Source organism: Papaver somniferum, chromosome 2 (genome assembly GCF_003573695.1).
Source record: "Papaver somniferum cultivar HN1 chromosome 2, ASM357369v1, whole genome shotgun sequence".
Lineage (NCBI taxonomy): Eukaryota > Viridiplantae > Streptophyta > Magnoliopsida > Ranunculales > Papaveraceae > Papaver > Papaver somniferum.
Window position 1 is genome coordinate 91,296,340 of NC_039359.1, and position 72,089 is coordinate 91,368,428.

The 72,089-nt window shown below is 39.7% G+C and overlaps 1 protein-coding gene across 1 annotated transcript; it reads left to right on the forward strand.

Moving 5' to 3' along the window:
- The first annotated feature begins 11,981 nt into the window (after window positions 1–11,981).
- On the forward strand, window positions 11,982–16,148 carry LOC113351609 (F-box protein At3g07870-like). Its single transcript, XM_026595563.1, has 4 exons — window positions 11,982–12,060; window positions 13,560–14,548; window positions 15,811–15,894; window positions 16,044–16,148. Exons 1-4 carry the CDS (start codon window positions 11,982–11,984, stop codon window positions 16,146–16,148), a joined length of 1,257 nt encoding a protein of 418 aa, XP_026451348.1.
- Window positions 16,149–72,089: the final 55,941 nt, after the last annotated feature.

Sequence of the window (72,089 nt, forward strand, 5' to 3'; positions counted from 1 at the left end):
TGGTAACCTTTGGCCCAAAACCCTAGTTTTGGTCACGCCAAACCGCGCCAAGGCATTCCATGCCACATGTGCCAATGGCATGCCATCCACCTTGCCGCGCCATACCATGCCGGCCTTCCCTACGCAGCTACCAAAACGAAGGCGTACGACGATCAATGGCCACCCTTCCATCCTAGATGCAAAACCTAGCCGTCCAAGGTCTCCAAACCATGCATGGTAACCTTTGGCCCAAAACTCTAGTTTTGGCCACGCCAAACCGCGCCAAGGCATGCCATGCCACATGTGCCAATGGCATGCCAGCCACCTTGCCGTGCCATACCATGCCGGCCTTCCCTACGCGGCTACCAAAACGAAGGCGTGCGACGATCAACTGCCACCCTTCCATCCTAGATGCAAATCCTAGGCGTCTAAGGCCGCCAAACCAGGCATGGTTACCTTTGGCCCAAAACTCTAGTTTTGGCCACGCCAAACCGCGCCTAGGCATGCCATGCCACATGTGCCAATGGCATGCAAACCACCTTGCCGCGCCATACCATGCCGGCCTTCCCTATACGGCTACCAAAACAAAGGCGTGCGATGATGAACGACCACCCTTCCATCCTAGATGCAAATCCTAGCCGTCCAAGGTCGCCAAACAACGCATGGTAAACTTTGTCCCAAAAACCTAGTTTTGGTCATGCCAAACCGCGCCAAGGCATGCCATGCCACATGTGCAAATGGCATGCCAACCACCTTGCCGCGCCATACCATGCCGGCCTTCCCTACGCGGATACCAGAACGAAGGCATACGACGATCAACGACCACCCTTCCATCCTAGATGTAAATCCTAGCCGTCCAAGGTCGCCAAACCATGCATGGTAACCATTGGCCCAAAAATCTAGTTTTATCCACGGCAAGGAATGACATGCCACATGTGCCAATGGCATGCCAACCACCTTGCCGCACCATACCATGCCGACCTTCCCTATGCGGCTACCAAAACAAAGGCGTGCGACGATTAACGACCACCCTTCCATCCTAGATGTGAATCCTATCCGTCGAAGGTTTCCAAACAACACATGGTAACCTTTGGCCCAAAACCCTAGTTTTGGCCACACCATACCGGCCTTCCCTATGCGGCTACCAAAACGAAGGCCAGCAAAAATCAACGGTCACTTTTTCATCTAAGGTGCAGATTTTAGCCGTCCAAGGTTACCAGCTAACGCATGGAAACCTTTGGCCCTAGTTTGGTCGTGCCTAAACAAAGCCAAAACCCTAACTTTTGGCCGCGCCTAAACTAGGCCATATTAAAGCCATACTGATCATGATTTCATGCCACTGGCTACCAAACTAAGGGTTGTAATAATCAACGGCTACCTTTCCTCTTAAGATGCAAAATCTCGACCGTCGAAGGTCACCATCGAGACGGAAAGTCTCCCAAGCTCAACTTGCCAGACAACAACAAAGTGCTACATGTTTTCCACGAAAACACTTGAGACATCAACGCATGTCACAAACTGCGGGATGCTCATTGGGTATTGGTTTGGCGGTTTACAGCGTGTGGAGTATACTACGCCCGTTATAAGAAAGTGTCATAAGGATGAGGCGGTTAGTAAATACAGGGAGTAATGGTGAAACTCTTTCTTTCATGGAACATCAATTCCAGGCGTTACCGGTTACCACCTCCTCCAATTTACTCACCCGTTTTCCATTTATTAAAGAGACCAGAGTACGTTTCACTTCGACTTGTATAAATAGGCATTACCTATTTCCACCGAAAACAAGTTTTGGTCAGGAGCATACAACACTCAGAAATCACCTGTTAGGTTTCCCATATGTTGGCTTACGCTTTCTGATACAAGTCAAAACAACTACTCTTCCAGAATCAACTATTCTGGTCTCAACACTCTCTTCGCTTCCCTCCCCATTCTCCTCCACTTTGTGACCGAAGCAAGTCTGGAATGGCCATTTCTTGGTTTAGGTCGGACTTGTACAGATTGATCTCTCGAACCTAAAGTACTTCCTTGCAGTACATTGTTTAGGGTTTAGACTTGTTTCTCACCCACATCACACGAAATTACCGAAACCAGCAGAAACTGTTTTCACCCTCAAACAACAGTGTCATAGTATTATTATAGATCATCAAAGTTCAATTGCATCACAACTTTTAAATAACACTATGGAGATATGTATCACTCCCCCTTAGTCAATAATTCATCTTCCAATGAAAACCACTCCCCCTTACGTAATGATCCGTAAACCTTATGTATATAATGTGAACTACCAAATAATTTTCCCCCTTTTTGTCAAGATAAATTGGGAAAGGTACGAAAACTACAGTATCATAATGAATTTTTTTCCAGGTCAAGAGCATAGCTCAGTGGTATCCCATCAACTCCAGTATGGAGGAAGTCAGGGGTTCAATCCCTACTGTAAAGGTTTGTAATAGATTAGTTGTATAGTGGGTGTGGCAGTGGGGCCAGTCCAACCGGAAGGGTTTGGATAGGGGCTTGGGTCCGGATTTCGCGTATCAAAAAATAAATTCAAAAAAAATAAATTCAAAAAGATACTTCATGACTAAAAGAGAACCATCAAATGTGTTTTGATGGTTTCACATAGTCGAAACTTAGTGTTCATCAAGGAGTTTATAAAGATACAAGATAACTCCTTCAATATTCCACAGTCGCACTCCCCACAAAGATATGGAAATTAAGCACAAGTTCAATTAAGAACTCTCCCCCATTTGATGTCATTCCCAGGAGAACAACATGAGCGACCTTACTTTTACAAGAAAATAAGGATTTCTTCGAATACTTTGATACCTAACAGAAACAAAACAACTACTAGAAATAGATAAATCTAGGGGCAAAAAAAATTAGAAATATAATGAACCAAAACAACACCAATAGACTGTCGTGAGTGTTGAAACGTTGCAGTATCCAGAGGTTTGGAGAGAAAATCATCCAACTGTTGTTCGGACGGCACAGATTCCATGTTAATAATACCATTTTCAAAGAGATCTCTAATAAAATTATACCTTATATCGATGTGCTTAGTTCTTGAGTGCTCAACATGATTCTCAGTGATGCGAATCGCGCTTGAGCTATCACAAAATTTCTTCATTATGCCAGTGTCAATTCCGTAACCAGCAAGAATTTGTTTCATCCATAGAAGTTGAGTACAACACGAACCTTGTTAGAGAATTGCTCGGTCGAACTCGCACGCGTTGCTATCTCAAGCATGTTTATCAAATTTAGTTGTCAAAACTATATGTCTTGATTTCTAGTCTACATATAACTAAGTCTCGGTTTAGGACATATTAGTGTAGTTGAGCTCCAGACTCCATGGCGATCATCTTACGAAGACGAAGAACTACTCAAGGAACCAGTGGAACTTCATCCGACTAAAAGGTATGTGGAGACTTGAACTTATCTATCACTCAAAAGTCTATCTCTCTATCTCCTACTCTTGAGACAAAGTCGTATAAGCATGATAGTTTTCATACATACACATTTGCTATTTCGAGCCGAGTTTACTCGCCTATATTTTATCGAAATACGTGTTGGGGAGCTTTCGCTTCAACCACTTTTCATCTTTATCCGTGACGAAAGTCATGATGACGTTTCAATCTTCAAAATAGCTTTGATGACGATAGTTGTGATTAACGATTGTTATAACATTATGAAAGAATGTTTCAATGATTGAAATGTAGAGTTGAGATTATGTAACCAACTATGGATATAAGCATATATAGTGTGTTCGCGTATAAATCCATGTGTCGGAAATCAATTGTGTGCACTTGTGCATGCAACATTGGTAAAGGAGACATGTTGGGTACGCGTACCCGTACGCGTATTGGCGTAAGTTTTCTGACCGAAAATTTCTGCTGGAGTTTGTAGTTTACAAACCGGAAAACCAGTCACCTTAGGTACGCGTACTCACGGAAGTTTTCCAACCGAAAATTTTTGCTGAGTTTCCAAACTCAAATCCGGTAGCTAAGGTACACGTACCCGTACGCGTACCCAAGCTGGTTATTTCTCAAATCGGAAGTTCGTGAACTTAAAATAATAAATCAATAAGGAATGCAATCTTTGCAAATCGTGGCTATATTGTTCATGAATTGATTCAAGTGAATCAAACCGATTTTGTTTCAATTGTGTCGATGTATAAATACCTAAGCAATTGAAAAACTCTTCAACTAGTTCTTTTGAAGTCATTTGAACTAGTTGTGAAGAAGATGAATATGGTTGATATGAAAGTAATCATATGGCTAACCTCGGTTAACTATTTGTGAACCAACCAAGTGTACACGTTTTAATAAGGTTACTCAAACCTAAATGAAACACATTTCATTTGTGTATGACAAGCTAAGTTTCGATCTAACGGTTGAAAGATATTAGATTGGTTGAATCAAGTTTTTCATCTAACAGTGAATATTGAATGCTTTGTTACCAAAGGTAAATTAGATTGCAAACCGTGGTTTGAAAACTATATAAAGGAGACATATAGCAACTGGAAAAACTAATCCCCACACCTTCTGTGTGATACTAGTTGGTTTTGCTAGAGTCGCTTCTCCTTTAACCTTAGGTTTCTTCTCAAGACCCTATAGATTAACGACTGAAAGACTGAAAGAATGCATAGGAAGGTTGTCTACCTCTTCATAACTCATATGGAGTTTTGTCAGATTTCTTAAATGGTACTCGGTTCAAGATATAGCAAGAAGATAAAATTGCTTTCCCCCACAGGTTCGAAGGTATCCCTGAACTAGCTAACATAGTGTTCACCATATCTATGAGTGTTCGGTTTTTCCTTTCAGCTACTCCATTCGACTCAGGTGAAGAAGGTGCAGTAGTTTCATGAATGATGTTATTAAGTTTGCAAAATTCTCCTATAGGTATCACATACTCACCGCCTCGGTCTGACCTAAGAGTTTTAATTGTAACACCTCTTTGGTTTTCTACTTCAAGTTTATATAATTTGAAAGCGTCTAAGGCTTCATCTTTACTTTCAAGAAGATAAACCTGACAATATCGAGGGTAATCATCGATAAAAGTGATGTACCATTTTTTTTACCACCTCTAGTTGGTGTTGATTCCAAATCTCCTAAATCCGAGTGGATTAGTTCTAGGGGAGTTGTACTACATTCAACATTTTTGTTAAAGGGTTTTCTTGCATATTTAGATTCAATGCAAATTTCACATTTATGACCTCTGTCAATGTTTATTTTAGGAATGCAACCTAAAGTAGCAAGTCTTTCAATGGATTTGAAATTAACATGTCCTAGTCTATCATGCCATGTGAGGAGTCACAAACATAAGCAGAAGAAGATGCATTAAAATTCAAGTTCAAAGAAAGTACACTAAGCTTAATCATGTTTTCAGTGACATAACCTTTTCCTACGAAGTCACTACCCTTAGAGATTACAACCTTGTTAGACTCAGCTACAAACTTAAAACCTTTCCCAAGTAAGATGGCTTTTGAGATAAGATTCTTGCATATTTCCGGGACGTGATACACGTCATTCAATGCGATATTTTTCAGTGACATAACCTTTTCCTACGAAGTCACCACCCTTAGAGATTACAACTTTGTTAGACTCAGCTACAAACTTAAAACCTTTTCCAAGTAAGATGGCTTTTGAGATAAGATTCTTGCATATTTCTGGGACATGATACACGTCATTCAATTCAACCTTGCCTTTTCCCACCACTTTCGAGGTGGAAGAGTTCCCCATAAACAATTTCTCATCGTCTCCAACTGTGTCATAGGAGGAGAAAGCATTTATGAACTTACAGACATGCCTGGTGGCTCCAGAATCTAACCACCAGTCTCTCACATTGGTCACATTAGAGACAAGGTTGACTTCAGACACCATGCCAGTAAAATATCCAGACTCATCTACTATGTTTGCCTTATGTTTCTGTTTTGGATCATTTTTGGTCTTTTTAGGCGCCCTACAGTCTTTGGCCATATGACAGGTCTTACCACAGTTATAGCAGTCACCTTTGATGGTGTTTTTAGAGACACCACCCTTTGGTTTAAGATGGTTACCTTTGGAGTTACGACGTTTGTTACGTTTGTTACCATTTTTGCTGGATTCAGATTTTCCTTCATGCCCTTTATTTGATGCAGCATTATCATCTAGGATATGAGCTTTGTTGGACATGTCTTTTCTCAACATCAGGCTCTTGTCCTTGCAGCACAGTAGTTCCTCAACTTGGATCTTTCTCCCCAGCTCTATCATGGTGATTTCATGAGTCTTGCGTCGCATCCTCCTCTTGTAGTCGTTCCATCAGGGTGGAAGCTTTTCAATCACTGCAGAAACTTGTAGAGCTTCATCAATAAACATGCCTTCAGCAAGAATTTCGTTGATGATTAGCTGGAGTTCCATGAATTGCTCAACTACAGGATTTTCATCAGTCATCTTATATTCAAGGAACCTAGCCACCAATAAATTCTTGCTTCCAGCAGCCTCAACAAGATATTTTTCTTCCATGGCTTCCCATAAATCAAAAGCAGTAAATTTTTCTTTTGCATTATAAAAGCCATACAAGGAGTCATCCAGACAATTAAGTATATGGTTTTTGCACATGTAATTCTTCCTAGTCCACCTATCCAGTCTATCTTCATAACCACGGTCATGAAACCTTCTTGAGGGTTTTTCTAAAACAACTTCATGTAACCTTTGGTCTTTTAAGAAGAATAACATTTTTGATTGTCATTGTTTAAAGTCTTTTCCACTAAACTTTGGGGGTTTGTCTACAGTACTTTTTCCCATGTTGTTACAACAAAAATGTAGTAATGAAGGATATTGCCTTTAGATTGTTGGATACATGTAACAACAATCGTAATAATTTAGAAGAAAATACTTAGCTCAAACCGACGTTTGACTGATGTTCCTGGAGATGCACAGATAATTTTTGCAGGAACTAGTAGAGGCACGTATGAGATACGCTGAACTAAAGGAAATATCGCCTGATACTCCTCTGAGATGCTATAGCAGTTAGCGAGTCACCTCCAGGATACAACTACTGATAGTACCCCTCAATGTAGCATGCAAAGAAGGTACTATAAGAGATTGGAAGAGATTTATGAAGAAAATGAAATAGTTACAGAGAAACTGAAACAATAGCAGAGAAGAATAAGAGAGGAAGAAGCTACTTCTTCTCTGTTGTGTATCTAATGAGCTGAAAACTACTTTCTTATATAGTGTTTTATGACGTTACAAACAAGAGGAAAAAGCCATGCAAAGAACCCATGCGTATGACATAAATACTGGTAATGTTTGTTTAAAAACAATGCAAGACCAAATCGGAGAGTTTCTTTTGTCAGTCATAGAGAAGAGTGTTGCTTTTGCAGAAAACAACTTTAGCTTTTGTCAGGTTCAGAAAAATAACTTTTGCTTTTGTGTCTAAAGCATGCGGGACACACAAGTCAGACAGACATAGAAGTCAAGCCAAAATACGTTCAGACAAGGAGTAAGATTCTTCTACATGTGTGGAAAACGCGTGCGAAAACTTTCAGCAAAAAGATAGGATATAGTGTTTTATGACGTTACAAACAAGAGGAAAAAGCCATGCAAAGAACCCATGCGTATGACAGAAATACTGATAATGTTTGTTTAAAAACAGTGCAAGACCAAATTGGAGAGTTGCTTTTGTCAATCATAGAGAAGAGTGTTGCTTTTGCAAAAAACAACTTTAGCTTTTGTCAGGTTCAGAAAAATAGCTTTTGCTTTTGTCAGTGTCTAAATCATGCGGGACACACAAGTCAGACAGACATAGAAGTCAAGCCAAAACACGTTCAGACAAGGAGTAGGATTCTTCTACATGTGTGGAAAACGTGTGCGAAAACTTTCAGCAAAAAAAAATAGGATCTAGTGAACCCATATCCACACCCGAACGTGACCCGACCCGACCAGAGGGAAGGCGGCGTGTGCGTGCTTCGGTGCAAAGCACCGCGCGTACGGGAAAGGCAATTCTATGGTATTTAAGTCTAAAACTCTTTAGATTTTAGTCTATGTGGGAGTATTGTTTTATCTATTCAAATGAAAAAACAACTAGTAGATAATAGATAATAGGTTTAGGGATCAAATCATAGTCCATGCATATTTGGTTTTAAAACAAAAACCCGTTTTTTTTCTAACAGTTATTGAATTGCAATTCTGTACTGTCATCTAGCCAATAGAGTGAATTGTTTGCATAAACAGCCACTCCCTTAAAAATGTGAGGAATTTCTCCTTTGTGTCTCCCCACATTGCCACCACCAAGGGTGTAAACCTGAACCTTTCCCGATGGCAAGGATCCTACGTCGTTCCCGTAGTAAACTTGAACAACCTTGTATTCATTAGTGGATATGCAATATCCAAATCCACTGTACATATTATCTCTTGATATTCCACCTAAATCCATCTCTGGAAGGTAAATGTATCTCTTGATATCCACTGTACATATTATCTCTTGATATTCCACCTAAATCCATCTCTGGAAGGTAAATGTATTCTCATGGGGTTGAATATATATACTTGTTTCTCTTTTCCATAGTCTGGAAAGCAAACTAAGCCGTTGCAAGAACCATATATGGAACCTATAAATTTATCCTGACCTAAGCCATGGTCAATCTTTCTAAGGGACTGAAAAGAAATATTTACCTCTTCTTCTTCTTCTTCGCTGAATTGATTTCCATAACAGATCTGAAGATCCGCCGGAACAGTGAAATAAAGGAAACCCGTCTTTGGTTTTTTCAAGTGATTTCTCCAAAGTTTGCATACTGCTCGGCTTCGTGAGACGAACTCGACAGGTATACGAGAAAGTATGTTTTCTGTAGAATCTGAATTCACGAGTACTCCATTGCTTTTGATAAAACTCTCGGCTATCACTCTTCTTTTGGATTTATCATGATTTTCCTTAATATGGTAATGATATGCCTGTGAGTAAAAATAATTCTTCAGCGTTGTATGGTTGAAGAGAGCATCCCATACGTTACAAAACTGAATTAGGGTTACATACCCAAAGTCGTGTTTTAAAAACGAACGTTAACGCATCAAACAGTTGGATACAGCGTTTATTAAGGGCAATTCCACATTTGCCTGTTTTGTGGCCATTATGTGGTCAATTTCCACCATGGTCCCCACTGCTTACCGGTCCCAATGGTTACATTCTTTCAGTAGTTTAACTTGGTACATTAAGGCCACCGTGATGGCTCTGCATCTCTTCTCAGTAGTATTTACTTCAACCAATACTTCTACTAAAACTAGTATGTTCAGACGCAACAAAAACACATCAATTTACTCCCGGAAGGAAGACCATCAACTTGAGGTAATTAATTAATTTAGAATATATTATGACCCTCTCAGGTTCAATTTTTCTGTTCTTTAAACTGCCAAAATTTGCCGAAAGACTTAGAGCATCTCCAATGGCAATTTGGTGTGAGTTCTACGTGGAAGTCATTTTTCAAGGATGTGAGATCAAAATCTCCTTATAAGGAGGTGAATAAAAAACATCTCCAACTATAATTATCTTAATTTTGGTTAGGAACTTTATAAACCATTGATTGAAAATTCGTTACTTTTTAACTGTAATTATAGCCATAAATAATGATGACTAGGTTTTCTACATCCTCTAAGGAAACCTCTAAAACCAGAGGATGGGCTAGAGGATGTGTATCTAAGTGCTTGCTACATAATCCTCACATCCTCTTTTAAAGTTGCGGTTGGAGATGAAATTTTAGGAAATGAAGTATAAATCCTATGTGGCCGTAAAACTAGGAGTATCACAACCTCCCGTTGGAGATGCTCTTAGATATGTACAACTTCAAATGGGTTCTAGTACGTGTCACAGTTATCTTGGCTTCTTCCATGGATCAACCATTATAATTATCGGGAAGATGGCCAGGTGGTTCAACCCTCACCTCATAAACGAAAGGTCGGGGTCGAGCATTTAGTCATTCTCACTATGAAATAAATATTTTATGTCGGCCAAATATGGATGAGGGAGAGATCCATGATCTTGATCTGCCCCAGAAATTGGTCAGATGGTGCTTTCAAAAGCCTAACCATAATCATCTTGGCGTTTTCCATGGATCAATAGGAAAAGCTCAATATGTTACTAAAAATCGGAGTTTAAGCTCCAGGCAGCAATAAAATGCTCCAGACAGCCTTAAATTTATTGGTTTAATTTATACTGTCATTAGGTTTTTGGTTCCTATCTACAGTTCTTATACAGAACATTTTTTTGTTTCATGGGAAACATGAAAAAAAGGACTCAAACGGAGAGGCTGCGGAAGTTGTTTGGACAATATAGAGGAGATGAGCCATCGTCAGGGAATCTGAAGAACAGATTACAGCCTGAGGAATGTGTTCAGGGTGCATTTTCCTGGACGTTGTCAAATCCACATGGAGGTACTGATCAAAAGCACTGGGCAGGCACTAAAGGTTTCCGCTTCCCAAACAGAAATACATACGGCCCATTCCTTGCTAAGTTATGGGAAAGATAAAAATAAAATATTCTGACTAAACTGATCAAAGTAGTTAATATCAATATCCAGAGACTTCAACTATAACGTATGAAGTAAATGAAAAAGTAAATTCTTGGTGTCTCGACTTGATTGCATTACCAAGGCCTAAGAAGGTCATGTTCTAGCATTGGATCAAGGAGTACAGTATAGAGTCGGAATAGCCGTTCTTCTCTTCTCAAGCGCAGTTACAAGGAATAAGGAATTTCTATTGTGTTAGTATCCAAATCCATAAATTCGGTGACAGCTCTATAACAGCTGATAAATCTCACAAGAAATGTACAAATATATACTCTACTCTAGATGGCCTTACAAAACAGTTGATAGTTGAAGGTTATGTACCTAATTTAGAGTTTAAAGTTTCTTCTGAAAATTTATTGCAAGGGAATATTGCCCCAACTTGTATGAATTTAACATGACAACAGATATACACAAGAAAAATTAATATAATTTTGCATTGCTAAATTATGGAAAAGATGAACAAAAAATTATATTAAACTGATCAAAGTAGTTAATATCAATATTCAGAAACTTCAACTATGAGTCTATAATATATGCAGCAAAGAAAAAGTAAATTCTTGGACCTGAATCCTGGAGGTTATATATGGTGGCAAATCTAGTCCTACACCTTCTGACCTGTATGCATAAACTTGCTATCATCTGGAACGTACATGTCAGACTCCTCTCCAAGATCTTCCAACGAAACGAAGGTATTCATGTGAGGAATTGCTTGAGAACGCACCACATACTTAGTCCATAGTTTCTTTAAAGTGAGTGTAGTAGGGTCATAACAGCATAGATATTTCTTGATGATGTCACGAGTCTCCCACAGCAAAATTTGATTGCTTGGTGTTACGGAAAATGGTTCATAGTAAGGTTGACCACCCCTTGTTTCATATTTTATACTGAACTCCCGAATCCAAACCCAAGGGTTCGAGTCATCGTTGTCATCCAAAGGGCAGTACTCAGAAGGGCCGCAACTCTTCTTGTTGCTCTTCTTCTTCTTTTCTTTCTTTAGAGTCCATATATCCATACAAATTCCTTCGAACCATGTCTAGAAAAACTTTGAGCAGTTCTCTCATGATAAAAACTTAAACTCCCTCTTAAAGACACGAGATGAACTTGATAACTAGGAAAATATCCGGGAACCTTTTCAAAACACGGTGACTAAACGTCTCATCTGCTAAATCAAAGGCAACGATGTTATTGAATTCCAAATCTGTACTCTGATCTAACCAATAAAGTGAGTTGTTTGCAAAAACTGCCGTGTTCTTAATAATGTAAGGGATTTCCCCTTTGTATCTCCACCCATTGCCATCACCAAGGGTGTAAACCTGAACCTTTCCCCGAACGAATCCGACCCTGAGGTCGTAGTAAACTTCAAAAACTTTGTACTCGTTAGTGGATGTTGAATAACCAAATCCAGTGTACTCCATACAATATATTCCACCTGTATCCATCTTTGGAAGATAAACGTATTCTCCTGTCAATGGGGTTGCAGATAATATTAACAGGACTCCTGTTTTCTGGAAAACAAACTAAACCATTGCAAGAACCATATATATCAGGTATACATTCGTCTTGACCTAAACAGTGATCAATCTTTGTAAGGGACTGAAAAGAATGTTGTTCAACATTCACCTCTTCTTCGGCATAACACAATTGGAACTTATGCCCTGTGAAAAGGAAACCAGTCTTTGGTTTTTTCAAGTGATTTCTCCGTAACTTGCATACTGCTCTCACGAGAAAGTATGTTTTCTGTAATATCTGAGATTATGATTACTCCATTGCTCTTGATAGAACTGTCCGCGATTACTCTTCTTTTGGATCTATCATGATCTTCCATGGTTGAAGAGAGCATCACACTAGTCACGAAACTAAACCCTAGAAATAAGAAGCCAAAGTCGTGTTTACGTACAAAAAAAAGGTTGAAGCACCGTCTCAATTACATATAAAAGCACCACATTTTAACCATGACGATCATGCGGGACACCCAAAAACACTGTTGGGGGCCTTAAGTATACCTCGACCTCCTCATACCAAGACGCTGCTGTTGTTGATATATGGGAAAATGAAGAAACATGCGCTAGCAGCCAGATGCATCAATATTCAAGCAAATGTAGTTATGAGGACGGAGTTTATTTTATTTTCCGGTTGGTGTGCACAAAAATTGCCTCAACTTTAATCAAATTCACAAATCAACCGGAATAAACAAAATAATTGAAATTACTGTCATTTTGCATTATTATATTATATGGAAAAAATAAAAGAAAAGAAATCCTATTTAACATGATAAAAATAATTCAATTCAATTTTCAGAAATTTGGACTTAAAAGGTACGAAATAAAAGTGAAAGTAATACTTGGACCTGGAGTCTATGGTTGCAAATCTAGTCCTACACATTCCGACTCATATGCATAAATTTACTATCATCTGGAATGTACCTCGCAGACTTCTCTCCAAGATCTTCCAACGAAACAAAGCTACTCATGTGGGGAATTGCTTGAGCATACAACATACCAGTATTCCAGAGATAATTTGTAATTGTAGTATTAGGTTCATAACAAATAGGTGTTTTATAGTCTTGCACATCACAGTTCTCCCACATCAAAACTTGATTGTTACTTGTTATCGAAAACGGCTCAAAATGTCTGTAATCAGGGAACTCGGTTTTGTATTTCATACTGATCTCCCTGATCCAAACCCACCGGTTCGAGTCATCATTCTCGTCCACAGGGGAGTAGCATACAATTAGGAAATAATATATGAGAGTCTATATTTAGGAGATATGCATTTAGGTTGTGAGATTTATATTAGGAATTATCTTGAGAGCCAAGTCTTGTGCCTTGAGAGCCAAGTCTTGTGATTGTATAAATAGCTAGAGAATTAATGAAAAAGATACACCGAATTATTATCAATGTAGTCTTTTATGCTTCCGCGTTTATGCTCTCCTCTCTCTTGCTCGATCCTTAACATGACTTGGCTCTCAAGATAATTCCTAATATAACTCTCACAACCTAAATGCATATCTCCTAAATATAGACTCTCATATATTATTTCCTAATAGATGGTAACGATGATAATACGCCTGTTAATACTATTGAAAGAAAGTTACTCACAGGGAACATTCTTGGAACCAGCAATGGGTTAATCAAGAATCTCAATGTAGATATAACAGCAAAGGTACTTTCTCATATCCCTATCGAGTGTGTCTCGCTGGGCAGAGCAGTGTGCAAACTTTGGAGAATCCTCTTGAAAAAGCCAAAGACGGGTTTCCTTCTAGCAGTTTCGGAAATCGGAAGACACTCTGAAGAAATCCAGATCTTCTACGTATACAACGAGGAGGTAAGTATTCATGATGAACCGATTTCTCACAAGACACTTGCAAAGATAGACCTTGGGTTAGGTCTATCCCGAGATATCCCTGTTCAGCTGATAAAAAATGGACCTTTTAATCCTGTCATATATGGTTCCTGCAATGGTTTAGTGTGCTTTCCTGTTCAAAATGATGAAACGAAGTCTCTTTTCTACATATGCAATCCAATGACAGGAGAATATGTTTATCTTCCGGAGATGGATTTTGGTGAAATATCGAGACCTGAGGTGCTCGGTGGATTTGGTTATTGTCAATCTACTAATGAGTACAAGGTTGTTCAAGTTACCTATGAGTACAACCAATTCGAGCAGTTGGGAAGGGTTCAGGTATACACACTTGGTAGTGGCAGCGGGTGGAGAAACAAAGGGGAAATACATTACACTAGTAAAGAAAGATTGGTTTTTGCAAACGAGGCACTTTATTGGCTAGAGCATATTGAAGATGACTGGAACCTCAGAACTTTTCATTTAGCAGATGAGACGTTTGGTACCGTCCCAATGCCACCTTGTCATGATGTTGTCCGCGGTTACAGAGAACTTGTGTCCTTAAATGGTTGTTTATGTGCTTATCATGTTACAGTTGAAAGGTGTTCTGAACAAGAGGACGATGCTTATTATCGTAAGGAAGATAAACGCATGGATATGTGGATATTAAAGAAAGTGCAGAAAAACAAGAAGAATGTATGTATTAGGAAATAATATATGAGAGTCTATATTTAGGAGATATGCATTTAGGTTGTGAGAGTTATATTAGGAATTATCTTGAGAGCCAAGTCTTGTGCCTTGAGAGCCAAGTCTTGTGATTGTATAAATAGCTAGAGAATTAATGAAAAAGATACACCGAATTATTATCAATGTAGATGTTTACGCTTCCGCGTTTATGCTCTCCTTTCTCTTGCTCGATCCTTAACATGGTATCAGAGCGAGGTGAGAGGAAGAGAGAGGAGATGAAGAAAGGTTTAAAAAAAAAAAAAAAGTTAGAAGAGTTTTTCCGTTTAGGGTTAAAAAAAAAAAAAAAAAAGACGGCGCAAAGTTCTAATGATAAAAAAAAAAAAGACGTAAGGTATGTTGCTGCTCCAAAACCCGTGGCTTGTAAAGCCATGTTGCTGTTTTTCAAAGGAAGGAAGATGCTGTCATGAACGCAAGGTTACTGTTCGTAACTTGTTGGATTGGAGAACAAGTTTTGGTCGCTGTTAGATCTGTCAAAAGCAGTGATTCAGTGAGGATGGATGCCGTAATAGGATCTGCTGCCAGTTGTTTTTCTTGGACGATTGGTGGTTGATCGATGAATCTGAGTTCCAGTTTGGTTAGAGTACGGAGCAAACAAAGAAGAATTGGTGGGTTCTGCTGGTTGTCTTGAAAAGAAGGCTGCTACAAGAACCTTTTGATCAAGAAGAAAAAGGAAGAAAAGATGGAGAAGAAATTAGTACCATGAAGATGAGTTGATGCCGACTGGATCAGAATAGGGAGTGTTGGATTCAGTTGAGCTCGAGAAAGATCAACGGAAGAGAGGATACAGAGCTTTGCAGTGACGATGACTATAAAACGGTGGTTTGATGATAAGAACTCGAGTTGTTGCGAGCAATCGACGGAGTTGCAGAGAGAATGGTTGCTGCCAGCGATAGAAGGTCCTGCAGTCGTGTAAGGAGCAGTTGTTGTTAATGGTGACTTCTGGTACTGGTCATTGCATTGTGAGAACGAGAGAGAAGCTTGAACTACAGAGAAGAAACCGAAGGGGATGGAAGAAGCTCAAGCTGTTGACTGCTGTAATAATTCCATGAAGAGAGAAGAGTATTGCCGATCGATAGTGATCATCAATGGCTCAAATAAAGAAGTTTGGGTACGACTTTTAGTTGGAATTTTTGGGTGAGATTTGATTAATCAAACCCGTGAAGAAGAACTGTTGCAGCCGTGTTATATAAAGAGGGTGAATGATTGATAAGGGAGTTGAGCAAGGTGATGTTGTCATTGTTGGCAGTGGCGATGATGATCTGCTGCTATTGTTAAAAGATGAAGATGGTCACAAGGTCCGTAAAAAAAAAAAAAAAAAAATAGTACGTGATGTTTAGAGTTTGTGAGGAAGTGTTATTGCAAGACAGTAACAGTACGTGATATGTTATAAAAAAACAATTATAGTTACAGAATTGTTACAGATGAACAAGTAGTGTGACTAAAGGATGTCACAGTTAAGAAGAATCGTTACAGAAGCATAACAGAAGCAAGTGTGACAGTTCTGTCAGAGGAGTTGCAAAAAGCTGTTAAAGAGTTTGAAGAAGCTTAAGGCGAGTGGTGATTGAAGAGTTTGTGGCAGAAACTTGGAAGTCTTACCCAAAAGCAAGTGTGACAGTTCTTTTAGATCTATCATGATTTTCGATGGTTGAAGAGAGCATCCAGTAAGTCACGAAATGAGTACCCAAAAGGAACTGAATCGGTGGTTATAGCCAAAAAATTGAAGCGTCGTCCCAAAAACATATGAAAACACCACATATTTGGCAACCGTCATGTGCGAACGACACCAAAGAACCTTGCACTAGAAGCCCAGTGACACCTAATGTGTTGGGTGCCTTTAGTAGTGCACAAAAGGAGTTAAGACTGGCAGGCCATAACAAATTTTAAGCAGGTCTCTTTATTCCAACAATAAAAGTGGATAAGTGGACCGCTAACATATGCTGAGATGAAGCAACGCTCTTAAGCAGTTTCGCAAGGTGGAAAGGTGTAAGGAAAAAAAATATGGCAAGCACAAGCGTGAGGCTATACGACTACTGGCTGCTTCTCGCTGCAAATGTAGTTATGAGGAGGACAATTCTCGAAAGGGCTTTGTTTTATTTTTAAACTCGTGAGTTCATCGTTCTTGCTTGCATGCTTTAGATTAACTTGTTCTATTAGGATTTGTTGTTGATGGATACATAATGATCAACTATCGAAAGCAAGATATGATCATGCAATATGGGTTTCTATGTATTCCCTTGGCTTATATATAGTGCGGATTAATTGGTAGATGCACTTCTTTAAAGGTTTTATTTTCTGGTTTTTGTGCACGAATGTTTCTCTGTTGATGCCTTTGTTTTTTTCTATCATTTTGCATTGCTAGCTAATTAAATTACTGAAATGATAAAAAAAGAGAAAAAAAACTTACAGAACTATTAGGAAAGTCTGAGACTGATATGGAAGGTCTCAGATGTACACGTCTCTTAGAACATAAACTAGGAAAGTCTGAGACTGATATGGAATGTGTTTATACTAGGAAAGTCTAGGAAAGACTTATTCTAGGAAACCGAGACTGATATGGAATGTATTTCTAGTAGGACTCTATGATGTGGTCGCACATATATATATCCTTGTAATCAGTTTTGAAGAGACATGAAAGAATATACACAAAATTCTTAACATGGCATCAAGAGCCAGTTTCGAAACCTAAAAAAAAACGAAAGATGGTTAACGAAATTGAATCATCCAAAGGAAAGACGGTGGAATATGATGTACAAAAGAAGAACCCCGTATATTACCTAGGTTCGAGTGATGGACCAGGAAATATCATCACGCCAATACCTTTGAGAGGAAATAATTATGATGAATGGGCTAGAGCCATAAGAAGATCGTTAATAGCCAAAAGAAAATTTGGTTTTATTGATGGAACAGTTACAAGACCTGAAGATCCGGATCAGTTGGAAGAATGGATAGTAGTGCAATCAATGCTGGTCTCATGGATCAGTAACACGATGGAGTTATCAGTGAGATCAACTCTGGGAGATTATGAGGATGCAAGTCTATTATGGGCACACTTGAAGAGAAGATTTTGTGTTGTTAGTGGAACAAGAATATGCCAACTAAAAGCATCTTTAAGTGACTGCAAACAGAAGAAAACGGAGGAAGTTGCTATATATTTTGGAAGATTGAACAAAATATGGGATGAGATGGTGACTTATATGAAGATACCCCAATGCAAGTGTGGAAAGTGCACCTGTAATATTGCATCTCAGGTAAGTTTGTTGAGAGAAGAAGATTTATTGCATTATTTTCTGATTGGGTTAGATTCTGTATACAGCTCTTTGCGTGAACAATTGCTTGCAAGAGAACCATTGCCGTCTGTGGATGTTGCGTATCAAACAATTGTGAACTCAGAACGCCTGAAAATTGGAGAGGGAGTTGTGACTACAGAGATGCAAGAGAATGTTATGGCTTTTAAGGTGCAATCTGATCAACGCCTACTTAATAGTGCTTATGATCCCAACAAGTACTGCAAAACTTGCAGCAGACAAGGACACTCTGATGATGGATGTTTTAAGATTATTGGATATCCAGAATGGTGGGGAGACAGACCAAAGAATGGAAGAGGAGGAAGAACTGGAGGAAGAGGACGTACTGGAAGAGGAGGTAGAGGACAAGGAGGAAATCCTGTTCGTGCTCATAACCTGCATATTTCGGCAGCAAAGGAGAGTGCTGGTGCTAGTACGTCATCAGCTGATGGAACGGGTCTAGTAGGAGTTACATCAGCACAAGTTCAAGAGGTGATGGAGTTTTTAAACTCAAGAAAGTCTAGTTCTCATCTACAAGGTAAAAAGAATAAAACATCCTGGATTGTTGACACAGGTGCAACAAATCATGTTACGTATGAACTTCTTAACATGAGGAGTGTACGAGATATTAGGTAATGTTCAGTTGGATTGCCTAATGGAAAATATGCATACTCTGAGAAAATTGGAACCGTGATTCTCCCTGGTGGATTGAAACTTGAAAACGTGCTTTATGTACCGCAGATAACCTGTAACCTAATTTCAGTCACACAACTTATTGATGAGATGAGTTGTATTATTAAATGTACTAACAAATTATGTCTTATACAGGACCGGTCTACGAGGAGGATGATTGGAGTGGCTGAGAGACAAGGTGGACTATATATTTTCTGTGGTGTGCCGCATGTTGAAGTTATGGCTGTGCATGAAGATTCATATGAGTTGTGGCATCAGCATATGGGACATCCATCAGAAAAAGTTTTGCAGAAATTGCAAGGTGTGAGTAGATTAATTAAGAAGAATAATGATGCTTGTGATATTTGTCCCCGGGCAAAGCATCGTAGAAGCAGTTTTACTAGTAGTTTGAGTAAATCGAATTGTATTTTTGATTTAGTTCATATAGATTTATGGGGTCCTTATAAGATCCATTCATCATGTGGAGCACAATATTTTCTAACAATAGTTGATGATTTTTCAAGAGGTGTTTGGATTTATTTAATTCGGAATAAAACAGAAGTTGAATCAATATTTCGTGAATTTGTTGCTCTTGTGAAGCGTCAGTTTAACAAGGATATTAAAATTGTTAGAAGTGATAATGGAACGGAATTTAATGCATTACGTGGGTATTTTAAGACTAGTGGAATAGTCTTTGAGACGTCTTGTGTAGGCACTCCACAACAGAATGGAAGAGTTGAGAGAAAACATCAACATATAATGAATGTGGCACGGGCTTTGAGATTTCAAGCAAGCTTGCCGAAACGGTTTTGGGGAGAGTGTGCATTGACAGCGGCGTACTTGATCAATCGTACTCCTACACCTATCCTAAATAATAAAACACCATATGAAGTATTGTTTGGAAAACCACCTCTATATAAACAGTTGAAGGTCTTTGGATGTTTGTGTTATGTATATGATCAAAGTAGCAAAGGAGATAAGTTTGCTAGTCGAGGAAGAAGGTGTGTGTTTCTAGGATATCCATTCGGTAAGAAGGCATGGAAAGTGTACGATATCGACACAAGAAGGTTTATAGTGTCTAGAGATGTAAAATTCTATGAGACACAATTTCCATATAAGACCGAGTTGGATGGAACTAGAACTCATATAACGACTGATGTCGCTGGCACTACACATGAGACAGATCGTGTTGGTGAAGAATGGAGTGATGATAGTGATGAAGATTCAGTCATAGTGATAGACGCATTTATGTGTCTAATATAGCTCATTTGTATATATTGTTAGTACTCGATATTGTACTTATTTGGTTATTTTATGTATTTGTAGGTGTTTTTGGAAAATAATCTCTTGCGGCGAATTTGGTTAAAATGTGGCATTTAGACCTCCGTTGATAACGTACCAGAAGCGCCTCAGAAGTGTACCGGAAGTATCCCAGAAATACCCCGGAGGAACCCCGAAAAAAGTGCGGAAAATGCCCCAGAGGACACTTGCTATACGGACCCTTGATTGATAAGGGGTAGCCTAATTACTAAGGGGTGACCCATTTCCAGGCATCTGCTAAAGGGAGACCAGCCACAGATAAGGGGAGGTCATCTTCATAGTTTCAAACTAAAAAAATGGCGGAAAAATGCATGCAAGAACTGGCAGATTTTGTGTTCGATCTTGGAGCTGTTTTAGAGCGATTCAATGGGTGTATTTGGTATGTATGGACTCTACAATACATAAGGGGCCTGTTTAAATCGTCTAGACCCAGCCAATTGGGCTGGATAAGTCGGAAAAATCACACAAAGTCCAAACAGGGACACGTACTTTCTGTTGAAGTTTCAAAGATTTTTTGAGAGAGTTTTGGGCGAGTCTCACGCTGGATAGACTCTCTATAGTATTATTCAAGTCCTGGGAGAGTCTTGGGGAAAGTTTATAGCTAACAAACGCGTACAGGGAGATGACAGGAGAGATATTCTCTCAACAGCGCAGAGAAGAGAGAAGAAAGAAGAAGTCGGATTCACTCGAGATTTTTGGGGGTTTGATAGCTATATAAGTGTTGTTTCGAGTCATAATAAGGGTTAGAAAAGTTTAGTAGAGAATTGGGAGAGGTTTAGAGCACTACAGAGCAAGAAAATCCAAGTTGCAGAGATTCTGGTTCTGCTGCTGCTGCTGCTGCGAGGAGGAAGAACGTGAAGAACAGACTCTCCAAGACCGTCGTTTATCAACAGTACCATCGACTGTCCGCTGTGGGTCGTAGTTCTTCAATGACAACAGCGCCTCAGCTCTGTCGTTGATTCTGGACGTCTTCTGGGGGTCGCAAAATTCTGTTTTACATCAATTTCTTGTCTTTCTCTTCATTGTAAAACATGTTTGAGTATCTATGAAATATTTTGAGAGGTTTTCCAACATGTTGAGCGGCTAAATTCTTGGTGATTAAGGCAATGGAGGATCTATTCACTCATGTTTGATTGGTAATATTTTTATTTATAATTTCTTTAATTATTCACTTTATTTAATTCACTTGGATAAATATAAAAAAGAGGAGAAAATGGTTTTCTTAATTAGTTGTGAATCAGTTTGATGTTTTATGCTTAGAATAATTCTTTGATAAATCATGCTTAAGGATTACAACTTAATATTTGGACACCTTTTAAATTAAAAAGTGATTTAATAAGAAAAAGAGCTTAATAATAATTTCTGAAATATTATTTATAACCAATTAACTTGTGGTAGTGAATCCTGAGCCTTAATCCTTCTAAAATATTGACATTACTATTAATTTCCTTCATTTATTTATTTTCTTAAATCTAAAAAAAAAGAGTTACCTTCACAAGTTCGAAAAGAACCCCTTTTACCACTATCTACTACAATCACTATTTGAAAACTACCAAATTTTTGGCGCCGCCGACGCGGATTTGTGTTTAGGTAGCATTTTTTTTAGATTTTTTTTTTATTATTATTCTTGTTCTTCTTTACGTTTTTGGTTTTTTTTGTTTCCTTGCAGATTTTTGAAGTTGGAGCGAGAGATAAATTTGCCAAAGCTTGTGGTGATTTACTTAAAGTTTGGGAGTGAAAACCAAAGCTAAAGGAGCGAAAAGAAGAAGATTTTCTTTATTTTGTTAAAAAGAGAGAAAAAAAAAAGAGAGACAGTTTTATTTTTGTAATTTTTTTTTAGACTTTCTTTTCTTTTGTATTTTTTTTTATGGACTTTGGACATTAATTTTGGGACATTTTTATTTTTATTTTTAAACCCTACGGAAGGGTACCCTTAAATATAAACTGTTTGCAGGGAAGGACGACGATTACGATATCATCTCGGCCCCTCGGGTTCGCACACGGCATAGGAGTCGTGGCCCGAGTCGACTTCGGCGGTTCTTCGCCCGTCTGGTACGGGAGGTAAAATTCTAAACACCCGCGAATCTCCTGCAAGCGGGTTACTGGACTCCTTAAGGTGAATATATGTTGAGGACTTGAATATGGACTGTTTTTAAATTCCTAGTAAAGGGAAAGGACTGGACCATATAAGATAAGGGTTCGGATTTCATCACCGCTCCCTTCTTGCCCGCCTTAGGAAAACGAAACCTAAAGCAAACCTAAGCCTAAAATTTGGACTAGAAAGAGACCTATAGGGTATCGAGCTTAACAGGAAAATCATTCGAAAAATATTGGTTACTCTTTTAAGCACACCTCGAAGTTCTTGACGGTTTCTGCGAGTTGAATGCGTGACTGCGCCGCATTGGATCGGTGAGGTTTTGGGTATCAAAGCTCCACTGAGCTTCCCTCGCCTCAATTCAACTTGCTTTAACTCGGATTGATTCCAGAGGGGTTTGCTCAAATTGTAACGAATTCCCTTTCGAAGGATTAGAAGCTGGTCTAGAAACAATCTAAGTGGAGCCATCATGCTTGTTGTTTGCTAGAAATCTGTAGGTTTGCTGTGGTAAAGTCGAGTCAGCCTGCTGTGTGTTTTCTAGAACCTTCCTGTTAGGATTTTTATTTCTTTTTGAATTCTTTTTAGTGTATGCCCGATTTTGTTAGGGCTTGGAAAAGAGATACTCTAGGTCGATTGATTAGCGAAAAACCTAGTAGTTCTTCTGATTTAAGCAGGGAGCTCGAAGATTCTTCTTTTGAGAGCCCTGTTTTTGGAAACTTTTGTTTTGAGAATCTGTCTCTTTGTGAGGATAGTACCCCTAGTACTTCTGTTTTGCCAGCGATGGCAACTTTGAAAGATTACATGTTCCCAACTAGGACCAACCGAGCTTCATGCATTAAATTGCCAGCCACTACGGCTAATTTCGAGATAAAACCTAGTATTCTTCAGATGATCCCTATATTCTTAGGAAAAGATGATGAGAACCCTTATTTTCATATTAGGGACTTTGAGGAAATTTGTGGGACAATTAGAATAAAAGACCTTACTGATGAAGTCTTGAAACTTAAAATGTTTCCCTTTTCCTTGAGAGATAAAGCCAAGACCTGGCTTAACAACCTACCGTCTGAATCCATAGAAACATGGCAGGAACTTATCGCTGCCTTCTATATGAAATTCTACCCTAAGCATAAAACTGCAGCTGTTAGGAAGAAAATTAGTGCTAGTGTGCAACAAGAGGGAGAGTCTCTTTATAGGTTTTTAGAGCGATTCAATGATCTCCTATCTCAGTGTCCTCACCATGGATTTGATAATATGAAACTTGTATAGATTATTTATGATGGTTTAGACTATTCGACCAAAGCCATGGTTGAATCTATGTGCGCTGGTGAGTTCACTAGTAAAAATGCTGATGATGCTTTTACCTTCCTAGGAGCTATCGCTGAAAAATCCCAACAGTGGGAATCTTGTGTTGAACCCCCTAAAAGACTCTTGGTCAATAGAAGTAGCACCAATATGGTAGATACGAGTTTTGCGTCAGATGTTAAGTTTGCTGCTTTGTCCAGAAGGTTAGAAGCTTTAGAAATGGGTCAGTCTAAAAATAGGTCCCTTGTTGAACCTAATAGAGCCTCTCAAGTCTCTAGTTGTGGAATCGAGCACGATAATTCATTTTGGGAAGGTCAAGTTAGTGAAGAACAAGCCCATGTTGTCTATAACAACTCTAGGTTTGAGAACCGTCAGAAGTTTGACCCATACTCAGAAACCTACAACCTTGGTTGGAGAAACCATCCTAATTTCTCTTGGTCTAAGGGCCAGAATCAAGGCCAGTATAGCAATTCTCAGCCTCCCCCAGGTTTTGGTTTTAAGAACTCTTCAGGTCAAACCCAGTTTCAGAACACTTCCAAGAAAAAGATCTCTACCTTAGAGGAAGCTATCACTATGTTAGTAAGTAACCATGACATGCTATCAAAGAACCACATGAGCTTTCAACAAGAAACTAGGCAGGAATTGAAGAATACTTCCCAGAGTCTTGCCAAGTTAGAACTTCAAGTAGGACAAATAGCTAAGTTTATAAGTGAGAGAGAGGATGGAAGGTTCCCTAGTCATACTGATCCTAACCCTAGAGGAGAGAAATCGTACAATCATGTGAATGCTGTCACAACCCTAAGAAGTGGAAAGAAAGTTGACAACAAGGTCGCCATGCCTGATAGTGAACATGCTGTAGTTCACCCTGCTGAGCCAGAAAATGAGGAGACTGATAGAGTCTCCAAAGAGACCAATGAGGGTCCTGTTGAGCCTCACTTTGTTCCCAGAGCCCCGTTTCCCCAGCTGCTAGTTCCGACTAAGAGGGAGTCCAACTTTAATGATATTTGGAGGTTTTTAAGCAGGTTAATATCAACCTTCCATTATTAGATGCAATTAGGCAGATTCCCTCTTATGCCAAGTTCCTTAAGGACTTGTGTACGCGAAAGCGTAAGCTCAGTGTCCAGAAGAAAGCCTTCATAGCTAGTCATGTGAGTTCTATTATTCAGAATACCACTACTCCTAAGTATAAAGACCCAGGGTCCCCTACCATTTCTTGTACAATAGGTAAGTACCGTGTTGAGAAAGCGTTGCTTGACTTAGGAGCCAGTGTGAACTTACTGCCATACCATGTGTACCTTAAGCTAGGACTTGGTGAGATGAAACCTACCCAGATAACACTCCAGTTAGCTGATAGGTCCGTTAAAATCCCTCGTGGTGTGATCGAGGATGTTCTTATTGAGGTCGACAAGTTTATTTATCCAGTGGATTTCGTGGTCCTAGATACCCAACCTGTCCCCGACCCAGAGAACCAAATACCTGTGATTTTAGGTCGCCCATTCTTAGCTACGTCTAATGCGATCATAAACTGTCGAAATGGTATTATGAATCTATCTTTTGGTAATATGACTATTGAGCTGAATATTTTTAATGTAAACAAGCTACATTCTGAGCTAGATAGCACATGTATTGAAGAGGTGAACATGATAGGAACCTTAGTTCAGGAGTCATTACCAAACATCGTACCGGAAAATACATTGGAGAGTTGTTTATCCCATTTTAGCCTGGATTTCGACGATGATAGTAACATTGAACACAGTAATGCTCTGTTGGATTCTGTTCCTATGTTAGATATTGATATGTGGAAAGATAGGTTCGAACCATTACTAAGCTTCTGAGTCTATCTTAATACCTTATTTAAAAGAGCCTCCTGAGTTGGAGTCTAATTATACATTTTTAGGCCCACCCGAGTCTTGCCCTGTGATTATAGCCTCCGATTTGGATAGTGATCAGGAAAGTAGTCCAGAGACCGTGCTTCAAGAAAATAAGGAATCCTTAGAGTGGACCATAGAAGATATGAAGCAAGCTGAGGATGAACCACCTGATTATGACTTAGAGAAAGCAATTGACCTTTTTCAAGAACCCGATGGTCTAGAAATTAGGAACATTGTGACTAGTCATTGTAGAGGCACCCAAAATTCTAAGTTTGGGGGTAGAGATTGTCAATTATCCCCAATAGAAGTCCCTAACTTGGGACTCAAGCCTAGTGCATCTGAGGGTACGCTTGAGTGTATTCAGACTCCACAACCTGATCCGCCTGATAATGTCCAGGAGAAAATCCAAATGTTAGAGACCCGTTTTTCGGATGAATCTGTTTGCCGAAACACTCATATGAAGCCCAAGTGGGCACCTCAGATAAATCCAGTTGTCTTGCGAGAAATTTTAGATCAGGTTGTGTTCTATCTGCTCATTTTTCTGATCTTGAGCATTTGTCTCCTATTTGTGGCAGTTCTATTTGGTCTTATGGACCCACAATTATTTCGACTATTGGTATACGACTTTGGAAGGTGAAAATTCTTTTTGAGGTATTTGATGTCTAGCTAATGACTATAAATTTAGCATTTACTGGGAGGCTCCCGCGTTCATGTGATACGGTAATATCCTTCCTTATTTCTTTTCCCTCCAGTGGTAATAGTTTCTCCTTGTTCATGCTTTTATTTTCATGAGAAACATTGAGGACAATGTTAGATTTAAGTTTGGGGGTGGGGAAGAAACTTTTTGTTAGCTTTTAGTTGCAATAAATAAACTCCAGAGCCTAGAAATTTATGCCTATTGAGGATTGCACTAACTAATCTAAGTGGATGGAAGCATTTTGATTGTAGGAGTTTGAGGAACCAATCTGATTAGATGGAAACATCTAAAAGAGTCTATTCATAAAAGCACAGAGCTCAGGTGTTAGAAATAACATGATAGTTTCACCATATCTCGTTGAGTCCTTTTCACTTCTATTTTTATTTTATTTTGTTTTTACTATGTTTCTCTAAGTGATAGGTGGGGCCCACGATTCAAGTTGTTACCAATGCTAGGGTGAATTAGAGTGATTGAGATACCATGAAAAAAAAAAAAAAAAAAAAAAAAAAAAAAAAAAAATGAAAAAAAAAAAATGGTAGTTACCGAAAAGAAAAGAAAAGAAAAGAAAAAAAAAAGAAAGAAAGAAATTGAGACCAGACCATTTGACCAAAAGGAATAAATTCAATAAAGTCGACCACTGGTACCCTTGTATATGCCAGTTGTGTTGACCTAGAGTTAGGTTATCGACCACTGGTACCCTTGTAAATGCCAGTGTGTTGATATTAGTCAGACTAGTATCTCAATCCATTAGGATAGGTTCATTTTGGCGGAGGCCTTCAGACAGATATGGGAAACGTCGTTCACTTAGTAAACATCAAAACCATCTATGTTTTCTATATCCATCTTCTTGATCTATCCATGTGATTAGTTTTGACTCCGAATATGATGTCCATAGTGCAACTATCTGAGTAGAGCTCTGTCACTTTATATGAATTTTAGTATGCTTGAGTGCAAACTCGTGTACAGCAATTGGAATTTCGCATCAGGGTACTTCTTCCTGTAGTCAATAAGTATGCCAACCAAGGAGATTCTTTAGTGCCTTCCAAGGTTCTGCGTAGATAGCTAAGGTCTGGAGTACAGGTTTTGTGGGTATATCTCTGGTAAGCCCTCCCGAGACTATAACTCGGCCACTAGAGCCACCTAGGGGTTTAAAGGCTTATTGCATGCGCTAAATGCAATCGACGAAGCCTGCGACAGTGAGTTAGGATTTTATTTTGTAGTTTTGATTTGCTCGGGACTAGCAAATAATAAGTTTGGGGGTATTTGATAGACGCATTTATGTGTCTAATATAGCTCATTTGTATATATTGTTAGTACTCAATATTGTACTTATTTAGTTATTTTATGTATTTGTAGGTGTTTTTGGAAAATAATCTCTTGCGGCGAATTTGGTTAAAATGTGGCATTTGGACCTCCGTTGATAACGTACCGGAAGCGCCTCAGAAGTGTACCGGAAGTATCCCAGAAATACCCCGGAGGAACCCCGAAAAAAGTGCGGAAAATTCCCCAGAGGACACTTGCTATACGGACCCTTGATTTTGGATAAGGGGTAGCCTAATTACTAAGGGGTGACCCATTTCCAGGCATCTGCTAAAGGGAGACCAGCCACAGATAAGGGGAGGTCATCTTCATAGTTTCAAACTAAAAAAAAATGGCGGGAAAATGCATGCAAGAACTGGCAGATTTTGTGTTCGATCTTGGAGCTGTTTTAGAGCGATTCAATGGGTGTATTTGGTATGTATGGACTATACAATACATAAGGGGCCTGTTTAAATCGTCTAGACCCAGCCAATTGGGCTGGATAAGTCGGAAAAATCACACAAAGTCCAAACAGGGACACGTACTTTCTGTTGAAGTTTCAAAGATTTTTTGAGAGAGTTTTGGGCGAGTCTCACGCTGGATAGACTCTCTATAGTATTATTCAAGTCCTGGGAGAGTCTTGGGGAAAGTTTATAGCTAACAAACGCGTACAGGGAGATGACAGGAGAGATATTCTCTCAACAGCGCAGAGAAGAGAGAAGAAAGAAGAAGTCGGATTCACTCGAGATTTTTGGGGGTTTGATAGCTATATATGTGTTGTTTCGAGTCATAATAAGGGTTAGAAAAGTTTAGTAGAGAATTGGGAGAGGTTTAGAGCACTACAGAGCAAGAAAATCCAAGTTGCAGAGATTCTGGTTCTGCTGCTGCTGCTGCGAGGAGGAAGAACGTGAAGAACAGACTCTCCAAGACCGTCGTTTATCAACAGTACCATCGACTGTCCGCTGTGGGTCGTAGTTCTTCAATGACAACAGCGCCTCAGCTCTGTCGTTGATTCTGGACGTCTTCTGGGGGTCGCAAAATTCTGTTTTACATCAATTTCTTGTCTTTCTCTTCATTGTAAAACATGTTTGAGCATTAATGAAATATTTTGAGAGGTTTTCCAACATGATGAGCGGATAAATTCTTGGTGATTAAGGCAATGGAGGATCTATTCACTCATGTTTGATTGGTAATATTTTTATTTATAATTTCTTTAATTATTTACTTTATTTAATTCACTTGGATAAATATAAAAAAGAGGAGAAAATGGTTTTCTTAATTAGTTGTGAATCAGTTTGATGTTTTATGCTTAGAATAATTCTTTGATAAATCATGCTTAAGGATTACAACTTAATATTTGGACACCTTTTAAATTAAAAAGTGATTTAATAAGAAAAAGAGCTTAATAATAATTTCTGAAATATTATTTATAACCAATCAACTTGAAGCGGTAGTGAATCCTGAGCCTTAGTCCTTCTAAAATCTTGACATTACTATTAATTTCCTTCATTTATTTTTTTTTCTTAAATCTAAAAAAAAAAGAGTTACCTTCACAAGTTCGAAAAGAACCCCTTTTACCACTATCTACTACAATCACTATTTGAAAACTACCACATAGCTGGCGGAGAAGAAGGTGCAGAAATACAACGACAGACAGATGCAGATGTCGTTGTACAGACTGCAGCGCCTGGTGAAAATGTTGCAGTACAGACTGCGACATCTGCAGAAACTGCAGCAGAACAGACTGCGACATCTGCAGAAACTGCAGCAGAACAGACTGCGACATATGCTGCAGATAACGCTGTTCAGCACAAGTCTACGGCATCAGAAATTCAGGCAGATGTAAATGGTGATGGACAACCCACAAATACCGTTGCTGTGAACAACGATTTGGGTAAGGGCAAGCGTCAGAAGATCCCATCAAGTAGGCTGAAAGGTTTTGTGACGCACACCATTCGAGAAAATAGTCCATCTCACTCTCAATCATCACAGTCATCATCCTCAGGTACACCTTATCCTTTGACATATTATGTTAGTTGTGACAGGTTTTCTGACATGCATAAAAATTATATTGCTGCATTGTCGGCAAAGTCTGAGCCGAAAAATTTCAGAGAGGCAATGACACATCCAGGTTGGAGGAAAGCAATGGCGGAAGAAATACGGGCCTTAGAAGAACAAGGCACATGGGATATCACCGAATTGCCACCTGGTAAGAAGGCTCTAGGAAGTAAGTGGATATATACGGAAAAATATGATGAAAATGGTACTTGGTACGTTTAAAAGCAAGACTTGTGATTTTTGGAAATCATCAAGTTGAAGGTTTGGATTACAATGAGACGTTTGCACCAGTGGCAAAGATGACAACTGTTCGTATGTTTTTGGATGTTGCTGCGGCTAAGCAATGGGATGTGCATCAGATGGATGTGCATAATGCATTCCTACATGGAGATTTGGAAGAGGAAGTATATATGAGAATACCACCTGGATTTGCTAAGGGTAATCCTAATATGGTGTGTAAAATGAAGAAATCATTGTATGGACTAAAACAAGCACCGCGGTGTTGGTTTGCGAAGCTGTCCACTGCATTGAAGAATTATGGGTTTCGGCAATCGTACTCAGATTATTCTCTCTTTACTATGCTAAAGGGAAAGATGCAACTTAATGTGCTGGTGTATGTTGATGATTTGATTATTACAGGAAATGATTTGGTTGCGCTTACACAATTTAAAGCATACTTGGGTCAGTGTTTTAAGATGAAAGATTTAGGAAAGTTGAAATACTTCCTAGGATTGGAAGTGGCACGTAGTAAAAAGGGTTTCTACATATGCCAAAGAAAATATGCGTTGGATATTATAATGGAAACAGGTTTATTGGGTGCGAAACCTGCAGAATTTCCTATGGAGACAAATCATCGTCTTGCCTTAGCAACAGGAGATTTGCTTAGTGATGTAGAGAAATATAGAAGATTGGTTGGGCGTTTAATATATTTATCCATCACCAGATCAGATCTTGCTTACTCAGTGCATATCTTATCTCAGTTTATGCAGCGACCTAGACTGGAGCATTGGGAAGCAGCACTACGTGTGGTTAGATATTTGAAAAAGAATCCTGGACAAGGAATTCTGTTGCGCTCTGATAGTAGTTTCAAATTGAGAGGTTGGTGTGATTCGGATTGGGCAAGTTGTCCTATAACTAGACGCTCACTGACGGGTTGGTTTGTTTTTTTTGGTGATTCACCAGTATCTTGGAAGACTAAGAAGCAACAAACTGTGTCTCGTAGTTCGGCTGAAGCAGAATATCGTTCCATGGCGGCGGCTACATGTGAATTAAAATGGTTGAAACAATTACTCCGAGATTTGGGAGTTGACCATACACAAGCAATGAGTCTTCTTTGTGATAGTCAATCAGCGTTATATATTGCGAAGAACCCTGTGTTTCATGATAGAACGAAACACATTGAAGTGGACTGTCATCTAGTCAGGGATGCGATAATAAAGAAGATTATTTCACCTTCTTATACTCCTACCACAATACAGTTGGCGGATATATTCACAAAGTCGTTGGGGAAAGCTCAGTTTCATGGTCTATTGTCCAAGATGGGCATTTGTGACCTGCATGCTCCGTCTTGAGGGGGGGTATTAGGAAAGTCTGAGACTGATATGGAAGGTCTCAGATGTACACGTCTCTTAGAACATAAACTAGGAAAGTCTGAGACTGATATGGAATGTGTTTATACTAGGAAAGTCTAGGAAAGACTTATTCTAGGAAACCGAGACTGATATGGAATGTATTTCTAGTAGGACTCTATGATGTGGTCGCACATATATATATCCTTGTAATCAGTTTTGAAGAGACATGAAAGAATATACACAAAATTCTTAACAAGAACTGACCTAAGTAATGAATTCCAATTTTCAGAAACTTGGAATTAAGAAAATGACATAAACGTAAAAGTAAGTTATGGTGGCGACCTAGACATATCAGAGTCGTATCCATTAACCTTGCAGTAAAGTGTTGGACCTGGAGGTTCTAGTGGCGAATCATCTGGAATGTGAATGTACCTCGCAGACTTTTCTCCAAGACCTTCCAATGAAACAAAGCTATTCATGTGGGGAATAGCTTGAGCATCCAACTTATACGGATACTTATCACCCAACAGTTTCTTAAAAGTGAGAGTATTAGGGTCATAACAAATAAGTGCTTTATAGTCGCGCAGATTACGATCCTCCCACATCAAAACTTGATTGTTGTTGTTTATGGAAAATGGTTCATAATGCCGATACTTAGGGTAGTGAGTATTGTATTTCATACTGATCTCCTGGATCCAAACCCAAGAGTTAGAGTCATCATTCTCATCCACTGGGGAGTACCATTCACTCTTCTTCTTCTTCTTCTTTTTCTGCTCTTTCTTCAATATCCACATATCAATACGTCTTTCTTCTTTTCCATGATATGCATCTTCCTCGTGTCGTTCATAACACATGATGCCATCCATAAGACGTCGATTAGTTTCTGCCTCATCGTCAGAAATCCTCTCGAGTGTATCCTGATAAACACACAGGCTACCATTCAAGGACACGATAAGACGCTTGTAACCACGGACAAGACGGTGACACGGTGGCATTGGAAGGGACATCGTAATGGCTTTGTTTTTTTCTCTGGATTTAACTTCTTAATGCCTGCTAAATCAATATTCGTTCAGTAGTTTAAGTTGGTACTTTACCTTGGGACATCGTAATGGCTTCATATACTATTCTGCATCTTTTCTCAGTTCCTCTTGCTTCATTCCAATTCATCTCTCTTCTTCTCGTACTACTAATTCAGCAGTTCCGCCAAGTATTCTGGTCGAACTAATATGCTCAGACATCAATTCATTCCCGGAAGGAAAACCATCAACTTGAGGTTACTAAATTGTAAGATACTTTCAGGTTCATTTTTGCTGTTCTTTAAAACTGCCAAGTCCCCCGAGAGATTTAGCTACAATTATTTACAGTATCCATTATCTTGGCTTCTTCCATGGATCAATTGGAATTTCTCTATTAAGTTTTCTATGAAAAAGCTCGATATCTTATTAGAAATTGGAGTTTAAGCTCCACGCAGCAATAAAATCCTTAGTGACTTTATTTACAGTTCTTACAGAATTATTTTTTCATGGTTTTAAACCGAGAAAAAAGACTGAAACGGAGAGGCTACAGAGGTTGTCTGGACAACAGAGGAGAGGAGCCATCGTCAAGGAATCTGAAGAACAGATTAAAGCGTGATGACCGTGTTTGGGGTGCATTTCTCGGGGGTTGTAGAATCCAAACGGGGGTACTGAACAAAGTCAGTAGGCAGGCACAAAAGGTTTCACAAACAGAAAAATGCACTGCACATTTCGTCGACATATGTGGTAAGGATGCAATATCCAACAATTACGAACAAAAAACATAACTACTACCATTTGCATTGCTAAACTATGGAAAACATAAATAAATAAATAAAACTCTATTAAAGTGATCAAAATAATTCATTTCAATTGGACTTGCAGATAGTAAATTAAAGTAAAAGTAAATTTTTGGACCTGGAGGTTATGTTGACAAATATATCATCTGGAATGTACCTCGCAGACTTTTCTCCAAGATCTTCCAATGAAACAAAGCTATTCATGTGGGGAATTGCATAAGCATACGACACACTAGTATTCCAGAGACTTTTCATACTTGCAGTGTTAGGGTCATAACAAATCGGTACTTTAATAGTCGTGCACATCACAATCATCCCACACCAAAACTTGACTGTTACTTGTTATGAAAAATGGCTCATAATGCCGGTAATCAGACAACTCGGTTTTGTATTTCATAGTGATCTCCCTGATCCAAACCCAAGGGCTGGAGTCATCATTCGCATCAACAGGGGAGTACCATTCACCCTTCTTCTTTCTCTGCTCTTTCTTTAGTATCCAAATGTCCATTCGTTTATCTTCCTTGAGGTTATATTTATTTTTTGGATCTTCATAAGACCTCTCAACTGGGTCATGATGCACACACAAACTACCGTTCACAGACACAACAAGACTAAGACGCTCGTAATCACGAACGAGATCATTGAACGGTGGCATTGGGAGGGTACCAAAAGTCTCATCTGCTAAATGAAAAGATCTGAGATTCCAGTCATCTTCAATACACTCTATATCCAATAGAGAGCCTCGTTTGGGAAAACCAATCTTTCTCGATGAGTGAAAAGGATTTCTCCTTTGTTTCTCCATCCAATGCCACCAAGGGTGTATACCTGAACCATTCCCATTGTTCCCAACTGCTTGTCCTCGTAGGTAACTTGAACAACCTTGTATTCATTAGTAGATTGACAGTAACCAAATCCACCTAACACCTTAGGTCTGGATATTTTACCAAAATCCGTCTCCGGAAGATAAATATATTCTCCAGTCATTGGATTGCATATGTACACAAGATACTTCGTTTTATCTTCTCGAACAGGAAAGCAAACCAAACCAAACCATTGCAAGAACCAAATATAATAGGATCAAACAATTGGTTTTGTATCAGCTTAACAGGGATATCTCGAGATTGATCTGAACCAAGATCGATCTGTGTGTGAGAAATTTGTTCCTCATGAATACTTACCTCCTCATTATATCCGTGGAAGATCTGGAAATCTTCATAGGGTCTTTCCAAAACTGCAAAAAGTAAACCCGTCTTTGGTTTTTTCAAGTGACTTCTCCAAAGTTTGCATACTGCTCTGCTTCGTGAGACGAACTCGATAGGTATTCGAGAAAGTATCTGTTCTGTAATATCTGAGTTTATGATTACTCCATTGCTTTCAGTAAAACTCTCGTCGATTACTCTTCTTTTGGATCGATCATGATTATCCATGGTGTGTTGTGAATAACAGTGTGAACACGTAAATCACGAAGGCATCTATATGTTCACAAACAATGTTCGCACTCTAGGTACCGTCTCACACTGATAATACGATTGCATTGATTCCTTGGCTCAAAACCCTCGGGTTTATCATAGCCTCATCTAATAACATTGCGAGGGGCTTTTACGCAGGGGAAGATAAAGAAAACGAAGTATAAAAGTAAAACTCAAGGAGCGTTAGGCGAATATAAAGTGCTGAAATGTAAATAAGACTGGGATTTACGTGGTTCAGCACTAAGTCCTACATCCACGGGGTTGTTGTTTCACTATATACTTGATGGTTACAGGGATAGTCGAGCGACTTTGGAGTTACATAGGTCTGTATATTGTAAAGGACTAACTTACACTCACAATCTTTCTCTCTCCTTCTCTCCCTGATTTTTCCGATCCCCTCACTCCTCCGACCCATCTCTGAGGGCCGTTGGAACCTTATCTTCTTGTGTTTTGTGTCCATCACGCGGAGGTCTTCGTTCATTACTTGATCACGCAGAGCCATCCTCGTTCGTTCCACGGGTTGATCGACACGTATACTGCTCAGAGTGTTTAATGCGGGTAGTTGAGGCGCCTGCTCGTGTCAGACAAGTGTCTTCTGCCCCTGTCACGTCCATGTCAGTTAACTTTCTCTTTACCGTTGATCTTAGCTTCTTTTGGGGATGAGATAAAGTAACTCTTCGGGAGTTATTTGGTGCTCCGCAGTATATCGTGTTTTCGGTGCATCTTTTAACTTCTGCCCTTAGATTTGTTCGGGCAAAGATCCTACGTCGCCGGGATAGGCTTCTTGGCTATGGGCGTGTGTCATCATGTTTTGATGACTTTGCCTGCATGCTCTCCACGTATCTTCCTATATACACGTGTTCGATGATGAAATATGTACACACAATTTGCCCCTTTTCTTCGGGCTTGAATGTTTAGTGGGAGCATTGGAGAAAACAGACGTTACATATTTTTCCTCTCTCCTAATAACTTCTCCTAGATACTTGGGCATTTTCTTATTCGTGCATTAACTGCTCATTCAACGCGCACATTTCCCATTCCTCCATTAATTTCCTTCTCTTTCTTTCGAGTATATTAAGGAGAGAAGAAGAATTAATTTCATTCTCCTTAAAAATTAATTTCATTCTCCCTAAAAATTAATTTCATTCTCCCTGTCAGTCTTCGTTCTTTGTTCTTCAACCATTAAATTCTCTCTGCCTTAGCATTAATCACGCTCGCTTCTTCTTTGTTTCTGATTTGTTGTCCTCTTCCTGCTGCTGTTTGTGGTGGTAAGGTTTCTTTTCTTTGTTCCTGTTGTTTTAAGCTGTGTTGATTGTAAATTTTCTGTTGTTGGTCGTATCGTAGCCTCCTATTTCTGCTGATGTCGTCCCTTGTTTGTGATGAAGAACCTCTTTTAATGCTTGTATGCTAGTTTCCCCTGTTCTTCGTCTCAAATCGAGGAGGCCATTGTTTTACTTGTATTGATTGGACTTTTGAGTTTAGGGTTTTGGGGAATTTCAAGCATGTATGCTAGTTTTAGGGTTTCTGTGCTATGTTGAGATGGACTGCTATTTATGTGGTTTTTTGATCTTTGGTGATGTCCTTGTATTTGTTTCTAACTTGTTTATGTTGTACCTCTTCGCATCCATGTCTGACCGTCCGCGGCTTACTTATCAAACTCCGGGTTCTAGTCTACCGAGATCCCCTCCGCGCAGAGAGTCTCAAATGGATCCCTATGGTATTAGAGTTTCTTCTTCTGGGGCGACCTCCTAGGAAAGAGGGACCCTCAAAAAATCCTTCTGGGTCTCGAAATGCTGCCGATCGTGCGGTTTCTCGTCCTCGTGATGACGTTAGGTGTACGCAGACACCTCCTCGTGCTGTCGCCTTTTATGTTCCTCCTCTGCGTTCTGTAGTGCCCGTGCAGCACCCTCTGCCGCCACCTCCAATACTTTCTTTCAAAGGGAAGAACACCAAAGGTGGTGTCCCGAGAGCTGAATCTTCTAAGAATCCTTCTTTGAAAAGAAGAGATTCCGAGGCTTTTGTTGGTTCATCCGATCCCGCGGAAGAGGATGAGGCTGCCCCGGTGATACGCAGCGTTTCGGTCAGCAAGAAGAAAGTTAAGTTCAAGCATATTGACCTAGAAGTTTTCAAGGAAAAGCATGAGCTTCAAGCCTTCGAGGTTCGTTTTTATGCCCCTGAGGATGATATTATTTATGAGCTCATCTCGAAGTATCAGTTTGATGAGTTTTACTTGTTGACTACGGTTGGAGCCTTCGAGGCAGGTCTTATGCTGCCGTTGTACAAGTATGGTGACTCCTTTTATTACGATGTGCTTCCTGGTAGTGAAGGTTCTTCCACCAATGCTCAGAGTCGTTCTGTGTCGCAATTATCGGGGAATTATCTCCGTGCACTGAGGGAGTGTTATCTGCGGAGCAAGGGGGAGACGACGATGACGTGTTACGTTCCAAATCCCGCGGAGAGGGAATGGTATACTCCTGAAAACTTCAACAACTCCTTCGGTGATTACGTCAATAGTAGGAACCGTAAACCGTGGAGTGTTAGCCTTCGGAATCTCGCTGCTCCTCGGGGCGAAATTCGTCTGTTAAGTGAGGTCAGCGATGCCAAACTGAAGTATGTTCCAGGCACCGAGGGGTCTAGTCAGCGGAAACTTTTTCCGGCACGTGAGAGGATCAAGCGTGACCATGATTATGAGTGGCACGCTAGTGTTATTGAAATTGTTGGTCCTTGGGCGTACGGTTGGATTCCCGGTCCGCGCGGTTTGCGTCCTTCTGAGAGTAGCAGGCTGCGTGAATCTCCTCCTGCTCGTTATGGAGATTTCTTTCCCTGGCGTTTAAATTTCGAAGGCATGAAATTTCCTTATGCCCTCGACGTCGTTGAAGGAGACGAGGAGGAAGGTTCTGGTGCTATACTTCCACCGAAGAGTGCCACTACTGCCAAGGTATGCAGATTCTGGCCGCGCCTCTCCTCCTTTTAAAAATCAAACTGTTCGAGGAAAAAAAATAACTCTTTTTGTGGAACGTGTTGGTTTGCAGGTGTCGAAGAAGAAAAAGATTGGGCCGAAGCAGTCTTCTACCATTGTGACGGGTGAGGCTGAGGTTCATGAAGAAGTTACCAGTACGGTAAACGAAGAGTTTGCCGAGGATGAGGAGATTTATGATGGGGAAGAACGCACTAATACTTCCCCTCTCGATGTCGAGGAAGAGATTTGTGCGGGTTGTGATGGTGATGAGGGGAGAAATAATGCCGCGGTAGCTGACGGCAGTGTTATCGCAGATATGTCTGTTCCTGCTGGTGATGCTGCGGAAACTCTCCCCACCATTTCTCAAGAGTTCTCTTTTGACAGTATTTATTCCGCAGGGGAACTCTTTGACGATGCTCTCGATTTTCCTGAAAACCACTCTGTTTTCCCCCAATGATGATTGGGATGTGCTCGGGGGTTCTGGTAAGGAAGACGTTGTTGTTCAGGATAGGGGTGCGGATGATCATGATGCGCATGTTGATGTCGAAATTTGTGCTGATGGGGCAATATCAGCAAAGGGGAAGTCCGTGGTTGACTCGCCTTCCGAGGATTTCCCTCATTCGCTGACGTTTGAGGGCGAGGACGCCATAATGGATTGGCTCAATAAAAAGGGTCTGCTGTTTGTCCCTCATCCTGCCCCGGTGGTTGCTGGTGAAAAGGATTCTGATGCGTATACCCGTCGGATGATGAAACTATCTTCCAAGGCGCGGGTATCTGAGATGTGGGGGAAAAGCTTGAGTGTTCCAGAAGCTACCCTCGTATCGGAGCCTCCTAATTCTGTCGCGGATATGATGGCCATAGACGATGGGTACCAATATGGTTTTCCTCAGCAGCGTGTCTTGGAGGTAAGTCTTCGTACATATCTCTTCGTGACGATTGAATCCTTCGGTGTAATAATGTTTGCCGTTTTGATGTGTAGATGATGAGGAGTGAGCATTGTAACCATGTGTTGTATCAGTTCTTTAAAGCGAAATCTTTGAAGCTGGAGGCTAAACTTCGTCACATTGAAAAGGAATTATCTGCGGCTAAGGTGGAAATAGAAGAACTGAAGAAAAGCCTTAAAGAGAAAGAAAGGCTGGGTAAAGCGGAGGCTGGTCTTCGTTCAGAGCTTGCTGTCGTTCGCGCTGAGTTAGAGAAAACTCGCGGCTAAGTTTCAGCTTTCAAAGGTTTGGTTCTTTTTCCTCTTTTACCCTCGCAGTGCGTCGTAATTCCTCTATATTACTTAGTTGTTCTGTCTGAGTCTCCCCACCCTATCTCTAGTGGGTGGCGTCCCCGAGCTGATATGGCTTTGAAACGAAAGGGAACGGCAAAAATCTCGTATCAAAGAGCTGGTAGAGAAAATTAAGAGCGAAGCCAAAAAGTGGGGTTGTCGGGCTGAGGGATGGCGCGCAAGGCATGTTCAAATGGTTGATATGCAGAATCTGTATAACCATGACCGTACTTTGTTCAATGGCACACTGCTGTGGACACGTAAGAATGTGCGGGAATCCCGTGAGCGCACTTCATTGTTGGAGTCTAGGATACATCTTCTGGAAGAGGAATTACGAAAGGCTTGCTCTCTTCCTTTTCCGGGAGTTAAAGAGAGCATGCGGTGTCTTACCAAAGAAAGGGACGATGCCCGAGCCGAAGTTGGGGCTCTAAGCAAGGCCCTTGCTGCGTCTCGCGCTGAAATAGCTCGCCAGGCTGAGTCTGAGAGAAATCTTGAAGTATGTATGTACAGACTTAGCAAAGGGGTATCAGAGATAAACAACGAAGTCAACCACCTTCGTCACATGGATTCGATTAACCAGGTAGAATTAGATGCCAGTCAATTTACTCTCACCAACCTTTAACTAGATTATAAGAAATTATCCGCGAAATATGACCATCTTGATGAAGCGCGAGATGCGGTTGTTAATGAGTATGAAGAGGCTTCGGCTTGTGTCGAAGGTATAACCCTATTTCATCGAGTGTGATTGTGTCTTTTCTGTGCTAACTCCCTGGTGTTGTCTTTTTCAGAGCTCGAGGGACAACTCCGCGTTGCAAATGAAAAATTTGAAAAGGCTCAATCTTCCTTAGCGCAGCAGGAAGAACAGACTAATCATTTTAAGAGTTTGGCGGCATCCCGCGAGGAGGCCGTTGGTGCTGCTTCTAAAGAAGTGAATCGTCTATCTTCGTTGTTATCCCAAGCCCAACAGCGGATGACAGTTATTATGCTTAAGGCTCGGTGTCAATTGGCTGAGGAGACAAACAAGATGCTGGAGAAGATTGGGCTTGGCCTTAAGACCGAGAATGGCCTCGTGAAGAGCTATCCGCGTCGTCCAGTACCTTCTTCCTTGCCTGGCTCCTCGGGACCCTCATCTGGTGGGAGCGTCCCTTCAACTCTTCGGAACAACCCTGCTGATGGGGCGGCATCATCTAAGTAGAGACCGCGGCATCATTATCCTTCCGTTAGATTTTGCTAGTATTTTGTAAAAAGAATATTTTTGATGTGTATTCCGTGTATTGGCCTTGCCTCTTTTTGTAACCAACCTTTATGAAATGGATCATTTTTTTGATATACCTGTTTGTTGTTTATTTTAAGCATTGTGATGAAGGACGCTAAAAACAAAAGAAGAGTTTTTTAAGTGTTTGGGTGTGATACCGAAGGGAGGTACCTTCGTGATCGTCTTGAGACCTGTCACCCCGCTGGCGAACCCTTGGCCAGAGGATTCCCAGACGGTGGGGGCCGAGGCAACGTTCTAGGATATGGGGTTAAAATATTTACATACACCCATTCCGTCGACCCGTTGCCTTAAGATTGGTTGGGTATCTCTTTCTGCTGGGTGTCTTCCCCCTGGTCTTACACTTATGGACACTGATGGGGGAGCCCTGAGAGATTGTAGATTAACTACTTTCCCCAATATCGTTGATAGGTTTTGTTTACTTGAATTCTAGAAAGCTTGTTTGATTGATAGGTTGAGGCCTGCAATTCCTCGTCCAGAGATAGAAACATGTAGAGCGGTCACGCTGCCTTCTTCTTCTGGTCTTCTTCACGCAGATGCAAAGTTGTGTTGCTCCTATGGGTAATATAGTTTAATCCACTTAGCATTCCAAGGATGCCGGAGGACCTCTCCTTTCATATTGCGAAGGTAGTAGGAACTGTTTCCCGCAATGTCGTGTATTATAAAAGGTCCTCCCCGCGTAGGTGCTAACTTTCCCCATCTCTTTTCTCGTTGATATTGTGGGATTGTTCTCAACACATACTGCCCCTCTACAAAATTTCGAAGCTTTACCTTTTTGTTGTACTCCCTTGCTAGTCTTCGTTGATAATTTTCCGTCTTCTGCAATGCTGCTTCCCTTCTTCCTTCTAGATCGTCCAATCTCTCTAACATCATGTCTGTTGTGATATTTTTCTCCCATGCTTCGGTTTTTGTGGTTGGCATGAGGATCTCTGTAGGGATGACTGCTTCAGCTCCATAATTAAGGAGAAACGGGGATTCCCCAGTGGCAAATCTTCTTGTTTTTCTGTATGCCCATAACACATTATGCAACTGTTCACACCATCGCCCCTTATGTTCGTCTAATTGTTTTTTGAGGATAAGGGCGAGGGTCTTGTTAGTGGCTTCCGCCTGTCCATTGCTTTGAGGGTATATGGGGGTGGATTTGTTCTTCCTTATCTTGAAAGTATCGAAGAGCATGTCTATGTTTTTCCCCTGTAATTGCTTACCATTATCGGACACAATTTCTGCTGGTATGCCGAACCTGCAAATGATGTTCTAGAATATGAAAGTAAACACATCCACGTCTCTGATCCTGGCAAAGGCTTTAGCTTCTACCCATTTACTGAAGTAGTCCGTGGCTACTATCAAAAATCGTCTTTTCCCTGACCCTTCGACGAAACTCCGACGATATCTATGCCCCATTTTGCAAATGGCCACGGGCTATCTACAGAATTTAACATTGTTGCCGGCACGTGTATCTTTTTGGCGAAGCGCTGACATTCTTCACACCGTCGGGACATCCTTGCGACATCCTGTATCGCATTTAAAGATGTGAAAATAAGACAATAAATGGATGCCTACAGTGATACCTGCAAGTGCACAGGGTCAGTTGTAGCTTGTATGCAAGAACAGGGTCATTCCACAGGGACTTGGGAGTGTGCAATGAAGTTACACTATGCTGATAATTGATGCAAGACTAAATGCAAGATCACAAGGCTGCAGTGACAGTGAAACAGAGATGGTAAAACATCTAACCAAGGCTATGAGCCAAGGGCAGGGAAGGCAGTGCACTTATTTCATTGCACAGCAAGATGTGAAGTGCAAAAGCTAAATAAAACAGCAAGGAAAACTCAACTGAGCAATAAGAATAACAGAATTGGAGTTGCAAGTGACTGTAAAAACAAATTGTGGGCTAAGCTACGGCTTTGAATCCACCCTTGTGACCGAGCCAAATAATGTAGTTCTAGGTTGAATCCCTAATGGAACTAAGTGACAGTTAAGGCCAACTTAAGATCCTAAGCATACAAAAAGGGAATAGCAAGATAATCAGCTTGCTCAACTGATGTGCTCCTAGTATTGACTGTCTTTTGACAGTACAATCAATCACAAGCACTAGTGGGCACTGATTTCTCCCATTGCTCAATAAATTCAGTGAACTAAGGCTTCTAACCTAACATTCCACTACCTAACAGTCCACTAAAGATTCATCTGAGCCTCAGCTAGTGAGACTTAGCTCATGACTAACATGATAACACAAACATACATCATACAAGATAATTGAAACATGAATTCAAATATTGAACATAAACAGAGCATTGAACTATAACCCTTGAGACACTGGCTATTCCAGTGCTCTTGGGTGACACACTGGCTAGTCCAGGCATACCTCCAATCAAACACCCGTAGTCCCTATTTATACTTACAATCCTCTAACCCAAAAATACCCAAATCAGAAATTAGGGTTTCACAAAATTATAAAATTAAACTCACCTAATCTCTGCTAGACACTCAATGGCGCTCACCCATGCTGCTACATCCTCAATTGTTTCTACCCATGCCTCCAACTCGTCTCTAGCTTCAATCTATTTCATCAATTTCTAATCCTAGGGTTTCAGTTGAACTAGGGTTGAGAAATCGATGAAATAGGTGGAAAGAGAGTTGGTGAACGTGGTGGTGATGATGGGTTTTGATTGATTTGGTGGAGAGAGTTGTTGGTGGCGTTTGGTGGAGATGGCAGGGGAGAAGGTGGTGGTGATGGCGTACGGGTTCTGCAGACGGAGAGGGGAAGAAGATGGAGAAGTCGATGGGAAATTTGGGTAAGGTGTGTTTGGTTCGGGTATAGGGAATTTGGTGTTTGGGTGTTGATCGGGTACAACAAGTTTGATGATTTGCGATGCTCAGCCGTTGGATGTGGAATTGATAGATCAATCTGACGGCGAGATACAAGGGAGATTGTAGCGACCGTTGGATGCGGAAGTACAACGAAACTGACGGCTCAAGATGGAGTTAGGTGTTATAGTGTTTTTCAGGAGCTTCAGATTTTGATGCACTATGATGAAGCGACCGTAGGATGCTGAGATGATCCAATCTGACGGCTGAATATGAAGGAGGGTATGGATATTGGAAATGGGTTTGGGTGAGGGTTTTGGGCCTTGGGTATGCCAAGCCCATATCTTCTTTAAGAACAATTCTTCTTCTTCAAGCCCACTTCTAGCCTTTTGGTCTTTTGCACAACATTCTTCGCGGCTTCCTTGGATTCCTATCGGCTTCCACCACTTTTTTGCTCTTTTCTGCTCCGCTATTCATCCAAACTTTATTTATTACCTAAAAATGCAAAATTAATTAATAAAAATATTTATTCTTGAAAATAAAGAAAATACAGAATATGGGATAAAATGTAGAATTAATGCACAAAAGATGAGTTAAATGCCAAGAAAAATATATAGAAATATGCACTTTTTAGCACTCATCAAATACCCCCAAACCTGAATTTTACTTGTCCTCAAGTAAAACAAAACTAAGGAAATCCCACCTATACCACTGTCGCTGCTCTCTCGAATGCATTTAGCATATGCACTAAGCCTTTTAAACCACTAAGTGTCCCTAGTGGACGAGTGAAGTCTCGTGAAGGTTTGCTTAGAACGTACCTACAAAGTTCTAGGTCAAAATATAAGCTCATATTCCATCAAATGTGACATGTGCAAGACAGTTTAAGCTCACAGCAAAATGGAGATGTCAATCTAGCTATCAAAGGCACAATCCTAGCACTGATAACAAATAAAGACATGTGATAAGAGTGTAAAGTGTATCTACACATGTTTCTAGAATGACCTGAAGTTATGACTACTAACCACCATGAGATAGTTTTTAGGCTAAGAACCGAATTCTAAGCCAAGCTAGCTGTCCGGCTTTACGAGAATTGTGAATGTTCACCCAATGAGTTGGTGATATTTCAGTTTACCCGCGTTATACATCGATGGCTGCACCCTCCTTGCTTATTACAAGACTATTTACAACAAAAAGATGACTCTTTACATGACTCTTATTTACATTGATTACTCTCTTTTATTTTTGGAACAAGAGCGAATATTGTCTTTAACATGACAAAACATGGAATAAATACTTGATTGAATATTTTTTTTTTCTTTGAAATGACTTTGATCTTTACAACATAGTGACACTTTTGATACATGAACAAAAAGAAAAACATAATTACATGACTCTTGGCAAGAGGTGGCCCTTATCGAATGCATCCGGTCAAATTCTATGGTTGCTTTTCTTAACGTATTCTCCAACTTCTATCCCAGCCAACCAAAGAACAAGCTAGTCAAGTCTCATTCAGTATTCTAAAGTGATTGGCAATCTAACTTCCTATCAAACACCTTGAAGATCGAGGCTATACATGTATTGGTAGATCGTGCGCGTGCAAGTTTCTTATCACTATGTGAATTGTGCTAGAATCAGGGTGCCTAAATATCTAGACTAAGACTCCTAATAATTACATATTTGCACAAGAGTCAACATTTCAAGGTAAATGAGCTCCATTTTTATGTTTTTTTTTTCAATTTTTTTGGAATTTTTCAATTTTTTCAAAAAGATGGAGTTTTGTTTTCAATTATGGCATATTATCGTGGTATCTACTCAATACCCCCAAACCTGAACTAAACATTGTCCTCAATGTTTCAAAATATGAACAAAATTATAATACAACATATGAAGAGGATCATGTTGAGTAGAGAAAAAGGAAAGAGAATACCCGATTTCGGCGAAAGCAATATTAGAACTCCATTATTCAAGGCAAAAATCCAACATTTTTTAGCCGAGATCATATTGGATTAGCACTATATATACAAAAGAAACAAAAGATTTAACTAAGAAACTATCTACAAGAAAATTTGGTTTTTAATGGGATTGGACTTTTGGGAAAAATTTGGTTTTGTCGGGAGACATTTGGTTTTGATGGGAAAAAGAAAAATTTTGGTTTTTAGGGAAACATTTGGAAAACTTTGGTTTTTATGGGAGAAAAACATTTGGTTTTTAATGGGATAAGGAGACCAAGCCCACTGTTGGGTTTTGCGAAGCCCAGCTACGTTTTTGAAAAACAGGCCCACTGCTGGCGAGTAAAGCTCACTGTTGGTTTTTGGAATTTTGAAATTTTGGCCCACTTGAACTTTGGTTCAGGCCCACAGTTCAGAAACAAGCTCAGGTAACAATTTGAAATTTGGGCTCTTAAATAGCCAAAGGTCGAGGCCCAACTGGGCTTTTGAAAACGTTTTCTGTTTTTGGGTCAAGCCCACAGTGTAAATGTTTTGTTTTCAAATGGATGTTAAGCCCACAGTCCCAGAAATTTAGTTGGGCTTTGGCTAGCTACTAACTAAAATATGAGGCCCAACTGGGCTTTCAAAAGTTCAGTTTTCTTTAATTTAAACAACAGGCCCAAATAAATCTAAAACCATGCCCACAAGAAATTAAACAAACAAGCCCACAAGAAATTAATTACAAACCCAACAGAAAAATGGAAAAAATTATTACAAGCCCACAAATTAAAAATGGAAGCCCACGGGTTGGGTTCTCTTAATGGGTTTAGGCTTACTTGCTGAAGCACAGCCCAGCTGCTCAGTTTGGTTGCAAAAGCCCAGTTGGGCTTTGGATCATCCTAAGCTTTGGCTTCAATACTCAAGGCCCAGTTGGGCTTGGCTTATGAATGGCAGCAGCACCACTTCAGGCCTAGCAGCAGGAGCAAATCAGCAGCAGCAACAACAACACACCAGCAGGCTTTGCAGGTTCACAGGGCCACAGCAGAGCAACAGGTGCAGAAGGCAGCAGCAGTTAGCAGCAACAGGCAGCAACATGGGCCACAGCAGCTCAGCAGCAGTCTTGGCCTGGCACAAGCAGGAGCACCACAGCAGCACAAGCACAGCATCTCAGCAGGAGAGCAGGAGTACAGCAAGCACAGGAGCAGCAGCAGCAGCAGCTCCACAACAAAAGCAGCAGGATAGGCAGGTACCTGCTGGCTCAAAGCAGAAAGTGAGTAAAGATGCAAGCTATGATGCAGGAATGTAAGTGAATAATATGCAAATGAGTATGCAATGCAGGGAAAGATGCAAATGCAATGAACTATGATGCAAATATGAAGATGAAAGTGAATGCAACAAAACGGCAAAGAACAAATCAACACACAGCGCCAAGTCCCCGGCAACGGCGCCAAAAACTTGGTAGGCATTTAAAGATGTGAAAATAAGACAATAAATGGATGCCTACAGTGATACCTGCAAGTGCACAGGGTCAGTTGTAGCTTGTGTGCAAGAACAGGGTCATTCCACAGGGACTTGGGAGTGTGCAATGAAGTTACACTATGCAGATAATTGATGCAAGACTAAATGCAAGGTCACAAGGCTGCAGTGACAGTGAAACAAATATGGTAAAACATCTAACCAAGGCTATGAGCCAAGGGCAGGGAAGGAAGTGCACTGATTTCAGTGCACAGCAAGATGTGAAGTGCAAAAGCTAAATAAAACAGCAAGGAAAACTCAACTTAGCAATAAGAATAACAGAATTGGAGTTGCAAGTGACTGTAAAAACAAATTGTGGGCTAAGCTACGGCTTTGAATCCACCCTTGTGACCGATCCAAATAATGTAGTTCTAGGTTGAATCCCTAATGGAATTAAGTGACAGTTAAGGCCAACTTAAGATCCTAAGCATACAAAAAGGGAATAGCAAGATAATCAGCTTGCTCAACTGATGTGCTCCTAGTATTGACTGTCTTTTGACAGTACAATCAATCACAAGCACTAGTGAGCACTGATTTCTCTCATTGATCAATCAATTCAGTGAACTAAGGCTTCTAACCTAACATTCCACTACCTAACAGTCCACTAAAGCTTCATCTGAGCCTCAGCTAGTGAGACTTAGCTCATGACTAACATGATAACACAAACATACATCATACAAGATAATTGAAACATGAATTCAAATATTGAACATAAACAGAGCATTGAACTATAACCCTTGAGACACTGGCTATTCCAGTGATCTTGGGTGACACACTGGCTAGTCCAGGCATACCTTCAATCAAACACCCGTAGTCCCTATTTATACTTACAATCCTCTAACCCAAAAATCCCCAAATCAGAAATTAGGGTTTCACAAAATTATAAAATTAAACTCACCTAATCTCTGCTAGACACTCAATGGCGCTCACCCATGCTGCTACATCCTCAATTGTTTCTACCCATGCCTCCAACTCGTCTCTAGCTTCAATCTATTTCATCAATTTCTAATCCTAGGGTTTCAGTTGAACTAGGGTTGAGAAATCGATGAAATAGGTGGAAAGAGAGTTGGTGATCGTGGTGGTGATGATGGGTTTTGATTGATTTGGTGGAGAGAGTTGTTGGTGGCGTTTGGTGGAGATGGCAGGGGAGAAGGTGGTGGTGATGGCGTACGGGTTCTGCAGACGGAGAGGGGAAGAAGATGGAGAAGTCGATGGGAAATTTGGGTAAGGTGTGTTTGGTTCGGGTATAGGGAATTTGGTGTTTGGGTGTTGATCGGGTACAACAAGTTTGATGATTTGCGATGCTCAGCCGTTGGATGTGGAATTGATGGATCAATCTGACGGCGAGATACAAGGGAGGTTGTAGCGACCGTTGGATGTGGAAGTACAACGAAACTGACGGCTCAAGATGGAGTTAGGTGCTATAGTGTTTTTCAGGAGCTTCAGATTTTGATGCACTATGATGAAGCGACCGTAGGATGCTGAGATGATCCAATCTGACGGATGAATATGAAGGCGGGTATGGATATTCGAAATGGGTTTGGGTGAGGGTTTTGGGCCTTGGGTATGCCAAGCCCATATCTTCTTTAAGAACAATTCTTCCTCTTCAAGCCCACTTTTAGCCTTTTGGTCTTGTGCACAACATTCTTCGCGGCTTCCTTGCGTGATTCCTATCGGCTTCCACCACTTTTCTGCTCTTTTCTGCTCCGCTATTCATCCAAACTTTATTTATTACCTAAAAATGCAAAATTAATTAATAAAAATATTTATTCTTGAAAACAAAGAAAATACAGAATATGGGATAAAATGTAGAATTAATGCACAAAAGATGAGTTAAATGCCAAGAAAAATATATAGAAATATGCACTTTTTAGCACTCATCATCCAGTAATATCCTTGTGTTTTTGCTTTGTCGGCTAGTGATCTCATGCCGCTATGATTCCCTGCGTCACCATAATGGATGTCGTTTAGAATTCGATGCCCCTCTTTCCGGGATAAGCAACGTAGTAACGGTCCGAGGAAGGATTTCTTGTACAGGACCCCATCCCGGAGATCATATCTTCCTACTTTGGAGAGTATTTTCCTAGCTTGTTTATGATCCGCGGGTAAGCTTCCCTTTCCGAGAAACGCGTGGATCTCCATTCTCCAATCATCTTAGTTGCTGAAGTCTTCGTCTTGATTTGTGATGAGTGCTAAAAAGTGCATATTTCTATATCTTTTTCTTGTCAATTAACTTATCTTTTGTGCTCTAATTCTCCATTTTATCCCATATTCTGTATTTTCATTGTTTTCAAGAATAAATACTTTTATTAATTAATTTTGTATTTTTAGGTTCTAAATAAAGTTTGGATGGAATTACGGAGCGAAAAGAGCAGAAAAGTGGTGGAAGCCGAGAGGAATTACGCAAGGAAGCCGCGAGGAATGTTGTGCACAAGACCAAAAGGCTAGAAATGCGCTTAACAAGGAAGAATTGTTCTTAAAGAAGATATGGGCTTGGCATACCCAAGGTGCCTAACACTAGAGCACCTAACCCCATCTTGAGCCGTCAGTTTCGTTGTATCAGGCATCCGACGGTCGATACCAGCCTATTCACTTGTAGCCGTTAGATCTATCTATCATTTCCGCATCCTACGGATCAGCTTCGCTGGACATCGAATTGGATACACCCGCTTCACACTGTAACAACCTACACCTATACCCATCGCCAAACACTCCCCTCCTTCTTTCCATCGAACCTATCTTCTTCCTCTCACTCCCTCTGCAACTACTCCACTGCCACCACCAACTCCGTCTGCACCTTCCATACCGCCACCACCTTCATCATATCACTCTAACAACCAACACCCATCACTCTATCTACCTATTACATCAACCTCTCGATATTTATCTCTCTGAAACCCTAGTTTTAGGGGTTGATGAAATAGGTTAGGTTAAAGATGAAATTTGAAGCAACAAGAGATGTAGGAGACGCACAAGAGGGATGGGTCGAAATAAAAATCAAATTTCAGAGAGTTGGTATGATTTAATTTCGATTTAGGTGAAACCCTAATTTTTGGGGATTTTGATATTTTTATGTTGCAACTATAAATAGGGATGTGTGGGTGTTGTAGAAGGTATGCCTGGATTAGCCAGAGCATCAATAGGAATAGTTTAGGTTTTATTTTGTAATTTACATTTCCATGAACTGTTAGTTTTAGGGTTTGTCAATCTTTCAGTTCCACAATTTTCAATTCAAATGCACTGTTAAATATTTGTTGTTCAGAACTCCAACATGTTTTTAATGTGATTGTGTGATTGTTACAATTTTCATTAAGCTCATGTTCATGTTATGTTCTTATGTTAGCATCAGTAGGATAGTTTTATACATTGTTGTCTGACAAACAACATGTTTAAGAACTTCATCATGTTTTAATTCTACTACTAAGGCAGAGATGAAACTCTAGATAAATATAACCCTATTGTATGAGCACTTCTTCTCCATGACAGTTTGATGACAAGCATGTTTTAATTTTCGAAAAGGCTATATGAACTGAATGTAGTATAATCTTAGATTGTGTGTACCTTAGAAAGACAAGTAATGCTAGGGGATTGACATATGATAGCTGAGATTAAGGCATCGTTGTGATAGGAGAAGACTAGTATATCATCTTAGAGAATTATATGCAGCTAGGGGTGGAATTGAAGCCTTAGTTCTCACCTTATCCCTTAGCTTCCATCACTGCCCTTGGCTCATAGCCTTGGTTTGTTTGTCTTTGTTTCACTGTTTCTTTGTTCTCTGTCATTGTTACCTCATTGCTTTACTTACTGCCTTGTTAATTTAGATAACTATCTTAAAAACTTCAACTATACACCCTAGTCCCTGTGGAAATGACCCGTTCTTGCATAAGCTACAATCGACACCGTGCACTTGCGGTTAACAAGTAGGCTTCCTCTTGCTCTTATTTTCTGTCCCCTTTCAAAGCCTACCAATTTTCTCTTGACAGGATATCTTCTTCGTCAAAATAGTTATGGATGTCTTCTCCTACCTGGTCTTCGATATTTTATTCCACTGTATCTTGATTGGTAGCGAAGGAGAATTGAGATGCAACCGAAGGCTCATATACCCTTGTTATTTTAATAGCTTCGACGCTTTTATCCTTCAACATGGATGATATATATGCTAGGGCATCCGCGTGCCTGAGATCCGTTCTGCATAAGTGTCGGAACTTGATGTTCGGAATTTGTGATGCCAATGTTTGGACCAAGGCCATGTAAGCTGAGAGGGTGTCATCGTACATATTGTACTCGATCCCTATTTGTCGTATGAAAAGCTGCGAATCACTTGTCAGTCTTACATCGGTTACCCCCATTTCTATTATTACACGGAGGGCATGTACGACTACCTCGTATTCGACGATGCTATTGGTATGCTCTTTGAATTCTAACCTGAGTGCCTGTACAATCCTTTCTCCGGTTGGGGTGGTGATGACAATGCCTATTCCTGCTCCTTCCTTATTTTTGGAACCGTCGACGAAGACTTCCCATTGTCTTTGACTCGCGGGTTCGAGGATATCCATTGGATCCTTGCTTTCTTCCTCGGCTTCTGGTATTCCATTAATCTCTTCGTCGTTGTCCAGGGGGAGGTCTACTAATAAATCCGCCAAAACTTGGGATTTTCGAGAATGTTGAATTTCATGAATGATGTTGAATTGGTCCAGGTGGGTGTTCCACTTGGCTATTCTGCCCACTTTTCACGCGCTTTTGAGGACTGCTTCCAGTGGTGCTTTGCATGGGACCCGGACGAAGTGAGTTAGGAAGTAGGTTCTCAGCTTTTGAGTAGCCCGTACCAATGCTAGGATAAGCTGTTCTATCTTTGTGTAGTTCCTTTCCGCAGAATTGAGGGTCTTACTGACGTAATAGATAGGTTGTTCTATCTTCGTATTGGTTTTGACCAACACTGCGCTGACTGCGTCTTCTGTTGCTGCTATGTACAATGCCAAAACCTCATCAGGATCCGGCTTCTGCAGGATCGGAATTGAAGGTAGGTGTTCTTTGATTTTTTGGAAGGCTTCTTCGCATTCTGCGGTCCATTCAAACTTGCTCCCTTTTTTGAGAATATTGAAGAAATGTTTGCATTTGTCCGAGGATCGGGCAATAAATCTGCCTAAGGCTGCGATGGACCCATTGAGTTTCTGTACTTCTTTTAAATTCTTTGGGGATGTCATTTCTACTATGGCCTGAATCTTTACTGGGTCTACCTCAATGCCCCTTTTTGTTACCAGATACCCGAGGAATTTCCCCGAGGTGACGCCGAAAGTACATTTATCTGGATTCACTTTCATGTGATGTTTTCGCATTGCTTCAAAGATATCTCTCAGATCCTGGTGGTGATATTTGCGCAGCTTACTTTTGACGAGCATATCGTCAACGTAGACTTCTAAGGTACTACCAATCCATGGCCTGAAGATAGCATCGACCATTCTTTGGTATGTTGCCCCTGCATTTCGAAGTCCGAAGGGCATTCTAGTGTATCAATAAAGGACATGTGGGGTGTAGAACGCTGTGTGTGGCTGATCTTCTTCTTCCAGGGATACTTGGTTGTATCCAGAATGTCCATCCATGAATGACAGTTCTTCATATCCTTCTACTGCTTCTACCAGCTGATCTATGCTTGGCAGGGGATAGCTGTCCTTTGGACATGCCTTGTTGAGGTTAGTAAAATCGATGCATATTCTAACCCCTCCATTTTTCTTAGGAACGACGACCATGTTAGAGATCCATGTAGGTTACTTGACTTCCTTGATAAATCTTGCGTCTAGTAGTTTCCGAAGTTCTTTTTCCACTGCCTTATGATATTCTGGTGCAACTTTTCTAATTTTCTGCCTGAACGGGGGTGTGCCTAGTATGATGCGTAGCTCGTGTTGGATTACTTTCGGGTCAATCCCTGGCATATCTCCTAGCTTCCAGGCAAATACATCTGTGTATTCTTTAAGTAATTTGGTTAGAGAATCTTCTCTTCTTTCGTCCATTATGGTCCCTACTTTGATCATCTTCGGGTTTTCTTCCGTTCCTATGTTGATTTCTATTACGGGCTCTACTGGCGTGAACACCGGCTTCGGGTCCCCGAGGACTGGGACGTTCTTTGATTGTTATTTGGTATGTTTCTGTCCTCGTTGGCTGCCGAAGTACTTGTCTCTGTGCTTAGTACATTATCATCTTTTGTCAAGCCCTTTCATGTAGTTTCTTTGAGGAACAGATCTATGGCCTTCTCTTTCGCGGCTTCTTTATTTTTAATTCTTCGGGTTTTTCGCTGCTCTTCTTGTTCGTTGTTGATACGATCCTGAGTGGCTTGGCACTCTCTTGCAGAGACCCGATCTCCCTTGATTTTCATTACTCTCTTAGGTGTTGGGAATCTGAGATATTGGTAGTACGTTTCCGCCACTCCCTTGAGTTTATGTAACCATTTTCGTCCAATAATGGCGTTGTAGGGGGATGGGGCGTCCACCACGCTGAATCGTGTTTCTAACTTCATGGTTCCAGCGTCAACTTGCAACACGATGTCTCCCAATGGCTTTGTGGGTGCTCCATTGAATCCGGAGATGGTGTGATAAGAGGTCATTAGATGTTCTTCATGGAGCTTCATTCGTTTTAATGCGTCGTAGAACAGAACGTTCACTGAGCTTCCCCGTCTATGAGGATTTTTTTAAGGTTACACCCAGCCACTGGTAGTGTGAGGACCAGGGGGTCGTTATGGTCTTCCATATCTTCTTCGATATCTTCAGCATCGAAAATAATAGGTGAGTCCATCCACTCTTCGTGCTCGTCCACCTCTATCCCATCGATCTTATACAATTCGCAGCAGTCTTGGAACTGCTTCTGTAACCTCTTTCCTATCTGTGTTGTAATTGAGGGCCCTGCGGCTTCAGAACACGAGATGGTGTTGATTGTGAGGTTCCCTTCTGGAAGTTGTACTGGCTTGGTTCGTTTGGATCTATCCTCGGCGACATCCTTTCGTACGTAATGTTTGAGCTCGTCAGCATCGATTAATTTTTGGATCATTATTTTGAGGTTTTTACATTTTTCGGTCTGGTGTACGTTAAAGAAGTGATATTCACAGTAATCTTTAGACTTCTCGGTTCTCGGGGGATGTTTTCCCTTAGACCATGGCCACTACAGGTTTTCCCTTCCTTTGATCTCTCGCAGGATCCGAGCATAGCTAGCGTTGAGCTTCGTGTAAACTTGATCTTCGAATTTTCGGTCGCCTGTTCGTCGTTCATCCCTTCGTTACTTCTTGTCTTCGTGAGGCCACTCCACTGAACAATTCCTTTTGGCCCCATTAGTTTGTTCTGCTGAATTAGTACGGTGAGACCTCTGCGTGTACGCCCTCGGGTTTTCACGCTGGATTTCTTAAAGACGAGTGTGCTTTTCAATAATTATTCGAAGATCTCCCTTTGTCTTATGCACGCTTCCATGAATCTCAACAAATAGTGGACTCATTCGGTCTAATCCCCACTTGTAGCAGTTGATACTTACCACTGGGTCCACACTTCCTTATGGCCTGGCATATCTTGTGCCATCTGTTAGTGTATTCCCTCGTGGTTTCCTTGTAGTCAATTTCCAGTGAAAAGAGATTATCCATTCCGGTGTTAACAGTCTTGTTGTACATGTAAGTTCTTAAGAACTTTTCTGCGAGTTGGTCGTAGGAGTGGATTGAGTCTGGCGGCAGATTATCAAACCAAGATAATGTCGATCCCTTCAGGCTTGACGGTAAGTATCTACAGAGTACGGCGTCGTTCTGGCTCCATCTAGATAAGACACTGTTATAATACCGAATATGTGCAGCGGGATCATTGGATCCTTCATAGCATTCGAACGTCCGGACAGAGCATTTCAGCGGAATAGGGGTGTTGTCCAGGCGATGAGTTAGGGGCGTGGAGTTAGCCTCTCTCATGACCTCCTATAACCTTCCCCCGCCTTGTATACTTTTTAATTGCCTGATCTCGGCCATCATTTCATCATGTAGCTCTTACATCGCGCGGTGATGCCCTACGCTCTTCTGCTCGTGATAGTCTGACTCTCCGTCATTGTAATCTGGGTCAGATGCGCTACTTCCCCTAGCTGTGTCTCCATTGGCTTCTACGATGACTCTTCGGTCTCGATTTGGTTCTGGTGCCTTTGAATTTGCCTCATCAAGTTGCTGGCTGGTCTTCGTTCTTAGGTCAATCCGGTCTTTTAAATCTTGGTTTTCTCTGGCCAGCAGAACTACAACATCTTCGTAAACCTTGGCTTTTCTTTAATTATTCAAGCTCATCCATCAATCGATGTGATTGGTTTGACCCCTTATTGGGAGTCCCCGCTCGTGCTACTACATACATGGTGCCGCCTTCTTCTATGGTTTGTACTAAAGGTGGTGGAGGTTCACCTTCGATTGTTGGAAATTCCAAATCAGGCGGAGTGCCCACTGACACAGTTTGATTCTGTTCGTTCGTTGGTGGAATTCCGAAGGTTGGCGGGTGCGCGGGTTGATGTGTTCTGGATTCATCCACCCTTTCTTTATTGGTTGGTGAGATTGATTCGTAACAAGAGTTTTGCTGGCTTCCGCAGCCTTTGGGGCTAACGCTGCCGTACTGTACTTCGCTGCCGCTGCTCTGAGGGTCACGGCTGCAACGGAGTTAGCGTTCATAGGCGAAGTGATTTCCACAGTGTCCTGTCTCTGACTAGTTATTTTGGCTTTGTCTCCTTTCTGCTTGCTCCGGGTGATGACCGGGGTTGTCCTTGGTGCTTCCTTTGACGAGGCTTTGGATTTTCCTGCTTCCTGCATCTTTTCAATCGTGCTGTCGTTTTCTTTCTGCACAAGGGAATTTCAAACAGCGAGAAACAGAAATGTTTGTGAGGATCGGGTTAGTTTACGAAATTCATTACTCCAAGAAAAAAAACTGCCCGAGGGCCACCGAGAACTTTTAAAAATGCGGGTTCATTGAAGGTATGTGGATACGTGAAAGGATCCCTTTGAAAATGCACGTAGATCTTTTTGGAAATTTTCAAAAACCCATCGGAAAGACAAGTCCAGACGAGATCTAAAAAATGTAAATCCATGGATCTAAGCAATAAATCTTTTAACCAGTTTGAATGGCTTCGACAGATACTGCCAGAGCTAATGAAGTAGAGCAATCATATGCTAATTTAATATGAAATCACAGGATAAGATAAATCTTTTACCAGGACGAAGTCCCTGTTTCTAGCGCCAAATTGTGAACACGTAAATCACGAAGGCATATATATGTTCACAAACAATGTTCGCACTCTAGGTACCGTCTCACACTGATAATACGATTGCATTGATTCCTTGGCTCAAAACCCTCGGGTTTATCATAGCCTCATCTAATAATATTGCGAGGGGCGTTTACGCAGGGGAAGATAAAGAAAACGAAGCATAAAAGTAAAACTCAAGGAGCGTTAGGCGAATATAAAGTGCTGAAATGTAAATAAGACTGGGATTTACGTGGTTCAGCACTAAGGCCTACATCCACGGGGTTGTTGTTTCACTATATACTTGATGGTTACAGGGATAGTCGAGCGACTTTGGAGTTACATAGGTCTGTATATTGTAAAGGACTAACTTACACTCACAATATTTCTCTCTCCTTCTATCCCTGATTTTTCCGATCCCCTCACTCTTGGTGGAGAGGGGGTATTTATAGGGTTAGAGTATGGGAACCATCTCTGAGGGCCGTTGGAACCTTATCTTCTTGTGTTTTTTTTCCATCACGCGGAGGTCTTCGTTCATTACTTGATCACGCAGAGCCATCCTCGTTCGATCCACGGGTTGATCGACACATATACTGCTCAGAGTGTTTAATGCGGGTAGTTGAGGCGCCTGATCGTGTCAGACAAGTGTATTCTGCCCCTGTCACGTCCATGTCAGTTAACTTTCTCTTCACCGTTGATCTTAGCTTCTTTTGGGGATGAGATAAAGTAACTCTTCGGGAGTTATTTGGTGCTCCGCAGTACATCGTGTTTTCGGTGCATATTTTAACTTCTGCCCTTAGATTTGTTCGGGCAAAGATCCTACGTCGCCGGGATAGGCTTCTTGGCTATGGGTGTGTGTCATCGTGTTTTGATGACTTTGCCTGCATGCTCTCCACGTATCTTCCTATATACACGTGTTCGATGATGAAATATGTACACACAAACAGTAATCCTTCGCGGTTACCAAGTATCAGCATACATATGGATGAGAAATTTGTTCCTCGTGAATACGATGAATCCTTCGCCAGTTCATCCCATACTTGAGGAACCGGCAGCCATCGTGTGTGTAACACCTAAACACCGTGCACTCGAAACCCTAAATCTATCTGTGAATATGTCTGGTAACAGTGCCCGGTGACACCTAACTTTAGGGTGCCTTCAGTAATGAACACACACACACAAAAAAAAAATCATTCCTTTTTTTTTCTGGCATTCCAGTATCAGCCTATCAACTTGAGGTTACTAAATTGTCCATGAAAAACCTCAGTATGTTATTAAATATTGGAGTTTAAACTCCATGCAGTAATAAAATCCTTAATGATTCTATTTACAGTTCTTACATTGAATTTTTCATGGTTCTAAACTCCATTGCAGAGGTTATCTAGACAATAGAGGATAAAAGCCATCGACAAGGAATCTGAAGAGAGAGAAATATCGTTTGGTCCTTTTTTAGGTGGGCCCATGTCTGTTTAGTCCTTTGGTCAAACGACTTTATTTTTTGGTCCATAATTAAAAAAAAACAAACAGACAATAATACCCTTACCTTAATTGTTACCGCCTTCAACCCACGGTCTCTTAAAAACGCGTCAACTGTCTCTCTCCTTCTTTTTTACATTTTCAGTTTCATTTTCAGAGAACCACAACTTCTTCATCTTCTTCTCTCCAAAACCCCGAGAACGAACGTTATTAAAACCAAGAATCCACTAAAATCAGTCGAAATCATTTCAACTTTCGCGAATCAAAATCAAAACAGTCTTCAAAATCAGAAAACCAAACCCAGAAAATCGAAAAACCCTAAAAAAAATTGAAGAAATCAAAACCCTAAATGGTTTAATCGAAGAGGAAAGTAGTAGTAGATACATCTTCAGACAAAAAAGTTGAAGAAATAGATAGCCAATTAGTTGTTTTTGAAGGAGATAGTCAAGAAGAAGAAGAACCAGTGACAAAGAAATCAAGACTAAAGAAAGAAGCGAAAGGTAAAAACACTAATTCGAAGTTGATTTTTGATCTTCTGAAGTTGAATTTTGATATGTTTGTTGTTGATTCAGTTTGTATTCCAATTTTTCTGTTGTCTGCATGTTTCTCCTTTGGTGTTTGCTGGACTTCATTTCTAGAATGAAGTCTAGAAAAATTGTGCTAAGTCCATGTTTCTCCTTTGGTGTTTGCTAGACTTCATTTCTAGAATGAAGTCTAGAAAAATTGTACTAAGTCCATGTTTCTTCTATGATGTTTTCCGGACTTCATTTCTAGAAATGAAGTCTAGAAAAGTTGTGCTAAGTCCATGTTTCTCCTTTGGTGTTTGTTGGACTTCATTTCTAGAATGAAGTCTAGAAAAATTGTACTAAGTCCATGTTTCTCCTTTGGTGTTTACTGGACTTCATTTCTAGAATGAAGTCTAGAAAAATTGTACTGAGTCCATGTTTCTCCTTTGATGTTTGCTGGACTTCATTTCTAGAATGAAGTCTAGAAAAATTATACTGAGTCCATGTTTCTCCTTTGGTGTTTGCCAGACTTCGTTTCTAGAATGAAGTCTAGAAAAATTGTATTGAGTCCATGTTTCTCCTTTGGGGTTTGGCGGACTTCATTTCTAGAATGAAGACTAGAAAAATAGTACTGAGTCCATGTTTCTGCTTTGATGTTTGCCGACTTCATTTCTAGAAATGAAGTCTATAAAAATTGCGCTAAGTCCATGTTTCTCCTTTGGTGTTTGATGGGCTTCATTTCTAGGATGAAATCTAGAAAAAGTGTACTAAGTCCATGTTTCTCCTTTGGTGTTTGCTGGACTTCATTTCTAGAATGAAGTCTAGAAAAATTGTACTGAGTCCATGTTTCTCCATTGGTGTTTGCTGGACTTCATTTCTAGAATGAATTCTAGAAAAATTGTATTGAGTCCATGTGTTCTCCTTTGGTGTTTGCTGGACTTCATTTCTAGAATGAAGTCTAGAAAAATTGAGCTTCAAGATTTTACAGTTCATTATCTACATTCTTATACCTGCATATTCTACCTAGATTTTGTACAAAAATGAAGTAAGCCGGTGTTGACATTATCTAGATTCATTGTTGTGTTGGTTCTTCTTTGAAAGCCTCATTTTATTGAATGAACTTCGAAATGCTTGAGAGTTCACCAAGTAGAATGAACTGAAGTATTGGTCCTTCCCAAGCCACACTTTATCTTCTTTGATAAGCTACTATTTAAAAAAATGTAACCATGAATCTTCTTTTCTTTTGTCTTTAAAAAAATTGTAGATAATAAGATAAAGTGTAGCTTTGTTTGAGCCATTGCTCTTGCAGCTAAGATTAAAGATCTTCCAAAACATGAGGCTTTGAATGAAGAACAGAGAGATGCTTTGTATAGGAGTCCGTTGGGTAGTGTAGCCAAAGTATTTCTGGAAGGGGAGATTGTTGCTACTGAATGGATTAAGTCAATACCTGCTGTCCAAGTTGTCTGTGATGCACACCAGTTCATTCCTCAAATAAATGACCATATGTTCGTTTTCAAAGTAGGGGAAGAAACATATGTGCTCAGATCATCACCTGAAAAGTTGTCGTTAGTGTTTGGAATACCATGTATTCCTGGATATGGAATAGAAGAATCTTTCTTGGACACTAGAAACGTAGATAACTACACTACTGGAAGGTTCTATCGAACCTACGAATTTGTTCCACCTAAAAAGAAACTTTCTGATATAAAGAACACAGAATTGAAAGAAAAAATCGTTGAGTTGATTAGGAATAGAGGATCTACTGAAGATCTTGTAACCATGTTTGAGCTCTTTCTATTATCTACTATTTTTCTTACTACTGGTGATGGAGGTTCTATCCACACCAAGTACCTAGCCTTCCTAGAGGCAATAGATAGAGTATCTCTGCCGCATCTTATACACAAGCATTTGATGGAAAGCTTGAGAAGAGGTTCTTCTGAAGGGTGTTACCTTTACTTGTTGGTGAGATGAAAGACTGTTCATTTTGTCATTTTGAGGTTTGATGTTGAAATGAATTGTTGTTGATAACTTTCCAGTATAATTCTTCTCCTTTACAGCGTTGGTTTGCTGGGCATTCAAAGAAATTAAAATCCAAGTGGCAGGTGAAGAAAATAGTAGATTACCGTCCAAGATTTGCAAGGTGGAATATCGATACCATTTGCAAACACTTAACGTCTAAGATGAATGTTGATGATTTTGGAGAGGTAAAAATATAGTACCATTATATTTTATTCAATTTCATATAATGAACTATGTTGCTTTAAGATAAAACTGGGAATTCATTCCACAAAATGAACTCTGACTGTTAATGTCGAATCATATGATGTTTTGGTTCATTGTCCTTGTATTTTAATGGATACCTACAAGGAATGTTTAATGAGTGTGTTCATTGTGTGTAATGAACTCAAATTTTTTTTTGTGTGTGAAGTTGTCGGATAAGTTCTTGGAAGAATATACCGAAGCTGAAAACAAGCTCCTGCAAAAGCAAAAAGCCAAGACAAAAGCTTAATTGCTTGAGAAAGAATTCAGTCATATGAATTCCCGGATAGAACATATGAAAGCTACATATGTTCAAGAAATAGAGGACCTAAGAGGTAAACATGCTCAAGAGATACAACAGTTGACAAAGAAACATACTGAGGAGATGTTGGAACTTTTGTTAAGGCATGAAGACCTTGACAAATCACTTGCAGAAGCCACAACTTCGAAGACACTCTTTGATATAAAGATGGAATGCCTTCAAATATACTTGGCATCAAAGAAACTTGAAGTTGATGCATTGCTAGATCAAGGAGGGAATGTGGAGAAATTCACGGCAGACCAAGCATCAGAGTGCATCCGTACTAAACTTTTCACTGATGAGCATAAGGCTGCTAAAGATATGCAATCAGATGTTGTTGTGGATGAGGCTGTGGAAGATGGTGTTGGAAATATGAATGATGATGTTGGAATTGCAAACCCAGATGTTGTTGTGGATGATGGAATGCAAGCAGTACCAGATGCTGTAAATGAAGCTGCTGGAGGTTCTGATCATCTCTTTCCCGCCTTATCTGTTGGAGATCCTTATGTAGAAGTTGATGCAAGTAATATTCAGCAAAATCTCCTTGATGAGATGACTGAAGTAGAGCTTCCTTCAATTCCAAACAACACCGCAGCTCCTTTGAGTATTGATCAATGTGTGAACCTGGGTAAGAATTCTAAATTTTTTTCTTCCTTCTGCAAATATTTTAGTTTTACTTTTCAAGCAGAGGTTGGAGTTCATTCTCATGGATGAACTCTGGCTACAGTATAGAAGTTGGACTTCATTCTGGAAATGAACTCTGACTTTTCAAGCAGAGGCTGGAGTTAATTCTCATGGATGAACTCTGGCTACAAATATAGAAGTTGGAGTTCATTCTTATGAATGAAGGTGTATACCATGTTTGATGTTTGATGAATAATATTATGTTTGCTGGACTTCATTTCTAGAATGAAGTCTAGAAAAACTATACTGAAAATTATTGTTTGAGTTCATTCTTCTGAATGAAGGTGTATACCGTGTTTTATGAGTTCATTCTTTAGAATGAAGGTGTATACCAAGTTACCTCTTTGATGTTTTTTGGACTTCATTTCTAGAATGAAGTCTAGAAAAATTGTAAAGAGCTTATTCCTACAGTGAACCATGTTTCTCCTTTGATGTTTGCTGGACTTCATTTTATAGAATGAAGTTAGTAGATCTATATGATGATGTTATAGAATGAAGTTAGATCTATTTATGAGTTAATTCTTTAGAATGAAGGTGTATATTTGTTTGATTTATGCTTCTTGAATTATTTGTAACAACAAGTAACACAGATGATATATTAGATAGAGAAGAGCATGTGAGTCTGCAGTTTATTGATGACAAGAATGAGAATAATGAGGATTTGAATATTGAAGAAGCTGACACCGTCATCAAAGCTACACTAAAGGCGATCAATGATGACTGTAGTCCTCCTAGTTTCTCAATTGGGATGACACGGTACCAGCCCACCCTTGTGTCACAAGAAGCAACTAGAGTGGTTACTAGGTCAAAGAAATCAAAGACAACTGTCGCAGATGTGGAAACATCTTCGCAAATAGTTGCAGAACTGAATGAAATAGGCCTTGGTTCATCAATGGAGCAGACTCAGAAGACACCTGTGAAAGTAGTACCGGAAGAAACTAGTAGAATGGCTACTAGATCAAACAAACCAGTGAAACCAATAGGGGATGAATTCATATCAGGATCAGATTACAGTTTAAAGAAAACAAGATTCAGACTGATATTGAACAAAGAAAAGAAGGTAGTGGCAAAGGTACCACCTCAAGTTGATAGAGATAAATAAGTGAAGAAGAAGAATGTACTACAGGCGCAGTAAGAGATAAAGAAGAACCCTGTTGGTAATAGGAAAAGAGGATCTGAGCCTGCAAATGTTCAGGGAGCAACACCACAGGCGCAACAAGAACATCGGATTCAAGAAGCAGCAACACAGGCTCCTCGAAGAGTAAGACAAGAAATCAAGCCAAATCTACCAGAACTGAGAGGATCTCCTTTGTACCACAGATTTGATAATGCTGCGCTGGCGGTATTTGGTGATTTCTTCGGCAAAGATATGACTACATATGTTTCTCTTCAGTAATTCTTTTTTGGTATAAACTTTTGACAGTTAATTTTTTTCTTTGTATTTTGCAGTCAAGCATCTTGGAAAGCATAGAATCACAAGCAAATTCCAATTTCAGTTCAAGGGAGTGAAATCGTTTCTCTGTTGTTCAATGATTACTTGGATACCACCTTGATGGACTACTGTATATACAGAAAGTATAAAGATGCAAACAACGATAGAATGCTCAATGATAGCGAGGACAGTGAGACTCGAAGAAAGTATATCAACTTCGAGATTATGAATTAAACAACATTCGTAAGTATGTTTCTTCCTATCCATTGATAAAAAGTGAACTGTTTGCTTGCAGTTTGTCTGATTTAGAGAAAAATGTATGCCTATGAAGGTTATTTGATTTTTATATATTTGAACTGTATAATAAACTGTATAATCCTGCATGCATAGAATGAGAACTGCTTATCTAATTCATTTCTCCTTTTGTTTTTCAGACATTTTCGGCGCGACACAATGAACTGAAGAGAACAAAAGAAGTTGATCAGTTTATAAAAGGCATGCCTGAAAAAACCAAAAAGCTGCTCATTCCTATGAATACTGACCCACACAGTGGTAATGCAAAATCAAAAGGGTCTCTAGCTGAACACTGGCATCTGCTGGTTTTTGACATCGGCAACTACACATGGGAGCATTACAACTCCATCAAAAAGGTAGAGCTTGGTAATTAAAGCAAAGCTGATACAAACAGAATGGCTATGTACTGCATGAAACACATCAACTTGTGGCTACAAGCTCATGGTAGGGTGAGATGCAGCAATGTCAACTTTGAAAATATGCCAGGAGTGCCAGATCAATGAGCATATACAGGTTGCCTGATGTACACCTGTTATTGGATCAAGAGAAGTGTCAATCCAACCGCAAACAAGTCGCAAAGTGTGTTGAAGAAAGCTGACATGATAGAGAAGATGCAAGCAAGAAGAGTTGGTATGGCCTACAAACTTCTTAATGCATCAGGAGATGAAGAGAGCTGTGGTGAATTTTCTAACTCAGAATACCTTAGCAATTGCTTACTTGGAACAGATTAAACAGACAAAACTCTTTTTAACTATAGTATATTGCACAGTAGATTAATTATTATTGCAACAGAAAACTTTTATGTCTAATATCACCTGAATTACCTTCTAATGTAATTGATACTCTAGTATGTTTTATATTTTCATGTATCATATTTTGGATAGTATATAACATCAATGTTCTATCTTATGCCTTGTCTTTCTGTCTTTTTTCTTATGAATTTATTTTGTAGCATGAATGTTCCTTCTTTGATGTTTTGGTGGACTTCATTCCTGAAAATGAACTCTATGGAATTCAAGTCAGTTCTAGGAAAACTATTGTTCATTCCTAAAAATGAAGTTCATTTCAGTAAATGAACTGATAGATGGGCGGTTCATTCCAGATAATGAGAAATTATGCATTGTCTTACTATCTAATGGATACCTATTAACTCTAGTACTTCAGCATTTTGTCTTCTGTCTTATGTATACCAGTTCATTTACCAAAATGAACTCTATTGGTTATAGAAAAACTTGTGTTCATTCCTGAAAATGAAGTTCATTTCAGTAAATGAACTGATACATATTCCTGATAATGAAAAATACATATCCCATAGAGTTGATTTGGTAGGAAAAAATACCATAACCTGCTACAAAATATCAGTACATACATATCCAAAAAGAAATAATATCTAAAAAAGCATTTCTAAGAAAAAAAAGGGAGTTCATTACAGAAAATGAAGTGCATATCAAAAAGTTAAAAAAAAAAAAACTACAGCCAGTGCCACTACACCAAATCAAGGATTTCCTTATTGAAAAAAAGCATTACAAAAAAATAGAAGCTAATTTCCCTTACTAAAATAAATGGTTATCGATAGGGAGTAATATAATGTGTGAGAATTTTGCATCACTCTTTTAATCCATTAGGAAAATTAAATAGACTAACACTTTAAGTTCATTACAATATTTATCCTAACTATTTATATTTTACTCTTCATATTTACTTTGTAATGCAAATATTATGTTACAACCGTTGCTAACTCTTTCTATTACTATTAAAATGACCAATAGAAAAATGACATGTGTTTTTTGGTTCTAGACGTTTGTAACATTATTTCTGTTAGAAAATTTGTTAGGTCTGATACCTAACAAATGGCACTTTTCCGGCCTGACAGTTTCCGGTCGCCGGAACTGACGACGGCTTCCGGTAGCCGGGACTGACAATATATTCAGTACCCATAAAATTACTTTTTAAGCTTCAATTTAAAGAATTGAACACTGGATATATAAAATATATATATTAAGGACCATAATGATTATATACAAGGAGCAGTAGTTACCCAATTACATTACAAATTACAGACTGAAAATTAGATAGGTACTAAAGAAGTTTTCACTTCACAAAAAGTGTGCTCCTCCAAGCAGGATATGTTTTCACTGCACAAAAAGTAGTTATTGAAGCTTTCATTCATGGGCAGACTCCATAAACTGTTTCCACCTCACAAAAAGTAGTTACTCAAGAAGTTTTCATTCATGGGTAGAATCCACAAACTCGATACGAGACACGGGCCAAATTACTGATTCATTTGCAACATACTCTTTCAAATAAAAGCGATCACCTTGAGGACTGTCAGGTACATCACAGTTACCATCCTCGATGGTTTCAAGACATACCTTTCTCTCTTCTGGTTGCACTAAGAGTCCCTCACAATGTTCTCCATCTATGCCATACACAACATAACCTGTGGCAACAATTTCCCTTTTTCTGTTGTAAAGGCGCACAAATTGATTTCCATTAGGATCTTCTACACCACCAACAGCTGGGTTTGTGCTGGCAGAATGTTGGTTTTGTTGTTGTTTTGCCATAACTTGCAGCACAACCTATAACAACAGAGAAAATAGTTAATTGCTTGGATAATGACAGCTATAGATATGCAATCATAACTCAAAAAGAACACAGTTTTTTACAAGGCAGTGAATCCCCTAAATAAGAAAGCACCCCCCCCCTCTCCTTTAATACTTAAATACGTGCAAGAGTATAAGAGGAAACTTGCATACAGATTTTTTATTAAGTGTTTCAAAAATAAGCCTAATTTTTGTGCCCTTGCTCTATTGCTCTAGTGAATGCCAAACAAAAACAGAACTTGTAAATGCTCACATTAGTAATTAGTTCAGTATGCTTTGGCAGTAGAGCCTCAACCATATGATCAGTCCTTGGCGCAGTAATTGTGGGGTTTGTGTTTGCATTCATAACCGCGGTCGCAACACTTGCGTATAAGGCTTGCTTCTTCGAGACAAGTGGAGAATAACCCAACAAACCAGCTCTGCATTTGTCAGGTCCAAAGACTTCAGCAATCTCATCATTCTCAAAGTCTAAAGCGGATACCAATCCTGCATCAATTAGCTCCTTCCTCCTAGCTCTAGCAGCCTTTACTTGCTCCTATTAACATACATTGAACAACGTGTGTTAATTTCAGAGTAAATAGGTAAACTACGAGCTTCATTCAACATGACCAACTATACTCACATATTTCTCAACAGCCGAAGGATTTACTTTTCCATCTTTCCCAACATGGACATCCATCCAAGCAAGCCCTCGTGCAGCCTCAGCTACCAAACCTTCCTTTACAGCCTGTACATACATTATATGGATAAGTATAAACAATTAACATTAAACTAGTGTCAAAGTGCAATATGATGTACTTACGAGCTTGTGGATTTTATTTGCATATGACTCTCGACCACAGGTGTGATGTATGGTCCTCTTCTTTTGATTTTCTGAATATTTGGCATGTTTTTCCTTAATACCAGGTATGCTCTCATTCTCGACAAAAATTTTCCAACAATCCGAGTCAAAATCAACAGGACGTGCATCTAACTTCTCTTGCATAGTGACCTTGCCTAGGAGAGGACCAGTTCTTAGATCATGTTTATATGTCCTGAACTTCTGTGGAAGAGACCTCATAACAATCATCTTGGCTAAATGATTTGGCACATTGAACTCGAATTCTTGCTGAAATAAACAAGTTTCAAGTCAAAAATCAACAAGATTCATCAAGCCATTCATTCATAAAACCATGATAGAAGAAAAAGAAAGAAACTATAGATTACGTACCAACAACTTAAACCACACATCTTCTTTGAAGTTATCCGGAACCTGCCTCCAATCCACATATTTGACTGGACAGTAGGCACGGACAAGTTTGCCAGCCCGAGTAGCTAATTTGTCTGCATTGTCACCTACAGGTCTCCCATACAAATTAACCGTTACCATCAACTTTGACTTAGAAACAACATTAGTTTCAGTCGCTGAAGAAGAATAAGCAGGATCACTAGTTTGTGGTGAAGAAACAGTTGAATGCACACTATTAGAGGATTCAATAGTATCCATCTGCATTCAACACAGAGAAAAATGTGGGTATTGACAGAAATCCAAAAACAGTAAATCCAAAGATTCAATATGGAATGTGGGTATTGACTGAGATGTCCTCAGTTGTGAGCTTTGAGTAGCGATATTAGTTGATAAATGATAATTCCCCTGAAATATGTAAAGGATTCTCCAAATCTGTTCAGACCGTCACCATACAAACCAATAACTTCTACTCATGCATCAAGAAAGTCAGCAAGTGTTTGGATACTCACAATATGCTCAACATTTATAGCTTCCAAGAGCTCAAATAGAGAAAGCAACTAATATTCAACATTCATTTATAAACAAGAAAGCATTGTGTACCGTAGTATAAGCAATTAGAGTGTGAAGATGGAAAAAGCAAGAAAGGGTTGTGTATGGTGAAGGAACTCACCGAAAACTCAGCCTCCCTCCCTAATGAATCTCCAAAAAACTGTAATAGAAATAGAGAAAAAAACAGTAAAAATGTGGGTATTGACAAAAAACAAACATAAATCCTAAAATCTTAGTAACAGAACCCAAATCCATTGAAATAAACTGAAACCCTAACATCTTAATAGCAAAACCCAAAACCCAAAAATCAAACAAACTGAAACTGAAACTGAAATTGAAATTGAAATTAATATAAAACTGAAACTGAAATTGAAATTGAGAATATGAAAAATCTTATTATCATGAAATTGATAAAACTAAACTGAAACCCTAATATCAAATCTTCATAGCAGAAATTGATGATGTGAAACATAAACAAAAAGAAGGTTTTCATGATATTACCTTAGAGAGCAGCGATTGTGAGAATTGATTTGAAAGATATACAGGCTTAGGAACCCTAAGTTTCTTGGAAAAAATTGGATCAAGTCTAGAGACCGGATTATATAGAAAAGAGAAAAGAGAAGGGGGGAACTAAAACTAAGATTTGAAATCATTCTAAAATTTCAGAGTGATTTGGCGGAAAATCTTGGTGGGAAACGAAATTTTGGGGATTTTTGGAGCGGGAGAAGAGAGAATGGGGGAAATTTTGGGATTTCTGTGTTTCTCGAACTTTCGGTTTTGGCTAATGAAAAGAGATGTGGTAAAACAAAGAGCCACGTTATCTATTTGATTACCATTAATTTTACTTCCTTTAATCAATGGTCAATAATCCTCTATCTTCCCTCATACGGATCCAATATGGAATGGAGAGATTACCATTCATTTTACTTCCCTTAATCAATGGTCAATAATCCTCTAACTTCCCTCATACGGATCCAATATGGAATGGAGGGCTAAAGATCATTTTACTTCCCTTAATCAATGGTCATTAATCAGTTAGAAACTTCCGATATTTCGTTGGATAATAACACTAAGTGCACAAAATCAGAAGATTTCGAGTCACTAATCAGTTTCTGAGACAGGAATCCGATTTTTTTTTTGAAACTTCGGATATTTCGTTGGATAATAACATTAAGTGCACAAAATCGGAAGATTTCGAATCACTAATCAGTTTCTGAGACAGGAATCCGATTTTTTTTTGAAACTTCGGATATTTCGTTGGATAATAACATTAAGTGCACAAAATCGGAAGATTTCGAATCACTAATCAGTTTCTGAGACACGAATCCGATTTTGTTAGAAACTTCAGATATTTCGTTGGATAATAACACTAAGTGCACAAACTCGGAAGATCTCGAGTCATTAATCAGTTTCTGAGACACGGATCCGATTTTGTTAGAAACTTCTGATATTTCGTTGGATAATAACACTAAGTGCACAAAATCAGAAGATCTCGAGTCATTAATCAGTTTCTGAGACAGGAATCCGATTTTGTTAGAAACTTCTGATATTTCGTTGGATAATAACACTAAGTGCACAAAATCAGAAGATCTCGAGTCATTAATCAGTTTCTGAGACAGGAATCCGATTTCGTTAGAAACTTCGGATATTTCGTTGGATAATAACACTAAGTGCACAAAATCAGAAGATCTCGAGTCATTAATCAGTTTCTGACACAGGAATCCGATTTCGTTAGAAACTTCGGATATTTTGTTGGATAATAACACTAAGTGCACAAAATCAGAAGATCTCGAGTCATTAATCAGTTTCTGAGACAGGAATCCGATTTCGTTAGAAACTTCGTATATTTCGTTGGATAATAACACTAAGTGCACAAAATCAGAAGATCTCGAGTCATTAATCAGTTTCTGAGACAGGAATCCGATTTTCTTAGAAACTTCGGATATTTCGTTGGATAATAACACTAAGTGCACAAAATCAGAAGATCTCGAGTCATAATCAGTTTCTGACACAGGAATCCGATTTCGTTAGAAACTTCGATATTTCGTTGGATAATAACACTAAGTGCACAAAATCAGAAGATCTCGAGTCATTAATCAGTTTCTGAGACAGGAATCCGATTTCGTTAGAAACTTCGATATTTCGTTGGATAATAACACTAAGTGCACAAAATCAGAAGATCTCGAGTCATTAATCAGTTTCTGAGACAGGAATCCGATTTCGTTAGAAACTTCGTATATTTCGTTGGATAATAACACTAAGTGCACAAAATCAGAAGATCTCGAGTCATTAATCAGTTTCTGAGACAGGAATCCGATTTTCTTAGAATTGAAGATCTCGAGTCATTAGTCTTATTTCTATTCAGGAATCCATTTGTAAAACAAGATGTGAGGAAATTGAAGTAATTGTACAAAATCGGAAGATTTCGAGTCATTATTCAGTTTCTGAGCCAGAATCTGATTATTCAGTTCACCCGAATGAGAATTCCATCTCCAAATCGAGTACTCATTGAACCTGAGTTTCTGAGACAGATCCGTTTTTGTTGAAGGCGGCAAAGTTGCCACATTTCTTACTTTACCATATTATAAACATGATAAAATCATAAAGTCCTAACTTTTCAAAATTTCATCAAAATATAATAAATTAATTCCATTAATCAAATATTGGGTTACCTTTCCACAAAATTATTTACTGAACTCTGTTTGAAGCTCGTTAAACAAAAAATCTGTCCTCAAAATGATTTTACAGAACTCTTTTTGGTTACAGTTGGTCAATCCAAAGGTTACCTGTTCGACAATTACACAGTGGCTATTCTCGTCTTCTTGGCACCATTCTTGGCCTCTTGGCACCATAAACATTAAGCAAACAAGCCAAATGGGGTTCATCGACAAGAACATTTTTAAAGCTGCCGGGACTAGGCTTCTCAAGATCGTCTACCTTTATCGTTAACCCCATTGGTGAAGGAATAACAACCCACTGATCAGAGCTTTTCAAATCTTTGGAGTAAAAAACCTGGCTTGCCTCTTCCACTAGAATTGCTGGTTCGTCATATATTTTACTGGAACTTCTCATACTGTTCAACTTTACCAAAACCAAATTAGAATCTGGACAAATTTTGATTCCACTGCCTACCTTCACCCAGTCACAGTAGAACACAGTCTCATGAAAAGTGGTATAGTCCAATTCTAGGATTTGTTTAATCAGTCCATACCACTTTGATAGGTGAGTTTCAGGAGATGCATCACCTTTGTTCCTCCTAAACGTGGTGTATGCCTCTACGCAGACACCACTATCTTGGGTCTCATGGTCTTCTTCATAAGACCTAGGAGAAAACACAAAACCATTTACACGATATTTTATATACTCTGTCGCTCCTCCAACAGGACCTTGTGCCAATCTCCACAAAACCGAATCTGTTTTTTTCTCTTGCACTAGCTATACAAAATGAAAATAACAAAAGTCAACCAAGGCTTAGATTGAAACTAAGGCTTCCATTGGAGAGAAACTAAGGTGTCCACATCTGTATAATCTAAACAAGATACATAGAAGCCATACCTTTTCAACCAACCATGGAATGAACTTTGTTTGTGTTTCTACCTCATCGACAGTGACCTCCTTACCAGTAGAATCTAAGATGGGTAAGAGGGTGTCACAAAACTCCCTACAAGTAACATAAACCATATCAATATTCAAGCAACATTTTGTTTACTTCTCGTTAGTGAATTTGAAAAAAAATATACAGTGCAGCAAAAACATACCTATAATAGGCGTCAAGACCTGGAGGGTTTAATCGAAAGAGTACCCACCTACGTATTTGTACAAATTGTACGTTGGTTAGGGTCACTTCCTTATCTTTAACTTTAAGCATAGGACCTACGTCACTGAACTCCGAATCTGGTCTTAAAAAGGCTTCCCAAGTAGCTTTGTGATTTCCAGCGCTTGCATTTGGCATGCACTCCATCGCACCTGTAACAGACTCTTGTAAAAGACGGGACACTGAAATAGACCCTTCAATGTATCTTTTGTTATTTGGTATGTTTTTGCAGTCCTTCATTGCCCTGTTTCAGTTGCACATGTATATCAGCAAAATAAAAGATTAGGTATATACCTAATAACCAATACCACATGACTAAATGAACAATTCACCTTTCAAAAGGATACATCCACCGAAACCTGACGGGTCCACAAATCAAAGCCTCGTCTGCCAAATGAACCATATTGTGGACACTTATAAAAAAGGAAGCTGGAAAGTACTTCTCAAGCATACACATTGCCTCTGCAACCATGAATCGAGCCTTTTCGAGATCACTTTTACACAAGATTTTAGAACACAAAATTCTGAAATACAAACTGATTTGGTGAAGTGCTGTTCGCAACTCTTTGTGGCGAGGAAAAGCATGTTGAAGTAGAACTGGCAGCAAATACATCATAATGACATGATAATCGTGGGATTTCAAGCTACTGATACTCAGAGTTTTCATATTCACATTGTTACTAATGTTCGACGAGAAACCAGTAGGAAGTTTTAGATCTTTAAGAATCTTGCAGAAATCAGACTTTTCTTCTTTGCTCAGAACAAACACCGGTGTTGGTTTTACATCAGCTCCAGTAATACGATTTTGTGTAGTCCACTGTCCACAATGGAGACCTAGTTTCTTTAACTCTTCCCGTGCATTCCATGAATTCATAGACTTATTATTATAATCGAAGATTGTCTCCATTATGTGATCCATAACATTTTTTTCGGTGTGCATTACATCAACACAATGCCGTAAATAGAGCATACGATAGACTTCAAGATCCCACCAAATACACTTCTTGTAGAATGCACCAGTGATTTGATTATCTTCAACGTTGTCATTATCAGGATCGTATCTTTCTCTTTGCTGTTTTTCTCTTTACTAACTTACCAGGTGTGTAATCCACAAGAGATAATTTTTCTAATGACTCCTCTCCAGTCAGTCGCTTTGGAGCAAAGTTAAACTCATCTTTACTTAGACCCAAGTGCCCACCCTTTTTTCTAAATGGATGGCCAGCCTTAAGGAATATCCTATAATTAGGATAGACCTCCTTATTACCATAAGGCAAATGAACACTTCTTGTCTTGTCGGCACAACAAACACAAGCAAAATAACCATGAGTAGTACATCCGGACAAAACACCTTGTGCTGGCAAGTCATGAATCCCCCATTAGGCAAGCTCTAAGTAGAAAGTATTCCTTCCGGTGGGCATCATAAACTTTCATTCCATTCTCCCAAAGTCATTCAGTTCATCTACTAGTGGTGGTAGAAACACATCTATGTCTTGTCCCGGCGACTTTCTCCCTGGGATCAACAACGACATTATTTGAAACTCAGATTTCATGCACAATGAAGGTGGTAGATTATACATCACCAATATCACAGGCCAACAACTCCAGCTTAAATTCTGCGTACCATAAGGATTGAACCCATCAGTTGCAATTCCAAACCACACATTTCTGCCCTCCTTTGCAAACTCTGGAAATTTCTTTTTCACTAAAGCCCACTGATGTGAATCTATCGGATGACGCATGTACTCACTAGAAACTTCAGCTCGATCATGCCATGTCATTGCTTCAGATATCCAAGGTGTACCATAATATCTCTTAAGTCTTTCTCCAACGGGAAAGTGTCTCAGCACCAGCGAAGGTTCCTTTGTCTTCTTTGGCCCAAATTTCCCTTGTTTGACCTTAAATCTTGGTTCTT

Bases quoted from the DNA above. Each gene is read 5' to 3' on its own strand.
- LOC113351609 (XM_026595563.1), top strand. From the start codon at position 11,982: ATGGGGTTGCAGATAATATTAACAGGACTCCTGTTTTCTGGAAAACAA. The intron at 14,549-15,810 runs GTATGTATTAGG...ATGATTGATAAG, and splicing joins TGCAGAAAAACAAGAAGAAT to GGAGTTGAGCAAGGTGATGT. The intron at 15,895-16,043 runs GTCCGTAAAAAA...GTGTGACTAAAG, and splicing joins AAGATGAAGATGGTCACAAG to GATGTCACAGTTAAGAAGAA.